Source organism: Sorex fumeus, unplaced genomic scaffold, assembly GCF_029834395.1.
Source record: "Sorex fumeus unplaced genomic scaffold, SorFum_2.1 ptg000129l, whole genome shotgun sequence".
Lineage (NCBI taxonomy): Eukaryota > Metazoa > Chordata > Mammalia > Eulipotyphla > Soricidae > Sorex > Sorex fumeus.
Window position 1 is genome coordinate 16901625 of NW_026606186.1, and position 72089 is coordinate 16973713.

Here is a 72089-nt window from a genome sequence, read left to right on the forward strand (position 1 = left end):
GCTGTTCTCCTCTGGGAGCTGATGATGTATTCAATATGCCAAAAACAGTAACAAGTCTCACAATGAAGACGTTACTGGTGACTGCTTGAGCAAATTGATGAGCAACGGGAGGATAGTGCTATATATATGTAAAAATATAGATGTAGATGTAGATGTAGATGTAGATATAGATATAGATATAGACACCTGGCTGTCCTCGCCGGGGCCCCTTGGAAGGGGGCCGGTTGAGTTTCCCTCCCCTTCCCGAGCAGAGCCCCGGCAGCTGAAGACCTCCAGAACAAGCCACAACCATGCTGAGACCACTCTCCACACGCATGAAGGTACCGGCAGAGGAACAAAGGCATGCGGGTCCCGGGGCTGAGATCTCCAAGCCTGCTCGGATCGGGACTGAGCATCCTCCACCCAGATCCTCCATCTTCCAGTAGGCAAGGGTCACACCCACCAATTGCCCCCCAGCGCCGTGTAATCCCATCAACGGCCAAGACCCAGAGACTATAAAACCCAGCTCCCGGAAGTGCGCGGCCGCGAATGCAACATCTTATTATCTCATTCTTGTTTTAGACAACCTGGCAGGCTACCAAATGTAACCTGACCACACGGCAGAGTCTGGCAAACTCCCCGTGGCGTACCCAATATGCCAAATACCAGTAACAATGATGGGTCTCATTCTCCTAACCCTGAAAGAGCTTTGAATATGGCAATTTTTAAAAATCTCAGGGCTAGGGTGAAGGAGACGTTGCTGGTGCCTGCTCGAGGCAATCGACGAACAACAGGATGATCGTGATTGTGACTGTGATAGATATAGATATAGATATAAGCACACAAGACTCAACATTTAATAACATATTAGTAATCTCTTATGGAAGGGCTTAATGGCTCCTGGGTAAAACACAACAATCTTCACATACTTTCCTCTAAGAAAACTTTTTTGGATCACTTTCAGCGGATTATTCATAACAAACAATACAAAATAAATTATTTTGGTTCTGCTTTGGGACAGGGGTCGGGGTTCAGGATGGAAACATCCAAAATATGGAGATGGAAAGGTATAATGGTGGTAGGATCGGTGTTTGAATATTAAAGTCAATCAAATATTGTGAACTACTTTAAAAAATTAAATTAAATTAGAAAAAAATCTTTACAAAGCAAAACCTATTCATATTCCACATGAAGGTTTTAGCTAAATCGCTCAACCAAACAGGGAGAAGATATGTTGGTATCCCATTTCATATTTTTTAAAAAAGCATTAGCAAGAACATAGGTGCTTTTGTTCTTAAACATTTGGATGCATAAACTCAGGGCATGTGGGTCTCTTTGGGTGAACATCCAGTGGCCAATGTGATGTCACTGATAGCGATGTGCTTAACTTAGTAGCTGTCTCTGCCCTTGAATAGTCTAGTGAGCAATTCATTTAGATCTAATGTTAATCACCTATCAATTCTATTCCAGCTATGTAGAGGGATGATTTCTATTTCAGGGAGCAGAGTAACTAATTTGTGATGCCTCATCTTTTCTTGTTTGTACCATTTTGGGAAGGTATGATCAGAAGAAAAAAATCCAGAGCCACAATCAACTGGGAAAATACTAATTTCCATTTTGCTGAGTACTGGAGTTGAGGAAGAGGAGACCCAAAACAAGAATCAAAGTAGTGTTTGGGATAGGAATTGAAATTGTAAAAAGATGAATATGGCTTTCCTTCCTTCCAAGTACTAACTGTACCACTTGAGTAGAGTTTATGTACTCAGTACAAGAAGAAATATGATGTGGGATTCTGTGAACTCTCTTCATTGGTAAAATAGGGGTAGTAATTCCAGTCTTCCAAATAGTGAAAGTGTGATCAGGTAAAACCCTTAGACTTGGACATGCTGGAAATTATGATACCTTTACATATGAGATTGAGTCAAGAACACATGCTATAGGCCTTAAAATGTAAATCAAGGATCGAGGCAAGTGAAAAATCACATGTGAGAGATATTTATGGCAAATATAAGTGAAGCATGATGTATTAGTTCTAGAAGAATTATGCCTAAGGCTGGAAAATAGTCAGGAGTGTTACATCTGATTACAACTTTTTTTCCCCTGACCAAAACCAAAAAGAAGCTTCTGCATGGCCCTTTCACATGTGACTGAGACTTACATTCATTCCTAAAGATGTAAACTCTTAACTGCACATTTTCAAGCATGTATAGAGTCCCCTCATTATGCCAAAAACAAATTACTCTAAGCTTCACAACATCTGAGAGGAACATAAAGAAAAAGGCAAGAAGTACTAAGACAGGACTCTAGGTGACAGGTTGTTTATCTTGTGTGTGCCTTACCTAACTCAAGGTTTCCCAGGGAACCCATAGATATTTGAAATAATTTCCAATGCCACTCCCAATCTCCTCAAGGATACAGGCCAAGCTGAACTGCGGAGGGGCCCGCCAGACCACTCTCCGGCCAGCGAAGATGGCCCTAGGATCCGTAGGTACAGGGAAGGACTGACCGAATGAACACAAGACACAAGAGACAGAATGCAGCTTAGAAACAAAGAGAAAAAGGGACAGACTTTATTGAGTGTGATGGGGGTATATATTAGTGAGGCAGCTACACAAAGGGTCGTGCCCAAATGTGGTTAGGAAAGTTACAGAGTCTATAAGTTTGACCTACCATACATTACAAAGCTTATACTAAGTTAATCATTGTCAGTTACAGCCATGACAATTGTTTTCTCAGGATAATCATACATAGGACAGGCTTTACCTGCCAATGGTCACATAGGTGAGGATTAACATACCTAGCACAGGCTTTACCTGCTGAGGGTCACGTAGGTCAGGATAGCCATACCTAGCACAGGCATGTAGGTTCTTGGTCAGTTAAAGGGCCAGCTTCCCACACTGAAGAGTTTGGGGCAAGAAGATGACTTAAAGGGTTAAAGTTTATGTTTTGCATGTACAGCACCAGATTTGGTCCTAGTACCACTTGGTCTCCTGAGCAATTCCTGGTATGACTTCCCCTCTTACCTCCACCAAAAGGAAAAATATCACTGAACTCAGTCAACTGCTTGATTGATGCCAGCTGATCAGTTTTTCCAGAAAATGTGTCTGAGGTTCACTCCTAAACTGCATGTAGAAGTTTGCGGGAGTTCTGCCACTTCTCTTTCTTTTCCATAAATGCTGTAAATCTTTGTCAATTTAAGTGATCAATCCTTTTATATCTATAAATTAGTGAAATTCTGGTAACTGATCTAGTTTTATTTATATCTTTGGTATTACTCTGAAAATTATGAGACCAACTAAACTCACGTCAGTGCTCAAGATCAGAAATCACAGATTAGACACACACACACACACACACACACAAACACACACACCAAGCTCCCCCAAAATGAGAAGATTGCAGCTCACTTTTGTTCTTAATATCTTTAAGCACATAGCTTGGTTTTAGCATAATCACTAATTAATATGCATCATTTCAAGTATAAAACATTCTGCTAAATTAATAAAACCACAGAAGAGGAAAATCAACCTCCATAGTGCCTTCCACAGTGGTTTTCAGGTCATTGCCTCACACTGTTCTCCCAGGTCTATCTAACCTTGCCATTATGCCTTAAATAATGTGTCCAGCTCTAAACTGTGTCCAGTTCTTCAAAAAAAAATGCCCAATGCCTCACCATTTACTTACAGCCTATCATTCCAAATTTTCAACTACTATTTTGCTTCCTTCTATAAATAACTTTCTTTCATCTTACTTACCTTGTCTTTCTCTATATTTTTCTACCTTCTACCTATAAATTCCAGATGTCTTATTGCAAGATTTAATGAAGGAGGAGGTATTTCATGAATTTACATTCAGGTGTACATATTGTATCTCATGGACACATGAACTACTGCTATTCTGAATTACTGCTGTCTAATAAAACTCATTTCTTGGAATGCCTTTCCATCACCAGTATCTAAAATTTATCCTTTAATACCTCACTCAAATATGATAACTCCTAAGAAGTCTTACCTATTCATCTCCACTGAAAAAATCTAGCATTGGTGCTCCATCCTTCTGACACTATGTTTATTAGTATTCTATGAACCTATATACCAACTATTCCTGTAGGCTATGTAATGAGTCTTGTGTGCCAAATTTGCTTTAACAATGTTCTCCCTGCACTCATATCTCATATAGGTCTCAGAATAGAGTGAACTTAAACAAATCAATGAATTGGTCAATTCTGATCATGACTCTCTTTTGCATAAACTCCTGATGTTGCTTCCTTTGTGCTCCAATTTAATCCAATTTCCTACCAACATCTGGTGTCAGGTATGATTGTGTCTCATCTGGTACCACTTGTCCTTTATATGTAGATTCATATAGAAAGATGTATCAAGAAAAGAGAAAAGATAGAGATAGAGATAAAGATATAGAGATGATCTTCGATGCAAATCTCTCTCCTCTAGGTCCCTTGAACACACACCAAAAAGTTGTCTCTAGTTTTAAGTCTTTATACATGCTCTTCTTTCTTGAAAAACCTACATCCATCTATTCATTTTTTTCTTCACAATTTCTGATATTTTAAATTTTACCTCCAAGCCTTCTCCTTTAAAAGAACCTCTTGGGTACATATCACCTGGACTTCTGGTAGCAAGAAGGTGTCTCAGACCAAAGAGAATAGTATAAGGTGATCAAGAAAGGCACATACAATGTTTAGGAACATGACTAACTACAGCAGAGAGCCCTTGAATTATTCAGGCTTGGAAATAAGAAAGGAAAAGAACACTTAGAAGTACCTGGAGAGAACTGGCATGGGGAAAATGTATTTTATAGTAGTTGGTGGCCTTGAGTAGACAGCTTAAACCAAGCAGGGATATCAGGTAGGAAAGAAAAATAGAGAAGTAAATACATCCACAACTGGAAACAGAGGAGCTCATAAAGGCAATCCATGCAGACAGTCTCTCAAGAAGAGTGAAAGGTATTGGAGGAAGCTCAGTAGAGATGAATGGAAAATAACTAGCATACTGTCCATTTTCAAGTAGACCTACTAGCTATCCTGCCTCATAGCACATTCTTTCCCTTCATGTCCAATCTGATTTTACACTCTGTATATTTTTTAATGCCTAAAATCATCTTAAAGCTGTACAGTTCATGATGACTGTGAAGACGACTTTGAAGATGACTATTGGAGGGGCTCAGTGCAGCATTTCCAGAATCTATAGTATGTACTAAGTCAGTGACTACAGGGTAGCAAATGACTACAGGTACACAGATAAGTCAGAGGCACAATAGCACATAATTAAGCACATACACTCTGTTTCAAAGAGAGAACCTTCCTCTGCAGACTTAAGAAATGGCAGGAAATTTTACATCAAAGTCAATTCAATAAAAACAAAATGCTGCCTGGCATAGAAAATCAAACTTTAACTTCAAAAGATCTCATCATTTTCTAAGAAGAGAAGAAAGAGGGTCTTTCCTATTAACCTTCTGTGAAAGTACTGTGAACCAGACTAGATAAGTTAATTCTGCATTATAGAGAATTGTTATCTTTCTTAATCCACACTAATTTCAGTAAAGTTAAATGCAAGTATTCCTCTTTGAGCTCTGATCTCTACAAAACCTTGACTGTTCCCATATAAAAATTTTCATCATCAAAAGAAATAAAATGCTAGAAAACCCTAAATTCCCTCCTCCCAATCTTGGAGTTTGTGTATCTTCCAAAAGTCTAGATTTCTCTGAATTTGTGTCAACATTATAAGGAATTCAGACACAAAACTTTTAAATTAGATTATCCAAAATGTCATATAACATGGTGAGTGCATCTAGCATCTTTGAGACAGCCAAACACCTAACTGATATAGATCTGTGACGCTTCCATTTTTGCCTCACTCCTCTGTCCTTGAACACCTGCCACTCAATCATTCACTCTGATGAGAAGGGGGAAAGGCCTTTTTCTTTATAGAGTTTTGCTTAATATGCTTCCAGGCACTTCATCTTTCTTTGAGTTCCAGAAACACGTATGTTCCATATTACCTCTCATCACAGGTATTTTATATATTCTGCTTCCTTTACCGGATGATGCATCCCCTAATTTTCCCAAATAATTCTGCAAAAGCAAAGTAAATCTGTTCTTGATTACATTGTATATAATATAACAATAGTATATTATTACATAATAATATATTATTATATATAATAATTTAATAACTATTTTATATTAGTGTATATACCTATATCTTATATATAACTAAATATTATATATTATATATAACTATATAATATAACTATAGGTACATTGTAACTATGGTTTCTGGGACAAGGTTTCATACTTAGTGTTTAAAGTACATATTAAATGAAAAACTGAGCAACAATCTTGTATTTTTTTAATTGAATCAACATGAGATACACAGTTACAAAGATGTTCATGATCAGGTTTCAATCATATAATGTTCCAACACCCATCCCTCCACCGGTGTGCATTTCCCAACACCAATGCTCCCCAGTTTCCCCGCCTTCTGCTACCCACGCTTTTCTCTCTCTATCTCTCTTTCTCACTTTCTCTCTCTTCTTTTGCACATTACAGTTATGAACAACAATCTTACACCCTCTAACTCTACTCTAGCATAATAAATCTTACACAATCCCACCACTCTCCTTCCTCTTCTTCAAGAAACTTTAAGGGTCAGTATGTGAAGAAGTGGATGCATCTATATGCCCTGTGACCTGCTGGTGGGGATGTATGTAAATGGTTGCACAATCCCTGTGGGCCACATGAGAACTCACCTTGAAGATACACAACTGACGCTATGCAATTCGGCTGATGTGTTTCAACTGCTATATTTTACCTGGGCAAGCGGACTGCTATAGTGGTAGAGACTTGATTATCTACCAGGCCTTTGAAAGGGCAGAGAACCAGTATGATGTCTAGTTAGAGCCAGAACGAACATTTTAACAACTTTCCCAGACAAACTTTATGCATCATAAAGTTGGGACTGCCTGTGCCAAATATTGGCCTAGACCAGAGCTGGTGGTCACAGAGACAGTGGCCATGAGCCAGTTCCTGCCACTCTTAAGCAGCCCCCCTCCCTACAACTGAGATCAATAGTGGTGTTTGTTTTGGGTTTTTTTTTTCAGTCAACATATGTTTATTTCAAGGCTCTCCCTTTTTCCCAATCTCAAAGCTCAGTGTTTTCCTATATGGAGCAAAGGATTGGTGATTATAGGAAAACTGTTTTCTTTACTTACTTTCAGAGAAAATATTGATTACCTTCCTCCAGACCACCAAATTTCAAGATAACTGTTATATATCGCCACTGACACCCCATAACTGCTAATCCTAATGCCATTGTCATATTTCAGCTTCCAATATATTCTATCTCTTCAATATGTAGGATTTTATATTCTTACTAGAAAGAATGAAACAGTGCACAAAAAACAAAGAAAAATAAAAAGATGTTTTAGTACATGTTAGATTGTATATATATATATATATTTCTTAGGAGTATTATCTTCAATATCTTAATCACTTAACTTCCCGTTAGTCGTCGATTTGCTCGAGCGGGCGCCAGTAACGTCTCCATTTGTCCCTGTCGCGTGCTAGTGTAGCCCAATGGCATCTGTTCGCTCTGGGAACATGAAGAGCCTCGAACTGATCGTTCATGATCTTGACGAAGAAGTCTGACCATCTGGTAGGTGGGCGGCCACGCAGTCTTTTGACATCCCGTGGAATCCAGTCAGTAACAGCCCTAGTCCAGCGGTCGTCTTTAAATCTCATTACGTGACCAGCCCATCTGATTTTTGACACCTTGGCAAACGAGACAGTGTCCCTGATTCTTGATCGTCAACGGATGTCAGAACTCCGGATTCATTCTCTCATTTGAGTGAAACGTGATATTCCAAGAAAAGCTCTTTCTATTCTTCTTTGGGAGACCTGAATAGCGTTCTCATCTTGTTTGTGTAGGGCCCAGGTCTCTGAGGCATAAGTTAATGCAGGAAGAACAGTGGAATCAAAGAGATGTGCCCGGAGCCGGAGTTTCTTCATCCTCTTAGCTATTTCTTCGACGTTCTTGAAGGCGTTCCAAGCCACTCTCTTTCTCCTGCGCAGCTCGGGTGCCAGGTCATTTGTCATGTTGACTTCTCGACCTAGGTACACATAGCTGTTGCATTCGGAGATGGTCGTTCCGTTGAGAGAAAATGGGGCAACAGGAACGAGGCTGTTTCTCATGAACATTGTCTTCGTAAGATTCAGCTGTAGTCCTACCTTTCCACACTCACGGTCAAAGTCGACCAGCATTTGTGCTTGGCTGATGTTTGGTGTTATTAAAACAATGTCATCAAGAGGTGACAAAGCAGTGTTGAAGTCTCCCACTAGTATTGTGTTGCTATTGATGTCTTTTTCCAAATCTATGAGTAGTTGTTTTAAGTACTTTGCTGGTCTCTCATTAGGTGCATATACATTTATTATTGTAAGTTCTTCCTGTTGTACAGATCCTCTGATCAATAAGAAATGGCCTTCACTGTCTCTTATGACCTTCCTCACTCTGAAATCGATGTGGTCTGATATAAGGATGGCTACCCCAGCTTTTTTATGGGAGCTGTTTGCCTGTAGGATTGTTTTCCAGCCTTTGACTCTGAGTCTGTGTTTGCTTTGACTATTGAGATGCGTTTCTTGCAGGCAGCAAAATGTTGGGTTCAATTTTCTAATCCATCCTGCCACTCAGAAATTGAGCTCCCATTTGACCCAGCAATACCACTCCTGGGAATATATCCCAGAGAGGCAAAAATGTATAGTCGAAGTGACATCTGCACTTGTTTGTTCATTGCAGCACTCTTTACAATAGCCAGAAACTGGAAGAAACCTGAATGCCCAAGAACAGATGACTGGTTAAAGAAACTTTGGTACATCTACACAATGGAGTACTATGTAGCTCTTAGAAAAGATGAAGTCATGAAATTTACATACAAGTGGTACAATATGGAAAGTATCATGCTAAGCGAAATGAGTCAGAAAGAGAGGGATAGACATAGAAAGATTGCATTCATCTGGGGGATATAAAGTAACAAAGTATGAGATTAATACCCAAGAATAGCTGAGATCAGCACCAGGAGGATTACTCCATAACTTAGAGGCCAGCCGGGTATCCTAGAGGAAAGGGCTGTTCAGATAGAGAAGGGAGCACCAAATAAAGGATGTTTGGAGGATCCTCCCAGGAGGGGAGATGCATGTCGAAAGTAGACTATGGACTGAACATGTTTGCCACTCAATGCCTCTTTTGCAGACCACAACACCCAAAAGGAGAGAGAGAACACAGGGGATTGCCCTGCCACAGAGACAGGGGGTATGGGGGGATGGGGGTGGGAGGGATATTATCCATGGTGGTGGAAAATGGGCACTGGTGGAGGGATGGGTATCTGATCATTGTATAATTGAAACCAAAGCACAAAAAATTGTAAATCTACAACTTTAAAAAAAATAAAATAAAATAAAGGGAAAAAAAAAACAATGTCATCAGCAAAGCGGAGCTGGTGTAGTTGCCGACCATCTATCTTCACTCCCATTCCTTCCCATTCTAGTCATCGCATGATGTTCTCGAGGGTGGCACTGAAGAGTTTCAGTGAAATGGTATCACCCTGCCGCACCCCTCTCTTGACATCAACGATCACTTCTTTGTAGAATGGTGAGATCTTGGTAGTGAATCCGCAATACAGCTCACGGAAGATCCTGATGTATTGGGCTTGAATGCCCTGATTGGCTAGGGCTTCAATGACCGCTTCCATCTCAACAGAATCAAAAGCCTTCTTTAAATCAATGAACGTTAAACAGAGCGGCATCTTGAACTCCCGAGAAACCTCAATGAGCTTGGTTATCGTGTGGATATGGTCGATGGTGCTGAATCCTTTGTGGAACCCGGCTTGCTCGCATGGTTGTCCTTCATCTAGTGTTCTGCCAATCCTATTTAGGATGACTCGAGTGAACAACTTGTAGATGACAGACAATAGGCAGATGGGGCGATAGTTGCCAATGTCATGGATGTCTCCCTTCTTGAACAGTAGTACGGTCCTGCTGGTTTTCCATTGGGACGGAACCTTGCATTCAGACAGGTAGCGAGTGAAGAGCCGAGCCAGTGTATTGATGAGTACTGACGGCAGGTTCTTCAGGTGTTCAGGTCTGACCTTGTCTGGGCCAGGTGCTGTTTGTTTCTTTACTGATGAAATGGCGTGTCGGATTTCGGAAGGGAGAACGTTGGGAACGACATATCCATCCTGTGGAATTTGGTATGTCGGCAAGTGGACATGGCTATCGAAGAGATTTGAGTAGAAGTCATGGATAATCTTCTCCATTGCCATTGTGGAGGATGTGATGGATCCATCAGGACATCGGAGGGCAGTCATCTTGGTCTTGTAGTTGGCGAAGGACAGGCGGGCCTTACGAATACTTTTCCCGGCTTCTGCCGCATCTACCAGTACTTCTGCTCTTCTCTCTTTGAGGTCTTCCTTGATCGCATCTCTGCACTGCTTTGCGAGCTCGGACTTTAGCTTGTGGTTGCCTGCAGCATGCGCCAAACCACGCTGGCAAATTAGCTCAAGAGTTTTCGAAGATAGGCAATTTTTTGCGGCTATCTCTCTCTTGGCATTCCTCGCACATTCATGGAGGTGCTGAACCAGTCGATCGTATTCCTCATCAATGTTGTCAACAATGGCATCTTCCCATGTTGCCGCAATAGTGCCAAAGAGTTCCCAGTTGGTGATTGTTCTGGGAGTTCTCTTTTTGAACTTTGCAGCCCTTTCTCCCTGCTCTGTGAAGTAGAATTTTGCACGAAGGAGACGGTGGTCCGATCCCGTTTAAAATTTTGGGACAACAGCGACATCAGTCAGGCAAAACCATTGATTGAATATGATGTGGTCTATTTTGTTGTGGAATCCTCCACCGGGAGACTCCCATGTCCATCGTTTAGATTCTGCCTTCTGGAACTGTGAGTTACCATGGATGGTCTTGGTCGACATGATGAACTCAGACAGTCTCTCACCCTGTTTGTTCCATTCTAGGTCATGGGTCCCGATGTGAAATTCTTCAGCTGATCTTCTCGGTCCTATCTTGGAATTAAAATCACCCACAATGATCTTGTAGAAGGTGTGGTCTTCTTTATAGAACTTCTCCAGCTCCATGTAGAACTTCTCAATTTCTCCTTCATCATAATGGGATGTTGGTGCGTAGACAACGAAGATAGAAACTGCAGGCAGTGAGCCACATCTATTCAAATGTAAACGTCCGATTCGGGTTGTTAGGCATTGGAATGAATCAATGCTCTTGGCCAAGTTTGTGTTGACAAGGACACTGACGCCTCCGACACCTCTTTTATCGCATGTTCCTAGGAACAATTCTTCTCCAGTGTCGAAAACGTCATGGTGAGATTCGTGCCTTCTTGTCTCGGTCAGACCAATGTTGTCGTACTTGATCATTCGCGCTTGTACCATCATGTCCTTGATGGATGCATCTGATGCTAGCGTATGTGCATTGAAAGTACAGACGATCATTTTTGTCTTCCTTCGTTGTGGCAGCCTAGGTCGGCCTTGAGATTTTGTCGGCCTCTCCTTTCTCATCCTTCGCAGTACTGCCATGTCAGTGAAGCCTTCAGGGTCAGGTGAATGAGACCAGTTGTAGTTACTGGTTTTGGCATATCGATTACACAGCGGATAGCTTGCCAGGCTCTTCCATGCGGGCGGAATACTCTCGGTAGCTTGCCAGTCTTTCCGAGAGGGATAGAGGCTTTTGGGGCGACCTCTAATCACCATTGTAGGTGTTACCATATTTGAACCCTATCAAATATGGTGCGACAATTCCGGAAGATGGGTATTTAGTGTCTTATGATGTGTCGCGCGGCCACTTTGCGGCCGCGCGGGTCCGGAAAGCATCCTGGAGTGTGGTGACTGCTGGGTAGTGGAGGGAGTGTCCTTCAATATCTACTTTTTTGATTTTTAAATTATTTATTAGTGAGACAGTGGTGTTTGTTTTTTTCCTTTTGTAATTTCTTGTTTTTACTATGGGTTATGGTTTATGAGTGTAGTGCACAACTAATAAATTAAACCTCAATCCCATTGCATCACAGATAATAACTTCTACAATGTCTTATAGATATTAACTTTTCAGCTTTATTTTCTCTCTGGCTCAAACCAAGTCCCATCATATCAAGGAAAAAGAAAAGAAAAGTCAAAGTCATGAAAACCCAGGGGTAGAGATTCTCTTAGTTTCATCTAGTTCAGAAGAATTGTACCAGTCTTGTCCAGTATAGATCCTTCAAGGGACATTTGAGGGCAAAGCAAAGGCAATATGTCACTCTAAAGCAGCATGCTACACCAAGGCTAGCTTGTACTCTTCTAAGGTCAAAGAAATCTTTTTGTTTAGTTTTGTTTGGGGGCTATACCCAGCAATGCTCAGGGCTTACTTCTGACTCAGGAATCACTCCTGGGTGTGCTTAGCAGTGCTCAGGAGACCATACCTGGATCAAACCCAGGTCAGCTGTGTACAAGGTAAGCACACTACCCACTGTACTATCACTCCAACCCCAGGTCAAGGGACTCTTACTAGGTTTTGTCATACTAATAGATGGGTCCCTTGAACAGACACTGATTCTGAGTTCCCACATTTGGCTTATTGATTGTCCAATGATTTGTCAGTTATGCCAACTTTTTCTGTATGGAGGGGCAAAATGGGATATCCCAAAATGCAACTTTCCAGGGCAAGAAGAAAAGGGCATTAGGGGGTGGGTCAATTGCTCTTGGGCTGGAGAGAAATTTAATTATATGCCTTGTATATTCCACTTTCTCTGAAAGAGGTACTGAAAGGTAGTATGTGGAACTCAGACAAGAAAATAGATTTTTCCAAGAATTATAGCTTCCAAGATCTATGCACACTAAAAAAAAAAAACAAGATGATTTATAATTTTGCATACCTGAAATGTACACTATTATAGTGTAATGTTATTTAATCAAGATATTTTCTATTTAAAAAGAAAACACTATGATATATATGATTCCAAGACATTACTCCTGGTCTCCCCTGTGGAGAGAGTTAATAAGTTGCTTCCAATGTCTTCCCTACAGAAAATAATACATGGTCATCATGAAGAATTTGGGACCAGTAACAATTACACACACATACACACACACACATATGAGATCAATATGCTTGATAAAAGTGCAACTAAGAAATCAGCATGAAGGGTTAGAAGATCCAAGAATAAATAGAAAAGAAAGCAGGGCAAAAGAAGAATAAAAGAGGTCTTTGGTGATTGGCTTAGCGAAATGGAGGAGAAATTGCTTAGATGAAAGGAGAATTGCCAGTTGAAATTGCCCAGTTGCTCTTGGGCTAGATTTCTGCAAAACATGTAAAATCAATGAAGGAAAGACTCATTCTTTCAACAAATGTGAACCAAGAGCCCACTCACTATGCGCCAGGAGGTGTTCTACAATGCTTTAAACACAATGTCCCTCCCATAACCACCCTAAAAGTGAAAGTGATTGGCCTCACATTAAAACAATTGAGACTTAGAACAGTCTCACCACAGTTCCTAGCTTACACCTGACTGCATTTGCTCAACAGATATTTGTTTTGAGTAGAAGGAAGGAGGAAAACACCTAAGATCAGATCCCTCTTCAAACAGTTGTTCTCTCCTAGAACCTTCCCTGAGGGAGAATTCCCCAGAGTGCTGCATCTCCATTGTTTCTCCTTTCTTTAACACATGCTGCATTCCTCCCTTGCAACATTTTCACAAGGGTCCATATCCTCTTCATCTGCACAGCTGAAATTCTGAGGTTAGGAAGGCCAAGCAGTGCTAGGACTTTTCTGTTCTTTTTCCCAAGAAGAATAATAGTGACAAAATATGAACGTATGTATTCTGAGGTTCCCCAGTTTTCTATTCTGCTTGCCCGACCCCAGCTGAAACAGACAGCATGGCCCTATTCGATCTGAAATAATTTAGTCTTGGGATAAATTAATACAAACTTCAAACCTAAGTCACACCAAGCTTCAAATTTCAAAGAAACAGAGAAAAGAACAGGTTAAAGAGAAAAAAATGACTTCCTGGTTCTTCTAACTTCAGGAAAAAATAACCATAAGACATTTTTCGGTGTCAACCTCACCCCCAGTAAAGTCCACAAATCTAACGCTACCAGAGGAAAGATGTTAGACTCCATGAGGAAGAGTCTGAGTAACTGAAATGAGCCAACCATTCTTTCCTTGTAACAAAACAAACTTTGAGTTTACACTGTTTCCAACTTTCTCTTGCCCTCTCTCTTCTCATCCTCTCTCCTCTATTGTCTCTGTCTCTTCTTTTCTCCAAATAACATTTGTTTACCTGACCTTTTGTATACCAATTCTTTTCCAGTCACAGTTCAAAAAATAGTACTGATATTTTTTAGATTCCCATGTGTCATAATATCTGTTAGTTTATATTTCAAGGAATGTACATGTGGAGGGAAGTGTTTATCCTTGAAGGCTAAAGCTAGAGTAGAAAGAGAAAGCCAGGAATTTGGAGGATGGAGAAGAGCAAAAGGTAAGAGATGAGGGTGGGTTAACCAAACCTGAGGCGACTTTGGCGGGGGGAGAGAAGGGAGTTTATGTTTAGACCTCATCTGTAAAAAAAAAGAAACATGTAATATTAAAATATCTTTAAGTCTTAAAGCAAATTTTTTTTCAGTCTTGGGTATTTTCAATAAATATGTATATAAATAATCTAAGCACTAAGAGGCAGTCAGCAAGGATAGACAACTTGCAGGTCATTTACTCCAATCACCTGGTATGCTCTCAGACTACTTACTGAGCAGTGGGGAGAAAGAACCTTTTGTAGCTACTTAGAATATAGATGAAAAATCTGGCAGACCTGGGCCAGAATTTCAATTCCACCACTAAATAACTGTAAGAACTTAGAAAAGCTATTGGACTGCTCCAAGCCTCTTTTGTCTATCAAATGAAAATACTATTACTAGACTGTTGTAAGACAGTTGCCAAGCATATTATATTCATAATGATATACTGAATATCATTCATAATGAGCTTGGCACACAAGATGAGTTCATATTGAGTATAGGAGGCTGTGGTACTCATGGTATAATTATAATTATTCTTATCCATATTCACTGGAGGGAGACATGTGCTTGAAACCCTACAGAAGAGAGGGATATATTTCTTACTAGAAATTGGGAGTTGATGCTTAGAGAAGAGACAATATTTAGTGAGCAAGTGAGAGGTGTTGAATTTGCAGAGCAAGCAAAGCAAATTGGTGAGGATGAAGCTTATACAGAGACAATTATGTGGGAAAGGGAGTAGCAGGCCATGGACTGAGAACTAAAGTGTGCCAACAGGTGCATTAGTGGGACCTGAAGGGAAGGCCTTGCAAGAGAATGAGACCAGGAATCCACAGGCAACAACAGATGCTGTACAAATTTCAACAGGAGGAGGAGCAGAATGATCTAGTACAGTCAGGCCAGTTTCACTCATTCAACTCAGGTAGAGGTCAAAGAGTTCACCTCAAGGAAGCACTGTAGCGCTGTCTGTAGCACTCTCCTCCCGTTGCTCATTGATTTGCTCAAGTGGGCACCAGTAACATCTCCATTTTGAGACTTGTTGTTACTGTTTTTGGCATATCGAATACACCACGAGGAGCTTGCCAGGCTCTGCTGTGTGGGCGGGATACTCTTGGTAGCTTGCTGGGCTCTCCAAGAGGGATGGAGGAATCAAACCCGGGTCGGCTGTGCAAGGCAAACACCCTACCTGCTGTGCTATCACACTCCAGTGCCACCTCAAGGATACCCCCGGAAAAATAATAGATCCCCTTGAGTTTTTTCCATTATGTATGTGCAATTCCCTGTAATTAACACCAATTACATTCTATCTTAATTGGTCAATAAATCACATAATTGCTCACCCAAGTACTCCCTTGCCTTTGGCGTGTGAAGTTACCTAGACCCAGCCTTGCATTAGGGTAGCTCCCAATGGCCTAGTGGTATATGGTCCAGTATGCATATTATCTCGCCTCTCTTTATCTGTTATTGACACAGAAAATTTCCTTAGTTTGTCAAAAGGGCTGGCTTATCTCTCTTCGTTGAATGACAGTGGAGTTCTCTCATCTCACCCAATTTAAGAATTTTGTTTCATTCTGCATTACTAAAATTTTTTTTAAAAACTGCCTGTCTTTTAAAAATACTGAAATATTTTCACTTAATAAGTGAAAATATTCTGGCGCTGGAGTGATAGCACAGTGGGTAGGGCATTGGCCTTGCACGTGGCCGACCCAGGTTTGATTCCCAGCATCTCATATGGTCCCTTGAGCACCGCCAGCGGTAATTCCTGAGTGTAGAGCCAGGAGAGACCCCTGTGCATCGCCGGTTGTGACCCAAAAAGCAAATAAATAAATAAAAATGAAAATATTCTAATCATTACTTATCTTAATCATTCCTGTGGTATGCTTTGAATTCAGTGAAAATCCTCAGCATTTCAGAACATAGTTCAAAACACCCATGCATTCAGCAAAGGATCCATTTTCCCTTTTGAACCCATGTACCTTTTACATTTAAAGAGTTATGCAACCAATGTGTTTTCTATTTTGCCCTGGTAACCTCAGAGAAACATATATGCTGTGAATAACTGCTCAAATGGTTATCAGTCAGGGTTCCTTAACTCATTGGCTTTACTGTCTGCATTCTACCTTAGTTTTTACCTTTTTATCTCATTTTAGTGACTTCAGTTCCTATATATAATGCATATGCATTTTAAATTAGCTCAGACTTTTTAAAAAGTAAGTATAAATTATATATGTGCACATCTGTGTGTATAATATCCTACCTTTATGTACATATATTAAGTGAACGTGTAATGTATAGCATATACACTTATGTTATGCATTATTTATAAACACACATATTCAATACTTAAAGTGTCTCTTTTCCAGCTGTCTTCAGCAGGAACCCTCCATTTGGCACTTGTGTCCTCTCCATCAGAACTTTTTTGTCCCGAAACAATTATGAAACATTACTCCTGCATCATCTTGAAAGAATCTTCTCATATGGGACCTGAGAAATACTACAGGAGGTAAGACACTTGCCTTGCATTCCGCCAAGTACAGTTCAATCCCCAGCACTGCCAGTGGTCACTCCTGAACACAGAGTCAGAATTAACCCCTGAGCACTTCTGAGGCTAATCTCCCCAAATCTTTCCACATGGAAATATGAATGAGTCATAAGCCAAGATTTCGAAGAGGAAACTAAGAAAGACTTCTTTTACCTAGTCCCTTTATTTATCATCCTGCCTTTAAGTTTATTTTAAGACTCTAAACCAGGGATCACGAAAAATTTTTTCTGCTGAGAGCTAAACAGCAAAAAATCCCTTGGATTCTGTGTCTTGTGATTCTCTGTTTCAACTCTTCTACTCTGAATCACCATCCGGACATCACCAAAGACAAAACATAAACAAGTGGGCATGACTGTGTTTTAGAAAAATGCTCCTCATAAACAGAGTGGGCGTGCCATATTTCCCCACACTCTTTTTCCCTCAGTGAAGTGTTACTCTGGTCAGCCCCAAAGTATCCAGGCTGTTCAGTTTAGCTCCAGCAAAACCAAAGATACAACCTCAATGGGACAGTCTCCTGCCTCATCAGCCTCCCTCATCAGGGACTTGAGCTCCATGTTTTGCATTTTGAGGAGAGTCTGTCCTGTTTTCACATACACCAATAGTCTTATATGTAGATAAATGCATAATGTTTTATGTAATATAATTTATAATATAATTTATATGCAAATATATAATTTATATTATACATGTATTTCTAAATATATAAATTTATAAATATATTTTTTAAATTGTAAAATTACAGAAATTTAAATTTCAAATACTTAATTTTAAAATATTTTTAAAATAAAATTTATAGATATGTATTTATATAAGCATATAATTTATGTATAAACAAATATATAACATTTATGTAAAGCTTGCTTGTGGAGATGACTGAATGTAGTGGAAAACAATATATATTTTATATCACTGTCACTGTCCTCCTGTTGTTCATCAATTTGCTCGAGCAGGCCTAGTAACATCTCCATTGTGACACTTGTTACTGTGTTTACCATATTGAATATGTCACAGGTAGCTTGCCAGGCTTTGCTGTGTGGGCAAGATAATCTCGGTAGCTTGCCGGACTCTCCCAGAGGGGTGGAGGAATCGAACCTGGGTCGGCCAGGTCTGCCATGTGCAAGGCAAATGCCTTACCTGCTGTGCTATCGCTCCAGCCCATATTTTATAAAACACTGTCCTCCCGTTGTTCATTGATTTGCTGAAGCGGGCCCAGTGACATCTTCATTTTTTTTTGAGACTTGTTGTTACTGTGTTTACCATATTGACTACGTCACAGGTAGCTTGCCAGGCTTTGCCATGCGGGCGAGATACTCTCGGTAGCTTGCCGCGCTCTCTGAGAGGGGCAGAGAAATTGAACCTGGCTCGGCCGGGCTGGCTGCGCACAAGGGAAACACACTACTGTTGTGTTATCGCTCCAGCCCTACTATAAGAAATATAATTTATATATTTAAGTACAAATATATAAAATATATTAAAATACATTTTATATATTTACACACATAACTGATTGTATTTTTATAGTCTGTAGTCTTCTGTGGTTAGAGAAAGGATCAGGAAAAAAGGAGACTCATGCTAACATGAACACGAAATTTTCTGTGCCTCAATATTTCCATCTGCACACTCTAAGAATTCACTTACACAAAAGCAGATCCTTGAAGGTTCCCTCTGAAAATTCTTTTTTCCTAAATCAAGAATTTTCAAGTGGCTTCAGGTATAAGAATTCCCAGAGGTTCTTGTTGAAACATAGATTTCTGGGCTTCCACTGGAGATCCGTTTGGCAGGTCTAGAGAGGAACTCACAAACTTGCAGTTTTGCTCAGCTTCACTGCTGCTGAGTTGGGGACCACACTCGAGGAAATAGCAGTGTCTGTGATAGAGACCTCTCAGTCCCTTATTTGGGGAACTATGGTGGGATTGTCCGCTAATGGGTTCCTCTTCAGTCTTTCAAAAACAAGAGTTCCAAAAGGGATGAGTAGTTCTGGACCACTGAGAGTTAAATGCTATAGCCACACCTCAACAACCACTTATAGACTTCAAGGTGGTTCCTATCAGAGGTCACCCTGAAACATAAAGATTAAAGTGTAGACAAGCAAGCCACTCAGAAAAGGATAGAGAAATGGGGACCACTGAAAGTTGAGATGAAAATATTCCATAACGCAATGAATTCCTTCCTAGAAACTAATATTTTAGAAGTTTCCTCTTTCACGGACAGAAAGCCAACACAGGCATTGATGGAGGTTGGTTGTATGCAGACCTGAAACCAGGAAATGCAGAGCATATACAGGGAAGGGAGCAAACAGGTGCAGGCAATCCTCGGGGCCATTCATTAGGATAGGAAAGGAAGATTTCAGCCTTACTCTCCTGAAAGTTCCACTTGAAGAAAGAAATCAAAGGTAGAAGAAGAGCTAGATTGGGGGGGGGGGGAATACATCTGTGGTATAAAGAGGTGGGATAACTAAATATCCAAGGCACAGAGTCAACGTAACTGAAAACAAGAGGTCAAAACTCTAACAACCAAACTTAAAATGTGCCTTTCAAGGTGGCAGGCTAAGGAATGTGTGGGGCTGGATGGGAGGGAACTTGGGACCCCCGGTGGAGGGAAGAAGACACTGGCAGTGGGATTGGTGCTAAAACATGGCATGTCTAAAACCCAACTATGAATGATTTTGTAAATCGTGATGCATTAATAGGATAAAATTAAAAATAAATTTTTAAAAGGTAAGTAATAACATGCAACTATATGTATGGAGAAAGGTAGTGGTTTTTATTTGCAGGGGCCAGTAAAATTTGAGAAATGTATCTTGAACTGTAAAGCAGAAATATACTAATTATAATGAGAAATTTCTATGTCAATAGTATTTCTGCTATATGATCTAGGAATACTCAGTGTTAAGCAGCTGTAACTTTTCCACAGACCAGCAAGAAATTTCTGCAGACTTGCACCACTAGTTTGAAAACCACTGAGACAGAAGGTTCTAGACAGAAGAGGTGGTAAGCTTGAGAGTTCTTCAGGTTTTCCTGAAGGAGGTGAAGCAACACAGCAGGGCTTAGAGTTCCAAAAGGATCATGGAGCAGTGAAAGGTTGAGGCAGGTGTCCAAAAAATTTCGTGGGGCCAAAGCCATAGTTCATCTAGTAAGGTGCTTGCCTTGCATATAGCAAACCCAAGTTTGATCTTTGTCACCCCAAATGGCTCCCCAGGCCTGCTAGGAGCAATCCCTGAGTGCAGAACCAAGAATAAGACCTGAGAAGCACAGAGATGAAGGAGAAAGAGGAGGAAGAGGAGGAGAAGGAGGAGGAGGAGGAGGAGGAGGAGGAGGAGGAGGAGGAGGAGGAGGAGGAGGAGGAGGAGGAGGAGATAGAGAAGAAGAAGCTTGTATGTACCTGCAATTTTCACACAGAGAGGGTGAGATTAAAGACAGGGAACTTCTAAGCCGGTTTTGATGTCCTCCTCCCCCCCAACACACACATGAGTTATATTTCTGCAACTCATTCCATTTACATTTTTTTTCTTGAAGGCAGTTGAAACTACATCTAGTGGAGGCTACTCCCAACTCTGTGCTCAGCGGTTGCTCCTGGCTATGCTCAGGGGACCATGAGTTGTCAAAAATCAATCCCAGGTCACCCATATGTCAGGCAGTCTCCTTAACCTCAGTACAAATTCTCCAATCCCCATTCCCATTTATTTTTTTGGCCTGCTTTTTCTTATTGGAGAAATAAGCATTTTCAGCAAAATTACCAACTTCCAAATAGAATCTCTTCTTGGACAAACCTCAGTCCACTCAAATGCAAAGGAGCAGTTGGCAGCTTTCCTATTCAGTAAACCTCTGAAGATGAGAAAAACTCCTCTGCCTATACTGCCTCCTCCGCGGATGGTTTTGCTTCCAAAAAGGATTTGAAAACCACTCAGCCACAAATGCTGTGAAGGCTCTTTCCATTTCTTGAAGAGAAAGCAGTCAGTGATTGCAAAGTCTGGGACCTCTGGGTTGGAGGGGCCCATTTCTGGAAGGCCTGACAGCACAGAGCAATCTAGACCCATGGAGGGGAGAACTAGGGATCCTTTGAGTCTAGCAGGGACGTAACTTCCCAATGACGAGACTGACATTGAGCCTCTAAGTGACTAGAGAAACAAACTAACTTGAAAATCTCAACTGTTCAAAAGTTCGAACTGAAAACAAATGGTGATTTTTCCCTCTTGTCAGCCTTCCCTCCCAGGACATTGTACTATATGCAAAACAGGTAATATGCAAGACAAACATTTTTTTCCATTTGCCCTTCTCAGCCCCACAGGCCTTCTGGAAGACCTGCAGTACAAGCAAAGCCTTTTTATTTTTGAACACCCACAGCTTCCATTCAGCAATCACAAGTTTTCCGTTTTCATCAAAGAGACCGGAGAGAGAGGCCAAGTTCTCAGCAGTCAGTTCTCAGCAGTTCTGGGCAGATGGCAGAGCCCTCTGCTTCCCACTCACTGCCCATGCCCACCACAAGATGGGTTTTCTCCCCACATCAGCCAGGTACATACCCCTCAAAAATACTGGCTTTCTTCCTTCCTACCTCTATGACTACTAGAACAAATGAATGTGCATCTTCACTTCTTCCAAGACCAAGCCTAATTTGGTTCTATCTTTCTGTTTTGGGAACCACACCCCGCAATGCTAAGGACTTACTCCTGGTTCTGGGCTCAGGTATAATCCTGGAGGGCCGTGGGATCATATGGGGTGCCAGGGATCAAAGCCAGGTTGGCCATGCATAAGGCAATTGCCTACCGGCTGTACTATCTCTTACCCCCTCCCCAAGCCTAATTTGGGAAGCAGAGGACTCTACTTCTTGGACTATGAGAAAGGTATGCCACTGCCTTCCACTCTCTCTAGGCCAGGAAGACAATTAATCTCTGTGGGTCTCCCATCTCTGATTCTACAGACTCGTTGGTAGAAAATATCCAGACCCACTCAGTGTCTTGACCCAATTTAAGTGATGTTCAACAGTTTGGAAGCTCTGTAAAGGGGATTCCAGTAATAATCTACTGTTGATTATAAGTAAAGTTTGGCTTGGATAGCAGCACACTTACTAAGATACACCTGACGTTTCTGTTTGCTCTCCAATATAGACTTTAGCTAGTTTATTTGCAATCTAGATCTATGCACGGAAAGAGGAGGACTTCTACACAGAGTTAGATACTTCTAAATGAAGTTTTCAAAGTGCTGTATCTGAAGGTACCAGCCACGCAGTGATTTGCATATTCTAACTGATATTTTGGAAATAAGATCATTAATAGCCACATATGTAATTAGTTCTGTTTCACAGAGAGATTTGTTTTTTGTTTTTGTTTTGTCTATCTAAATCCCAGATTCTGTCCAGGAGAGTATTTGGAACAAATATGACCAGAGACTATAGTGGAGTCTATCCCTGCTCATGAAGTATTCTTACTCCACCAGCTTATTTGGGGACAGTCAATGAAGATGGGGAAAGCGCATAAGAGGGGGTTGTCCAAGGGTCCAAGGTCATTAAGAAAAGGGTCAGATAGACCTCTAACTTGAAGTCTTAAATGCAGGGATGATTAAATGCTCAAGCTTGCATTCAGTCATCCAGGTAAGGATAGGCACCCCAAGTTATTTCACTGATCAATGTTTCCAACTTCAGTTGAGATCATTTCCAACCCTCATGAGCCTCAATTTTCCCATCTATAAAAGAGAAATGCTAACTGCGGCTTCATGGGATGGGGGGCAGAACTGGCATGTCCTTCTCACCCTGCCAAGACCACGAGTTGCCCCGCACGAGTGGCTCTGTGGCACGGTCCTGGCCTCAGAGGTACACGGACCTAATTCAGAACCCAGCAGCTTTTGGCAGAAATGTGAATAGACTATGCATTAAGCTATGGCATGGTGCCCCCCCCCCACCCCCAGGAGGGATCAAGTGTCTGTCTCTTCCACCATCCCCCGCCCTCCCATCTGCATGGTGGTCGCCGCCTCAGAGCTTATTGGACAGCCAGGTATGAGCCGGTGGTGGCGGGGCAACTGCGGTCTCATGGGATGGGGGTGTGGAACTGGCATGTCCTTCTCGTCCCGCCGAGACCATGAGTTGCCCTCCGCAAGCTGCTCTCCAGCACAGTCATGGATCCAATCTCGGAACTGCGCAGCTTTTGGCAGAAATCCCTCCAGACTTAATTAGTAAAATATCAAAAATCCAAAATTGCACAGCCACAATCACAGCTGCGCAACATCATATGGTCTTCATAACCAGCAATAGAAAACAAATTATTGCATGATACCTTTTCAGTAGGTTTGATTGCGGGGGGGGGGGGGAGGGGGGAATTCCAAATAATAATGGTGCATCTTTTGTTGAAATAATGAATGGAATCAAAGTAGAGAGAGAGTTAAGTGGAAATCATCTGAAGGTAAAGGAAGAGATGGGGGATATGTTGGGGTTCTTGGTGGTGGAAAATATGCACTGGTGAAGGGATGGGTGTTTGATCATTGTATGACAGAGACTTAAACCTGAAAGCTTTGTAACTGTTGTCATGGTGATTCAATAAATAAATAACAAAAAGATAAAAGATTTTTCTTTTAAAGAAATGATCGGTCTGGGCAAGAACTGAGTGTTAAAAATAGGTAAAGGGATAACCTTTCAGTATCTGTATTGCAAACCATAATGCCCAAAAGAAGAGAAAGAGAGACAGATAGAGATAGAGAAACAGAGAGAGAGATAAAGAAGAAAAGTTCCTGCCATAGAGGCGGGGGTGGGGGTTGGAGGGTGGGGATCTGGGATAGGGGTGAGGTGGGTGAATGAGAAGAGAAACTTAAGGACATTGGTGGTGGGAAATGAACACTGGTGAAGGGATGGGTGTTGGAACATTATATGACTGAAACCCAATCACGAACAACTTTGTAACTGCATATCTCACTGCTGTGATTCAATTTTTTAAGTTTTTAATTAAAAAAATAAATTCAAATACATGATTTTCAAAAAGAGAGAGAGAAATGCTAGCTATCTCAGAGGAAAGAGAGTAAGATAAAGTATAGAGCTCTTAACACAACTTCTGATGCCTCAGAGGTCAACAGTAGTAGATACACATACACACACAGTCACATGCATACCACACCACAAAGAGATGCCCCACAAAGAGATGCACACAATACCCCCACCATCCACGCTTAGTCCATGCACATAGATCACACCCTCCACACACACACTTTCTGTACCACACCACTTCCACATCCCCACCCCCCACCCTCACCACTAATTCCTTCCTCTTTTTACAGCAGATCCAAGTTTATCTGCAAGTTTAACGGATCCCAATATACCCTGCGCAAATTTTATTATTGTTGTTCAAAAGATCCGCGTTTCCAGATTCCTGCTCTTCTGCAGTACCTCTGACTCTCTTCCTCACCCCACCCCCCAACTTCATACTGCTAGGAGCTTCCCCATGGGCCCCCTTTGGATAAATCTCTACATGTGTGGACTTTTCCTTGTCAGGTAGGAGTCGAACTTTCAGATCTCAGCAAGAGCCAGTGTTATCAAATGGAACCCTTGAGGCGATTCTCCTTCAACGCAAGGAATCCAGCCTCCCAGAGGCCTGGCCAGGAGGCATCCCGAGAAGGTCCAGGAGCTGGGGCTTTGCTAAAAGAGAAGGTGCAACATCTGGAACAGGAAGGCATTTGGCTGCTGGCTGCTGAGTCTAAACGAAACAGAAGTCTTTGTGGGCAAACACGCGCGCGCGCGCGCACACACACACACACACACACACACACACACACACACGGGAAACTGTCATTTTCCTACTCACCCTCTGACATCAGCCACCTTCTCTGTAGCTACAGTTTCTCTGCACTCGAATGAATCCCTGGCGATGAAAAATGAGCCTCTCCCCCACCCTCGCTGCCGCCTTTCGCCTCACGCCCCCGGAGCAGAGCTTCTTTGCAAGGCAGCCCATGAAGGTTTTTTTCCAAGTCACATGATCCAGGATGCAGGGGGAGAATCCTTCTTGGAACAGAGATGGGCCCAGAACCGAATCAGATGAAGAGAGATAAGGTGTGATATGGGGAAGACTATATAAGAATGGACCCAGGTCTGCGGCAAGCACTGCACCGAGTGGCCCCTTCTCGGGACACAGCCATGCATGTGCCACCAGGCTCCGTCACCGGTCACTTGGGATCCACTAGCCGCAATTATGTCTGTTTCACCACGGCCACGCTGGCTCTGTGTCTGGTCTTCGCTATGGCCACCATTATGGTGATGGTGGTTCAGAGGACGGTAAGTGAACTCCCTCTGCCTCCCCTTTCCTTTCTGCCTTGTGTGCGTTTACTTCTCCCCTAAAATAAATAAATAAATAAATAAATAAATAAATAAATAAATAAAAGCCAGCCTTGGAACTAACATAATACATGAGTTGAGGGACATCGAGGTAAGGGAAAGAAAATGGAAAGCTATGCATCCTGGTAGGAAAAGAGTAGAGGGAGAAAGAGACAAGGGAAGTTCATGCTCTAATCATTTTGGCTTTTTGACCAAAAATGAATGTGAGCCATTATCTCAAAGCTTTCCAGGTCTATGGGCCAAACACCAGGGGCCAGATATGTTAGCACTGAGAAGTTAAGATCTAAATCTTGCTGAATCCTATACCCATATCAAGGAAGGAAGCAATAAGGAGACCTGATAACAAATTGCACGACTTGTTATGTCTCCAAAGCCTTTAGAGCACATTCTGAATTTCCATATCTTCAATCTGCAAGTTCCTAGGACTTCATCTCCTGCCAAGATCATTTTGAACCAAGGGCTACGTTTCAGAGCCAAGGTCTTAAAGGGAAAGACAAGAGAGGGTGAGATATCTTAGTGCTTTGTGTATTTCAGCATTAAAGTCCACAAGATAAATTGAAAGCTTCCTCCCCAAACACTTGGCTTTGAAGAGCCTGGGGTGTCACAAGAAACATAGCACAGAGGCAGAAAGTAGAAATGTTTTTAACACCCGCTCCCTCCAAAACAACTCAGAATTTGAAAACTATAAGCAGTCGTGGGTACACAATGTATAACCAAGCTGTCTCCCAAGATTTGTTTTGTTTGAAGTAAACAATGCCATTTGTTATGAAAGCTTCTTCCTACATGAGAAAATTGGTGTTTTTATAGAGAAGCTACTAGTTCATATTGTATTCATATGAAAATATTGCATTCGTAACATGTATTCCTTGTGTGTCTTTTAAGGGAGTAGAGTTTTTGTTCATTTTTATTTGACTCTGTTTCCTAACACACACACACACCCTGCCAAAGTGTAAACATTTCTTTCTGTTCTTTTAGCGCTCCCTTTTCTCAACTCCTGTTGAATTTGGTCTAATCTTCTGGTTACCTCAGGTTCGATGCTCACTAACTCACAAATTGCTAAAAAGAACAAGTATTAAGAGGCTTTGGCATTAGGGTCTATTTCTCAATTGTCATCAAGTTTTGAAATCTAAGTAAAGCTTTGAGTTTCATGTCTGCAAAAAAATGAAAGAAAGTAAAACTAATAACAATTAGGTTGTAGAGTATCTGAAACTCATAATTTACTGGTTGATCTACATCTATGAGAATAACAATCATGAAAACTTATTTATGTAGAGACTCTACAATTTCTGTAATTCTAATTTTAAGTAAACTTAAGGTATGCTATTTTATAGTGGTAATAAAATAAAATAAATTATTTTTAAGTCTTTAAGTAGTTCGTTAACTAAAAGTAATAACTATAGCAAGAAATAGAGCAAAGAGAAGAGATAGAAGAAGAAAGAAAGAAAGAAAGAAAGAAAGAAAGCGAGCGAGAGAGAGGAAGGAAGGAAGGAAGGAAGGAAGGAAGAAAGAAAGAAAGAAAGAAAGAAAGAAAGAAAGAAAGAAAGGAAGGAAGGAGAAAGAAAGGTGTGGTGGTGAAGTTATGAATATATAAATCTAGAAAGAGTTCTAAAATATAGCTTGCTAAAATCTCACATTTAATTAGTAATTTCTCTCCCTCAAAGAACAAGATTGAGTCTTTCTTCCTTGCTTTTGCAAATATAGAAAATGAGGAACAGAAAAGAAACAGGGCTTAAACTAAATCATTCAGAGAAAGTGGAAAAGACTGAACATGCATATTTCTAGGAAGCATCACAAGAACATCATCTATTTTTAATATGTAAAGCACAGAAGGAACCAGAAATGTTTCCACTCTTCCCTGGGGAGTCACATGTTCTTAGGCATCCATTCTCCTGACTTAAGTCTTTTTGCTTGGATGTGAAGATGTTCTGTACAATCTGATTCTACTGTCTGGTGTGCTGTGATTTCTCAGCCCAAATAATTCAGTTTCTTCTTTAAAATTGCTGTGATATTAAATGTTTAGTATTTTACGTATATATGTTATATACATATGAGCCTGGCAAGCTACCCGTGATGTATTTTATATGCCAAACACAGTAACAACAACAAAGTCTCCAATGGAGACGTTACTGGGCCCGCTCGAGCAAATCAATGAACAACGGGAGGACAGGACAGTGACAATTTATAATGATGTATTCAGATATTTAAATGTTGTAAGAGATAAAAGGAAAGAAATCCCTGTAGACTCAGTTATCAGGTAAGGATACCTACAGGAAGAATAAATACAGGTTAACCTCAGGATATCTAGAACTTAGACAAACAATAAGACTCTAGCAAGATCTCTGAAATTAATAGGAAAGACTCAAGGAAATTAAAACTCACACCTTACCTATTACAAAATAGAACGGTTTGTACCCTGTGTATGATGGATGAGGTTGGGGGAGAAGAACATGAGAGTAGTTTCACTGGCCTAAGAAAACACAGTTTTAAGCAAAAGAGAGCATGGATAGACAACATTTAGAATAGAATAACATCGTGAAATATAACAAATGATAGAGGTTGAAACAATCTCATAGAGCTACCATGAGACCACAAGGAAGGAGACAGAGATTTTTCCCAGACCAATCTGGTAAAAACTTCACAAGGTATTAGAGTTTCAGATTGGCTGGGTAAATGTTTATGATTTCAAGTGAGTAGAGAAAGTAGCTCATAGGAGAGGGTACTCTGTAAGAAGCAGCAAGAGCTCAGGATGAAGAACAGAAATGAAGGGCCTGTAGGAAAATCAAAAAAGATTGCTTAGAGATCTGGCATGAAAATCCATAATTCAATGGCAAAATTCATTAATAGAGACAAGAAGAGAATATGTTTTTATCATAAATATTTGTTGAACATCTACTATATGTAAGATATTGTCCTAAGCACTGAAATACACTTCAGCAAAGTCAAAAAAATATTTGCTTTCCTCTAGCTCATGGGAAGTACTATTTAAGCAATGTCTGTAAAGTTTCTGTATTGGTTTTATCTTATTTTATTTAAACATGAGTATTTATTATTTTTATCACAATACTGAGGATTGAACCCACAGACTCAAATACACTTGGCATACACTCTACCAGCACATTTTCTGTCCCTAAGTTCATATACTTATTCTAAAATATTACACTCACATGACCCAATGTAAACAGTAAATAAGCGAAAAAAGAAAGTACAAACCTCTCACATCCTTTCCACCCAAACTATCAATCCCTCTTCACTGAGGTAACCACCATTAGCATCCTCTTCCTCATCTTTCAAAGAATCTATACATCTACAAATAGGGTACATATGTCATGCTAGTAAATTTTCAATTGTGTACCTTTATTAAATTGATATGAATTTTGGAGATCCCTTGGTGCCAATTCATGTACAGACATATAACTCTGTCTTTTGAAAAGTCACATAGTATCCCTCTATACAAATGTTTCCTTATTTATCTAACTGCATCTGTTTTTTGCTTTTCAATCAAGAATTTGTGCCTTCTATGTGTTGATGTGATGGGTGTCTGTGAATATATATATATATATATGATAAAATTCTACTGATTGAAATAGAACAAGAATGTAGCACTGTAGCACTGTCATTCCATCATTCATTGATTTGCTCGAGTGGGCACCAGTAACGTCTCCATTGTGAGACTTGTTGTTACTGTTTTTGGCATATTGAATATGCTACAGGGAGCTTTTCAGGCTCTGCCATGCAGGCGGGATACTCTCGGTAGAAAAGAGGGACAAAGGAATCAAACCCGGGTCAGTCGCATGCAAGGCAAATACCCTACCTGCTGTGCTATCACTCACGGTATTTTTTTACTTCAGAGAATATTGTTAATCAACTTCCAGAGTGTTTGTTTCAGTACATTCTTGATGGAGTAAAGTCTTACTAATAGATATTTCTCATGTCAATATGAAACAAAAATTGATTAATTATTGAATAAGCACAGCAGAGTGCACTTTCATGTGAAGATTAAATTTCTCTAACTTATATAGCAAAGCAAAAAGAAAAATAAAATATTCTGTTGCCTATAAAGACAATGATTTCTGTAAGGACACATACACATTTCTATTTTAAAGGATTCTGAAGTTTTCAATCTTAGAGATGTTTCTGTTAATAAACCAATGGACTGCATTTATCCAGAACTTGGTAAGAGTCACTTAAATCCCAAAAATTCAGAGCAAGGGCTTTCTGTCATTAAATTTTTAAAGAAAATCTTTCTGGAAAGAATAGAAAGAAGCTACATGTTTTTTATGAGCAATAAAATGTCCATTATCGTTATTATTATTATTATTATTATGAAAGGAACTAGTAACAAATGCACGATGGTAAGAGAATTAAAGCACAGTGCGTAAAACATCCTGACGAGGGTTTAGTGAAAGCCCGGGCTAGAGTGTGGGATCTGTGGGATGGAGTGAGGTGAACAGAGCCCCCAGCCAGAGATAACTTGGAGGAATTGATGTACAATCTGAGCAGAGTTGTAAGGAATGCTTGTGGCTGAAGCTTTCTGAAGAGTTTAGAAAGCTGGGGAAGCAAGCTTGTCATCAAAGACAGAAAGAAGCTAGGGTGAAATAGTCCGGTATAGGTAAAGTGTTTGCCTTTTATGTAAAAGCCAGGTGCAGTTCCCAGAACAGCCAGAAGTGATCCTGGAGCACAGCTAGGTATGCACCCCCCCCACCCCGCGGTCCCTCTCCCCTCCCACCCCCAAGGGGAAAAAGGTCATGCCTCAGATGCAGGGTTTTTTATTCAGAGCAATGGGCAGAATTAAGCAGTGAGTGGTACCCAATAGTATTATCAATAACCTGTCATTGATCAATTGCAACATTGGTAAACAGAGAAAACAGAAAATCATCACACGTATTACCGTGGGTTATTGTGAAGAAGTGGCATGGCACTGAGCATGAGCACTGCTTGGTACAGAGCAGTGTTCCTGCACTGCTAGGAGCCTATTGCTATTGCCATTTAAGTTTTTTTTGTTATATTGAGTATTATATCTTATTCTTACTCTTATCTCATTTTTACTTTGGACAAACCCGGCAGGCTACCGAATGTAACCTGCCCACATGGCAGAGTCTGGCAAACTCCCCGTGGCGTACCCAATATGCCAAATACCAGTAACAATGATGGGTCTCACTCTCCTAAGCCTGAAAGAGCCTTGAATATGGCACTTTTTTAAAATCTCAGGGTTAGGACGAATGAGACATTACTGGGGCCTGCTCGAGGCAATTGACAAACAACAGGATGATCGTGATCGTGATTATTATTATTATTATTATTATTATTATTACAGAAGCACTCTGGGATGGAGCGATAGCACAGCGGTAGGGCATTTGCCTTGCACGCAGCCAACATGGCCGACCCGAGTTCGATTCCTCTGCCCCTCTCGGAGAGCCCGGCAAGCTACCGAGAGTATCTCACCCGCACGGCAGAGCCTGGCAAGCCACCCGTGATGTATTCGATATGCCAAACACAGTAACAACAAAATCTCCAATGGAGACGTTACTGGGCCCACTTGAGCAAATCGATGATCAACGGGAGGGTCTTTAACTTTATTATTAAAAGGTAAAGGCCCTCCCGTTGATCATCGATTTGCTCGAGCGGGCCCAGTAACGTCTCCATTGGAGACTTTGTTGTTACTGTGTCTGGCATATCGAATACTCTCGGTAGCTTGCCAGGCTCTCCGAGAGGGGCAGAGGAATCGAACTCGGGTCGGCCATGTTGGCTGCTTGTAAGGCGAACGCCCTACCCGCTGTGCTATCACTCCAGCCCCAACTTTATTATTATTATTATTATTACAGAAGCACTCTGGGCTGGAGCGATAGCACAGCAGGTAGGGTATTTTCCTTGCATGCAGCCAACAAGGCCGACCCGAGTTCGATTCCTCCACCCTTCTCGGAGAGCCTGGCAAGCTACTCATGACGTATTCACTATGCCAAACACAGTAACAACAAGTCTCACGATGGAGACGTTACTGGACCCGCTTGAGCAAATCGATGAACAACGGGAGGACCATGACAGAAGCACTCTACTGATAAATAAGATGGAGTATCCACTTCAGTGTGGTAATTGCAGTTAGTGGTTTTTTATTTTCTTTGAAGCTCAGATTTTTTTTTTTTAAAAAATAAAAGGATGGGAGGCTGGAGCAATAGCACAGCGGGTAGGGCATTTGCCTTGCATGTGGTAACCCGGGTTCGATTCCCAGCATCCCACATGGTCCCCGAGCACTGCCAGGAGTAATTCCTGAGTGCATGAGCCAGGAGTAATCTCTGTGCATCGCTGGGTGTGACCCAAAAAGCAAAAAAATAAAAATAAAAAAGTAAAAATATAAAAGTATGAATTGAAATATTCTGTTTCTTCCCACTACCCAATTATTCTCTACAATGTATTCAATATATCAATTTAAGAAATACATTAAAAGTCTTCACATGGTGAAAACACTGATCTGGCCTACCAAAAAAAAAAAAAGGACCAAACTGGACAGGGTAAGATCTCTCTGCTTTCTGGGAATTCTCTAAATTGGGAAATAAGATTCAAATATACAAGAGCTTGCATTTGGGGAAGAATGTCTAAGCCAAATTCCACACTCAATCTCCCATCTCTTGGGGAAGAAAGACCCCAGGTTATCTGATTGTCCTTACAGTGATGGCTTTAAGACTTTGTTATTCAAAATGTGATCTGGTACATCAAGTGTGCCATATAGAACCTCAATTGTAATGTAAAACCTTGGTCAGAGAGATAGTACGGTTGATAAGGTGCTTGTCATGTAAACTGAAGACATGGGTTAAAACCTAGACATCATATATTGTCCCTCAAACAACTTCAGGAGTGATTCCTGAGCAGAGCCAGGAGTGATCCCTCAACACAGTTAGGTATGACTCCCAAGCCAACCCAAAACAAAGCAAAAGAAAGAAAGAAAGAAGGAAGGAAGGAAGGAAGGAAGGAAGGAAGGAAGGAAGGAAGGAAGGATAACCCTAAGGGCTCATATCACAACTATTCAGTCAGAATTAGCATTTAACAAGTTCCCCAGTGGGAAAAACGTGCTTTAAACCACTCTGGTCTGATTCCCACTTTCGCTAAATAAACCAAAGCAAAGGCTGCCAATACAGTCACTCTCTGGGGATTTTCTCTGATTGCTCTATATTTTCCCACCAAGTTTCAGGAAAATTTTCCATTCTGGGTCCATAGTGGCAGTATAGCATGGCTTTGAGAGTGTTACATTCGGAGTGAATGCACCTTGAGTCTGAATCTTTCTCTGCTATCTATAAAACATTCTACAATCATTAAATGACTCTTTAAATATTTTTATCTCATGGAAAGATCAAGTTTGTTATTTGGATTCAGAGCATTAAGCTCCCTCACTAAGTGTTGGATCATGATAGTTGGAGAGTCAGAGTGGCATTTCTCACAAAGAATTTCATGGCACACATTCCAGGACATGTGAAGTCCACAAGGAAGAGGATATGAAATCCCCCTGGCAAATATTTCAAATATTTGTTGCCTTTGATTATTTTTTATCAGGGAGGGCATCTTTTGTCAATGGAAAACCTAGGAGATGATTATTCCTCTGTCTAATTGCTCTATAGAGGGGAAAAAAGACTTTTAAGATATTGATGCAAATTAATCACATAATTAGTATAAGAGAGAGAAACCAAACTATTATGTTCCAGTTCTTGTTAATACTTTATGTACAATATTTTATTATGTTCAACACAAAATAGTAAAGAGAAAGATTGCTAGCATTATTATAGCCATTCAAAGAAATGATGAAATGGAGTCCTGGATAGAGTATATGATTGGAATGATGCTTTCTAATTTACTGAGAATGAGCCTGCGGGACATGACAGTTTCTCCAAGCTCATGCAAACCATATAGAAAAAAAATGTGCTAGGTATGCCCATCAGTCACCAAGAACCTGACACAAAATTAGTACACTTATGGACATATATGCCAAACACAGTAACAATAAAGTCTCCAATGGAGACGTTACTGGGCCCGCTCAAGCAAATCGACGATCAACGGGAGGGACTTTACCTTTACCTTTACCTTTATGGACATATAGCTGATTGAAAACTATGGTGAAAGGTCATTGAACTGCTCCATAGAATTGAGAAATTCCTATGTCTTCCTTGTACACTATCTCTCTCACAGCCAAATGACTGAGCAAGACAGTTCATAGTTCCCTAGAAAAGACACAGATCTTCAGGAAAGATTTTGGGGATAATTCCAGGATTGAGAAATATCTTGAGAAGGAAGAATTAATGAACAGCATTTAGCATGGTTCCTAGGGCATGGAGTCCCCAGCACATTTTGCAAAGTCAGCATCTTTTTATATGTTGCTTCTCTAACTCCAAATCCAAAATCTACTAAGGGAGGGAAGAAGAATGAAGACTATGAGAATAAAGATAGTAAAGAGGTTAAAGTATTTGCCTTGAATGTAGTCTACTCTGGTTTGACCCCCAGTACTACATATTGTCGTCCCAAACTCAGCCAGGAGGGATCTCTGAGAACAGAATTAGGAATAAGGCCTGAGGAGCTCAGAGCATGCCACACCTAACCAAAGGGAGAGAGAGGAGAATAAGCTTGTCTATTCTTGACTGTTGAAGATAGCATCTCTCCAAAGGCAGTGAAGAGCCAATAGACAATCTCAGTACAGAATCTGTGTCTGAATTAGAAATATCTTTATTTCATCCTCTGTAAAATTAGCTTCATGGTCTAAAAGACATCTAGCTCTATATCTGGTTGTGATTCTCTGGTCTTGTCTATGAGTGGGTAGAGGCTATGAAGACTTATCCCAGGAACTAGTCAAAGTAGGTATAGTCACACTTTTCACCTTGGGTGCCAAGTCTTTCCTTCCATACCAAGACTCTTTGTTCTTGGTATCCTCCAGTCTGAAGTTAGGAAACCAGGGAATCTTCAAAAGACAGACAGAGCCCTCCTGACCCCACCCTTCCCCCAACATAGATTTAGATCTTCCTCCAGATATTATCTCATACCATCTTTGCTACTCAAAGTACATATTCTGGGGGCTAAGAGTATCAGTGTCATCTGCTGGTCTAAAGCATTCTCGGGCTTCCCCCAATCCAAGTGAATAAATCAGAATCTGCATCTTAACAAACTCCCAAGGCCATTGGGATACAGGTTCATAGGAACAAGCACTATCTTAAAATGTTCCATCCCTCTCCACCCGGCTCTTGCCATAACTTGCCATTCTAACTAAATATTGATTTACATTTTTTAAATACAAATGCTTTTATGACTAAGTTATCAATTCCATAGGGTGTTGCCCAATGACTAATGTAGAGTCTGGCACACACCAATTGTTCATTCAATAAGTGGTGAATGCTGATTCTGTGGCCTTTCCCCCAACTGCCATGGACGCTAGGGTGATCCATCAGTTGTACTGTTCTAGCCTCATTGGCCCTGGATGCTTTCCTGAGAAGCTTGTGAGTTCAGTCATCCTAGCACCACCTTGAAATGTAGGTGTTTTTCTTCATGCATTTGCATGTCACAGGAATACTTGACAGTAAATTGGGTGTTTATTAAATTTTGAAATGCTATTTGTTGTCAGACGGAAGCGGGGAATTTTGTGATGTCAAGTTTCCTATGAACTGCCTGTGTAATAGAGAGACCACAGTGTTATTAAGCGAAGATCTTTCAACTCAGGGAATCAAGTCACAAAATATTAGATCAGAAATCTAAGGTCCTTTCCAGCCAACTTCACTTTCTATCCTCAGAAAACACAAAGCTCAAACATACAGACCTCCTCATTTCCAGATCAGTGCTTTATCTTCTGGAGACTTCCTCACTTCTTTATCAGCTCTTGGGCTGGTGGGAACAAAAACTTTGTCAGAGCAATAACTGAATTGTTGGTGGAAGGCAAAGGAAGAGCCCCTGAGAAAGGTAGAGTTCAAGGGGAACTTCAGGCAGTCTTGGTGCCCCTCCAGAACCCAAGAAAAGTGAGAGGTGGGCGACAGTTCACTTCTTGCTCTGGGAGAGATTGTAAAGATGTTTCCATCTAGGTAAATGCTCACAGCATTCTACATTCGTATTCATGCTTCAATCCAACACACTGCAAGAGATCTCAAGTTGGTCAACAGATGATTAAATGCTTCATTCCTTGACAGGATATATGATGAGTCTCCATGGCTGAAAGGGAGAAAGGAGATTGGGATGGGGAAGCTAGTTTCTGAGGAATTTATTAGGCGTGAAAAACCATGTCCAACTGCTTCTGTTGCCTGTATCCTTTTGTTGCCTGCATCCTCAGAACACATTAAAATTTTCTTCACATCCACTCCAATATCCCTGTTCGGGAAACTTAACTCTCAGAAGACAGTCTGTTTCTATCACCTTCTTACTTCTTTGTGTTAACAGTTATGTATGTTCTTACATTTATTATGTCATATTTGTGTCATATTTATTACAGAATAAATAATAAAAATAGGTGAAAAATAAAAATAAGACGAATTTATAAATATAAATATTTGAATTTATATATTAATATGTATATATTAATCCAAATATCAGTTGGAAATAAATATTACTGAACAAAGAACCTAGTTTAATTATTTCTGGTATTTTGTATTGCCTGGAAATCAATTAGTTAAGAATTTCCAACCACAGAAGATATAGAAATGTACTTTTCTCATGTATGTTTACAACGTATCTTCCCTGGTTGATAAATCAAAAATGGAAAAAAAAAACCACACGTATTTTATATACCACACATGATGTTTCTCATGTTGGGAAGACTAAGAAAAATCATACATGTGGAGATGAAAGAAAAATTAATGAACTGGGAATTCAGAGCCCCAAATTCCTGCTTCTGAGGTACCCTTAGTTAGTCCTCTCTCAGCAGTGCCCCCCACCCTCCCAAATAAAGTTCCTTGCCTTTAGAAAAAGTGAGTGGTGATCTTCAGTCTTGTATTTCTGGTGGGCAGTTTGTCAAAGTAAATCAGTGAGAAATCCCATTGCAAACAAAGTTGGTGAAATTCATTCATTAAAATTTAAATAGTAGATGAAATGCAAATTCTAAGTTAACCCACTCTTTGAGAACCATCAAAGCAAAATAATTTTGTTTTAGATGTTCTTCCATGGGCTGGAGAGATAGCACAGCACGTAGGGCATTTGCCTTGCACTTGGCCGACGCGGCCTACCCAGGTTCTATTCCTCTGCCCCTCGGAGGGCCCGACAAGTTACCGAGAGTATCTCACCTGCATGGCAAAGCCTGGCAAGCTACACGTGACATATTCGGTATGCCAAACACGGTGTAACAAGTCTCACAATGGAGACATAACTGGGCCCGCTCAAGCAAATCGATGAACAACGAGAGGACAGTGCTACCCTGCTATTTGTTCCATTGGATATTCTCCTCATGCACTTCTTTGTCTTTTCTTATTTTCCAGGACTTCGTTCTGAACTCACCAGACAATTTCCCTCTGAAAGGAGGTAAGACCTGGGAAGCAGGAGCAAAAGTGCTACAAATGGGACATAGTTAACAGTCAGCTTTTACTAATGTAGTAAAGAACAGGGGAAAGGCTGTACTACATGCTTTGGTATTAAAATATTTTTGAGTGGGGTATAGGGGATATCCCAAGCTGTGTTCAGGAGGCTGCCAAGGTTCTGCAGTGCTCGGGATTACCCAAGTCACTCCAGTGGTGCTCAGGAATTTTTAGGACGACACCAGGAAAGCTCAGGCAGCATGCAATCACAAGGCTCTGAGGTCAATCACATATGTGACCTTGAACCCTGGAGTATCTCTCCAGCCCCATATAAAATCCTTTCCTTTACATCAAGAAGTTGATATTAATGCATGTGGTTATTTTGGTCATTTTGTGGTTATTGGTCATTTTGTTTGTTTGTTTGTTTTAATAAGCACAATCAACAAAGTAAAAGGCTTTCAATTCAATAGCCATCACTGAATTTGAACTTGGGAGTTTATTTTATTTACCCAGGAAATTCAATTTTGTGGGGAGAATCAGAGACTAGATCACATACCAGCTCCCTTCTCATTTGAGCCATCACGATGGATCTCAGACCAAAGACTAATCCCCAAACCAACCTCCATCTAGAATTTCATGTTTTGGCAAGCAGAGGAGAAACTTCTAATAATAGTCCTCACTCAGTCTAAGAAACTTTGCTAAAGACCTTCCCATACCACCATGGGATTGACCTCAGCCTCAGTCCTGTAAAACAGGATTTCTATTTTGCAAATGAGGATCTGAAGCTGAGGTAATCCAGGCAATTAGCATTAAGTCACCCCAGGAGCTGAAAGTGAAGCGGTAAAAGAGGATTCCTCTCCATGCCCCCGCATCTTTCCCTTCTGGGCATCTTAATAGGGGACCTGAGTCATTACAGAGTGTGCATTAATTAGTGATTTCAATGAATGAAACGTTGGGTGAGCAGATTTGTTGTCACAAATAGATTGTGGATTTTGACTACATCACACAGATGATTCCTATGTGTGGAATGCCATGAAATGTCAATGACTTGCTGTGAGGGGAAGTGGGGTCGGGTGGGGGCCTGGAAAGGACAGGGAAAGGGGCTACTTTCTCTTGCTTTTACGTACTTAATATTTTTATCGTAGTTGATGTACTACAGTGTTTATGTTTATGCTTTGGGGCTATAAATTCACTACACCTCCTCCAACTTTTTGCTTTTATTGCAAATCTGCACTGCTCTTACTCAATAAATTGTTAGGCAGTAGTAGGGCAAGGTAGAAAGATTGTCAAGATCCCTGTGCTCCAGAAATGACCTTTGCATGAGTAGATTGTATTTCTTTGGGCAAGTCTTTCTTCTTCTTTAGGTCTCATTTATAACACAAAGGCAAGAGACTAACTAAAGGGGTCAGAGGGATAGGACAGAAGGTAAGCCTTTGCCTTGCATGCTGCCAACCCTGATTCAATCCCTGGCACTGAATATGGTTCATTGACTATGACCAGGAGTCATTCCTAAGCACAGATCCTGAAATAGCTCCTGAGAAATGTTGACTGTGACACATTTAGTGGGCCCCCCTCATACTCTCCCCACCACAAACAAATACACATACACAAACACACAATGATAATACATGAATTGATAGAATCCTTTGAGCTTTGCCACGTTCCAATACCATAACACACTTATTTCATTTTTCATAAAGGGGAAAGTTAATTATGATCTTGAGGAAGTTCAAAGTCACAGCCCCCTTTCCAACAAATTCCTCTTAAACAGCCACTAGGAACATGTAGTCCTTTAGAAAAAATTATGAGACTTTCTAAACAGAGGGGAATCAACCATCTTCCAGAAATTTCTAGAAGGAATCCAGGGGCAGTCTGTGTTTTTTCTCTGGGATCAAAGAGGACCAAAGCAGGAGCCTCTTGCCACCCGTGGCTAGAAATCATTCAACCACTGGCAGAAACATACAGGAATCCCGGGTCTGGAAAGCAGGCATTTGTGCCTTTGTGAACATATCAGTTCTCCTTACCACAGGAGGACACTGAGCTGCAGGAAATCCACAGAAATGAAACTTATGATGAAAAAAAAAATCTATTCCTTGACACCCCTGCCATTCAGAGTCAGTAGAGGATCCGAATCAACTGCCATCTCTTACCACAACCTGGGAAAGGGCATTTGGGGTTCTGTTTAAAAGTAGGGCTGAGAGTCAGGAAGTCTAGGAGAACATCCACTACATCTTCCCTTTATCTAGAAAATGGATATGAGAAGAACTGCACAGAAACTCTGCAGAGAGAAATGGGACAGCAACCAAGACCCCTGTCAGCAAACTGGCTGAGCCCTGAACACAGAAGCTACTTTGTTCTTTATCATTCAAAGGCAATGGCCTCATCCCATTCCCCATTCTACCATGTTACTACTACCATGCTACCCAGGAGGGCTTCAGGAAGGAGAAGCACCTTTGGGCCAGTTTTGCTACAATCTTCTTCTTTCCTCACACTCTGAATCTCACATGTTCATGTCATATATGGCTCACTGAACAAATCGCCTAACACAGCTATCTTAGTCTTATTCCTCAGAATTCCAACAGCACCCCAGGTGGACCTCAGAGTTACAGAGAAATCAGGGTATCTAGATACTGGTAGGGAAGATCATTCTATTGGGATTAGCACAGTAGGCATCCCCCCTCTCTATGCCTCTCCAGTTAGGGACTTCTCAAGGGCAGTTCTCCACCCTTGCATTGAGTCTCAGTCACAGGCAGTGGATAAAGTGCTCTCCTTCCTATCTGATTTTATGTCCTTTTCTCCATGGTCACCACCACTTTAGACCTCACAAACTGCAGAAATTCAATTCTACTCACTTGATCTTGCAGAGGATAATTCAGACTCACATGGTCTCACCGCTGGATCTTTCCAATAGCCCATCAACCGCAGGACAGTTCTTCCTATGCTAGAGGGGTACTGGAAAGAACTTTTAAATTGCTTTTCTCTTATTCCCTCCCTATGGCTGAAGGATTGTCCAGCAAATGGAACAGAATGAACTTAGACATCCATGATCTGAGGTCTGAGCTAGAATCCCAACTTGTGCCTCCAGTCCTATTTTATAGGTATGGAAACTGGAAAACAGAGTTATAGACTCACCTAAGATCACAAACCTAATACAATCTGGGTCCACACCACATATCAAGGCCACCTACCCTAAAGTCACTTCCTAGGAAGACATTGTCAGTGGCTGGTGAAACTCATGGGTGTACTTCCTGCCCATCCCAACCCGTTCTTCAGGCAAGGAATCTTTCTAGTAGCTAGATTGCTTCTTCACAACTGCTCCCATGGTTGTTTTCTTGTCTTATAGAGTGCTTTCAGCATGGAGTTCTGGGGCACTGAGGGTCACTGCGACACTGATGTGGATTTGTGGGAAAGGCAAGGGACAGGCATACAAGCAGCCTAGGGAATGGGAAGTGAGGCCTGGTAAGCCCTGACTTTGCCTAAGATGGTTGCTCTCCCTCACAGCCTGCCAATTACAAGACTTCTGACTTTCCTAGGAATATCCTGTGGCCCTTGCTATCCAAGAGTTCTAGGATGCCCCTAAGTATCTCCTGAGGATGTCACACACCCTCCACCCTCATCTGAATTCGGCCTCCAACTAACATCAAGGCAGCAGAGGCAGAGAATGGTGCAACCTATTCAAACATCTTGCCAAACATTGTACAATTTTTTGCATGACTGAGATCAAATAAGTTTGGTTCTCCAATTCTACCTAAGAGAGTCAGCCCTAAAGAAATAATCAATGCTGCCATAAAAGCCCATAAAACTAAAGCCCTAACAATGTTGGGCCCTAACAATACCCAGCCACCCTTGACACTGAAGGCTGTGACTCTGATGGCATCACTCCACCAAGACCGCACAGGAGCAGGAAAGCGGGATCAGCAGCAAAAGCTGCTCTCCTAGAAAGAATTAAGAGAGCAGACACCCTGCTTATGTCGAGTGATTGGTATGAATTTAGGTGCTCCCTTTCCTATAGTTCCTTTCTTCTTTTTGAAAAAAAAAATCATGGTAAGAGGGCACTTTGACTCAATGGGCGCAATTGCATTCTGGTTAGTCCCAAGTCTCAAAAAGATGATTTGACCTCCCACTTACTTTAAGTATCTCATTTAAACCCTACTCTTTCATCATCTTTATTTAACGCAGAGCTAGGTAGAATCAGAAGTCCTCTCTCTCTTTCTCTCCCTCTGTCTCTCTCTTTCTTTTTGTCTGTTTGTTTCTCTCAATTAAAATAAAATAGAAAATGTGTCACTCAAAATAAAGCAAATAAGGTCCTGGGAAGGTCATCCAGAGTTCTAAAGAGATCTTAACCTGACCCCCATCCTCTGCCACCAAAAGAAGAGAGAAAAGAGGAAAGAAAGGGTATGGGAAAAAGGAGAGGTAGGAGGTGAGCAGGAAAGGGGACATATATAGGAAAGAAAAGGAGATGGAGTGTGAAGAGGAAGGGAAGAAGAAAGGAAGGGAGTGATATAGGAGGAAAGAAAACAGGATCAATTGAAAAGTCAAAAGAAAAAAATTCATGTCATAGCCACAGATGTTGCCCAAGAGTCAATGTGTATGTCTTGCATTTATAAAGCCTTGGGTTCCATCGAAGAGACCACATGTTTCACCTCCTGCAGTACCACCAGGTATGGCCCCAGAAACAATAATTATTTTTGAATGATAAATTCACTAAGATACAGAGAGAGTTTTATATTTGAATTTAGTACACACAAAATACAGTGGTGTCTCTGACTCTCCAGGAGTTTTCCCATTTCCCAACTTCCACTTCAGTGAAAGAAGAAGGAGGAAAAGAGAAGGAGAAGGGGGTCTAAGGAAGGAGGGAACAAGGGAAAAGCAAGGGAAAGCTGGCCTGCCCTCAGATCGGTTTCATTTTGACTTTTCTCCAGGTTCTCTGGACACTAAATGTGCTGCAGTTGACTTCCTCACCAGCAGGGTGAGCCCTGGTCAGGACTGTGCACTGAGCAAGAGCTTAGCCTACTTAGGGTGATGGCCCCAAGGCTCCTTCTTATGAACCAGCTGCTTTATTCCCTTTACCTCTCTTCCGGTGCTGGAGCGATAGCACAGCGGGTAGGGCGTTCGCCTTACAAGCGGCCAACATGGCCGACCCGAGTTCGATTCCTCTGCCCCTCTCGGAGAGCCTGGCAAGCTACCGAGTATTCGATATGCCAGACACAGTAACAACAAAGTCTCCAATGGAGACATTACTGGGCCCGCTCGAGCAAATCGACGATCAATGGAAGGGCCTTTACCTTACCTTTACCTTTACCTCTCTTCAAGATTGGTGATTACTATTTTCATTTGGGGGAGAATTTTAAAAGGCCTAATAATTCAGGCAAAGCCACACAATCTCGCTAGCAACAAAAGTAGAATTTGAATCTCCTAACCATTTGAACTCATTAGAAGTCTAATTTCCATATTTCTGTATCTAAGCTAACTCAGAAGTATATTTTTAAGCTATTCAAAATATTAGATTTAGCCCTACAATTTCAGAATGACTTTAATTTTACCTTTTTAATGCCCTCAGTATTAATTCAACCTGCATTTAGTATGAATGAATTTCAAGGAAACAGCCAAAGAGGCAGAGAGACTTAGTTTACATACAGAGAAAGAGCAGGGTTGGGAAGACCCAAACTCCAAAGAACATCTAAGAAATTCCAGTGAATTTCAGCTAGAACTCCATTTGTTTTCACTGCTGTTCAACATGGAGCACATGGATGCCCATTTTCAAAATGCTGTTTGTAAATCCAGGGTCATCTGTTCATCCCTTCCCTGCGACGCCCCCTTTTTTTAAAAAACAAACCTTCCATCTCAGAATTTATTTCTCCATCACTAGTTGACCTAACTGCATTAAGGAAAAGATCAAGTTGAAGTGGGTTAAGATAATGCTTAGGCTAAAGATTTACATTGATTCCAAATTTTACTGATAGTGGAGTGGTTCTTCCCCATTGGGCTCTCTCCTACACAGTTCCTAAGAGGCTGGAAGTAAGGAGCCAGCACTCAGCAGATACAGTATTCTGGGACAATACTTCTCCTTCATTGAAGGATTGCAATATATTCAACAGAGGGAAAGAGGATTCGGTATGCTTTTCCAGAGTGTCAAATAGTCTCGAACCTTTATGTAAACAATGGTGAAACTCAATCCATTGATTAATGCCTTAAACTTGCTTTGAAAAGCACTTTTCATTAATCAGAATGAATGCTAAGTGGCATTAAGTCTGCTTAGCAATTAGGAAAATAGAGAGGGAGAAAGAGACCACCACTTTCTGGGTGTTCTTCTAAGTCATGTTACACACGCATCCTTGAACCTAGTGGGGCTTTTCTTTACTTCGAATTCATCTTCCCCACTTCCAGTCATTGGGCTTGATTGTTGTTATACCCACTTTACAGATGTGGTAGCTGAGAATGGGTACCAATAGATGACAGGCCAGAAGCTAAAAGTCTTCACTGAAACTTAGGTGCCATTTGTGAGATGCACCTTGTCTTTCTTTTCCTGAAGTCTATGTTGATCCACGCAGGCAGGTAATCGTCACTCAAATCACAAACCATCAGACTGCAATGGTTGGCCTGGTTGGCTTTGGCACCATAGACCTTCCTTAGGAACTCTTGTGCTTTCTACAAGCCCAATTAACAAGAATTTGTGACTGGACATGGCTCCACATACAGGTCAAAATTGTGTGCTGGCATTTTTCCACAACAAGGACAACTCCTGAGAGCTGGTTTTTCAAGCACCTCCTACTGTTTCATCTGCCTTCAGGCCAGAGTTTATTGTGGCTGCAAACCTAAAAGTCTTGTATTTAAGCCTCTCTGCTCTGTGAGAAGGCTGAAAGACAGATGAGGAAGGTAGAGGCTCGGTCTAACTCAGAGGCCCTGTGCTCTGGACCAATTTCACTGCTAACCACACTCTCAGCATCTCTAGGTCAGGTTTCACCACTCATCACACTATGGTATCAGTTTGACTTGGCTTATGATGGCCTATTCAGATCTAACATTTTGAGATCTCAAGATTTCCTGTCTTCAGGTTGCCATCATTCTAACTTCTACAGTACTATCCTCTCAGCTGCCTTAATGTCTCCTTCTCTGTCTCTCTCTCTTTCTCAACTCTCTCTCTCTCTAATGCAACAAATTAATGATACTTCTAGAAGAGGTTTAGAAAATCAGCTTCCAAATCTTGCCTATATTAAGGTCTCATTCCTTAGAAGAATTGTGTTTAGTAGTTAGCAAGTATCCCTCAAGGGACTTCTTGAGTAATTCCATGTCTACAAATCAGGTTAATCCCTACAGAACCAGGTTATTCATAACTTACATTGTCCCTGGAGCTAAAAATGCCCTCCTTTAACCCTTCAAGGGGGTAGAAAACTGAATGTTTGAAGATTGTCTCTTTCCTGGGGTGTAGTTACATATTCACAATGACAGAATTTAGAGCTGGAATTCACTGGCCTTTCCTCCATCTACAGCAGACCTGGTAAAGTAGAGTTGTCTACACAGCCTGCTAGAACAAGCTGGAAGATTCTAGATCCTTCTAGATCGCCAGTCCACCTAAACAGAGACACAGAGCCCAGAGAGGAGGTTTCTTTGATTTCAACTCCTAGGACAGTTCTCTTTTCCCCACCCAAGTATTTACTCCTTCACATTAAACCCTTCCAGACTTCACATTTAGTTGGTCAATGAATGAAACAGGACAATAATTGCTTTTCTGCATTCCCAGCATTCAGACTTTAAACAACAATATAGGAGTCCAGCTGTGTTTAGGATTATCTCTGTGTCAATCACTCCTCCCTTACTGAGTACCTAAGACAATCCTTTCCTGGGCTTGCTGGATGATAGGAGACTCAAGATAAATGTCTCACACCCCATGAGATGTGCATCTGCTCTCAAAGCACATCAACACATCTTCAAACAGAAGCGACAGGCCACATTTTTGAGCTGGCAGTTCTGTGACTTACAATGTAAATTATGTGTCACTAGAAAAACCTTCCCATTTCTCATCTGAAATATGGAGATGGGGGCAGAGAGTGTCATGGGCTGAGTGCCTCATCTTTCAAGCCAGGCCTCCGTTGACCTGCCTTAGTGTTTGGGCCCAGAAGCTGTTCTATTTTCTTGCTGACATCTTTTTCTGGTGCAAAAAGCCAATGACTGTGACCCCAACTCTGACCCCAAGTCCAATGGCCCCATCACATTTTGTCAACAGCGCCTCCAGCATCCTTAGCCTCAGCCCCCAGATCAAGCAATGTCATTCTTAAAGGGAGTTGGTCATGTTTTACTTTTCACTTGAAACCATATAGAGTATTCTTTAAGAAAAACTAAAAGTCACCATGCCCTTTGACTCCAGGAAATGCAAATGCCTCAAGATAGAGTCGCTCTTTTTCCATCCTTCGGTTTCTCAGAATTACAACTGAGGTCAACCCACCAAATGTTCATATACCAAAGAGGAAAAAAAAATAATACAAAAGAATCTTCATGTAAGAGAGGCAAGCCCAGGCTTGTCCTTGTACCACCACCTATATATAAACACTCACCTGATAGATGTCTCTGCAAGCAGAATGCTGAGAGAGGTGTTCCAGCTAACGAACAAAACCTGTTCTTGACTTGAAGTGCTGGTCTCCATCCTGGGCTTGAATATTACCCCCCACCCATCTTATCTAAACTTAACTGCACAATTGATGAAGAGTAAAGCCAGGTGCTATTGCAGTCCCAAGGTGGAAAGGCAAATGGTGCTGATGGCAGCACCATTCTCCCCACTCACTGAAGAACTTATCTGATATGCCCAGCTGGGGAAGGATAAGGACTGGATGAGAGGATTCAATTAAACAAGCACTGGATGCATAGAGAAAACTGTCTGCCCTACGGCTTGAGGGTAATGAACAACAGAGGGAAGAGCCAGAAAAGGTTTCCCTGAGGAGGTAAAGGACCAAATGCACTTTAAACAAGGAATAAATTACTCAAGGTGAAGGGGGACCACTGCAAACAGAGAGCCAGGTGCCAAGATGGAATTGCAAATCTGTGTAGTGGGTTGGGAGTACTCTAAGCCCCAAAACTCTGGTGGTGAGGTTAGAAATTCTTTGAGATCTTCAAGTCGTACCACCTCAATTTCAGTCCCATTCCACCAATGACTTGCTGTGTCAACAAGTCATTTCACTTTTCTAAGCCTATTTCCTTTAAGTTGTTTTTGTTGGGGTGGTTGTGAGAATTAAGTAGAGCACACAGCAGGTTACGTAAAAATAGACGTAACTCAATGTGCATTTGCTATTATCATTTCCTGCACTCTTGCTGGGGAAGAGATAAGGTGAGAGAAAGAACCAGAGAGAGTTTAGTGGGGTTCAGAGCACAGGAGTTTATGGATGCCCTGTAGAGGAACTTAGTCCTGCACCTGTAAGCATGGTAAAATCCCAAGCGGAATCCTCAGAAAAGAGACACAGTCAGATTCCATCCCCCTAACAGAGGGAAATGGGCCAGCACATAGTTCAACAGTGTATCTGAGAACAAGTAGCCCTTGGTTTTGTGGTTGGGATTCTTACGCCCAGGATATGGGCTGTGGGCTCAGATATGCAGAACAAAGATTCTAGTTGAAGTGAGAGATGAGATCACTGACCTTCATCATTGAAGGAACCTTTTTATGAGTGGAGGGCAGGTGAGAAACTCACCCCATCCTCCCAGGGTGCCTCTGTTAGCAAGCTTGTTCATGCAGCAAAAGGAGTTATTTTATTTTCCTACCCCACAGAGCAGTGAGAAAGCCCTGGAACCTTTGTCAGAGCTGGTATAGAGGAAAATGGAGAGGTCCAACAGAGACTTTTCAGAGACCTGGTGTGCAAACACATAAAAAGCTGTTAGCTCTTCAACTAAATGAGGTTCTCACTGCCTCATCTCTGTTGGGTGGAATAAATGGGTTTCTCTGGTGGCAGCATCAGAAAGATGAAATGGCAGATCACAGATGACATGTTTCCCCAGGTAGGAAAACCAAACCTCAAGAGAAGGAATTTGTCAAAATTTTTGTATTTGTGATTCTTGTAGTAAATATGTACATTGATTCTTTGCCTAATAAGTAAAGCAAGAAAAAGCTAAGCCACTATCACCAGTGAATATATTAAAAATATTTTTGTCCTCTTTCAAATAATGTAAGGACATACGCTAGTGTCTTCATCTTCTACCAAGAACACTCTGTTTTCTAGGTTCCCTTTAACTCACTATTTTCTTACCACTAACACCATATTTTTGCATCCCCTGGGGTGGGAAAAACGGCTCAAGGAGAAACGCAGCCTCTGGAATCTCTAGTTAATTTCTGCGTTTCCATAGACTTGCTTGACCTAATATCATTGATTAACCTTGAGAGTTACTCTGAGGGAAAGATTAGCTAAAATATATCAGAGGACCTAGACTAGGAAGGATGTAATATTACTTTCAAAATTATCGTTCTCACCACCTCTACCAGGCTATATGACATGGGACAAGTGTACTTAATTCGTCTAGTCTCTAGGCTTTATTCTGCCTGTGAAAGTGTTATTAATAAAACCTCCACTACCACCCCCATAGAGCTGTTGTAAAGATGAAACAAGGGAAAATTTGTAAGATGACAAGAATAGGTTCTGACATATACAGAAACTTGGGTCATTTTTCGTTCTATTCTCCAACTTTCATAGTCTTCCATAAGTCCTAGTGAAAGCTACCATTGTTGTGCACTGGTGGAAGGATGGATGTTCGATCATTGTATGACCGGAATTCAAATATGAAAGCTTTGTAACTATATCTCACGGTGATTCAATAAAAAAATTTAAAAATAAAAAAAAAAGAAAGCTACCATTGTTATAGGGAAAATCCCACCAGCTCTGTGGAGCTACCAGGGTTACTCCTGGCAGTACTAGAAGTTAGGCACTAGGGGTCAAACTAGTGACTCTGTACCTGCTAGTTATGAGCCTTTACTACTCTAGCCAGTGTCCTGGTCCCAAACAATCAGGGTGAGGGTTGTTGTTGTTGTTTTTGTTGTTGTTGTTGTTTTAAAGTACAAGAGGTAACTATCAGCTAGGGTCAATCTCCGCAATGAAAAAACAGTGAAGTTGCATCAGAGCATAAGACAGAAGCATTCTCCTCCCACTATACCCAAAGCTTTTAGGGGCAAAACACAAAGCACAAAGCATTAGACAAAAGTCGGGAGCAAGCCAGGAAAATTTGTATGCATGCAGAAGAGAGGAAAAGTCTGTTTTTGAAACCAAAGTATGAGAGAGGTGCACTGTTCCTGGAGGTACCACAATACCAGGTCTATGTATGGAGTGGGCAGAGCAAGCTCCTATTCCAATTTTCTGCCCCCAACTTACATTTAATATATTGTCCTGGAATAAATAATGTGTCAACTTTAAGAAAATGTACTACACTTGATCTTAGCCAAAACACCACTAAATGATGACAATCAGGGGTTTTTGTTTTGTTGTGTTTTGTTTTGATGTTTTTTACTTTTGGCTTGGGGGCCACACCTAGCAGTGCTCAGGGGTTACTCCGAGCTCCGAGATCAGGGATCACTCCCAGTGGGACTCGGAGCACCATATGTGATGCTGATATCAAAACCAGGTTAATAGCATGCAACGCAAGAGTCCTACCTTCAGGACTGTCTCTCTAGCTTTTGAGGCAATCAGTCTTTTAAGAACACTTAAGAGATTAGAAAATGAGAAACAAAGAAATTGTTTTCTTTATACCTCAAAGGAAAACAGAATAGTAATTTTCTATATCAAAGGGGGCTGGAGCGATAGCACAGCGGTAGGGCGTTCGCCTTACAAGCGGCCAACATGGCCGACCCGAGTTCGATTCCTCCGCCCCTCTCGGAGAGCCCGGCAAGCTACCGAGAGTATTCGATATGCCAGACACAGTAACAACAAAGTCTCCAATGGAGACGTTACTGGGCCCGCTCGAGCAAATCGACGATCAACGGGAGGGCCTTTACCTTTACCTTTACCTTATATCAAAGGGTTATGAGGAGCTCAGAGGTCATTCAGTAGAGCCATTCTTTATATGAGTGAGGCCATAGGTCAGATCACTATTCACAAATGCATACTTACCCCTACTCCTGCCCACAACATACTTAGGCAGAGGTCTTGGAGAAAGATCTGGTATTTCCAGTATCCAGAGTAGAGAAATATATTTAATGTGTTATTTTTCTTATTTTAAGGAAATTGCTCAGAAGACATCCTGTGTATCCTGAAAAGGGCACCATTCAATAAGTCATGGGCTTATCTCCAAGGTGAGTAACCAAGTCCAAAATCCCCACCATAAAGGCCCACCTGCTAGGGTCTTTCTGAATCTCCTAAACCAGAAGCCACATAGAGGCCCATGGCCCAATGGGACCCACGGATGTGTTCTATTTAGCACACGTGCTGTTTTTGATCATTCAGCTTCAAGTGCCCTATGGAAAAGAAGGAGAACATGCTATTCTATATCATCCTCTATGATTCCCTCACTTATGTTGACAGCTTGGTCTTTGAACTTGTCCTTCCTCTGTCACCATCTCTGTTCTGTCACATACAAATGACAGCCAAGTGCATAGTACTCCTAACACAGGGAAAGCCTTCATTTCTACCATTACCGTGGTACTCATCAAGGAATTTCAAAATTACCCTGCCCCAGATTGACACTTTAATGAAGATTTTGGCACAGGGCCTCTGGGCTTATTGCAGCATGATTCAGAAAAGAGTCCCCATATAAATGAAATAATAAAAAGCTCGTATTTACACTGGGAGAGTTTGAAATAAAGAGACAGCCAAGATTCTACGAATAGCCATTCTGGTCATTTCAGAAATTCCACTTTGCACTTAGATTAGTTCTCCCTCTTCAGTTGAATTGCAAAGAGAAAGGAAATTCAAAAAAAAAAAAAAAGAAAAACATGGAGGAAATTAAAGTGAGCACAGCAGCTTCCCAGTTTTTAAGGAACTCTGACCAGTCAGTGAAGATTTCACTTGTTAGAACTCAGACAGATGGCTTCAAGCATAACATAGTGGCTGAGAGCTCCTTCGGCTTCCCCACTTTTCTATAAATTCCAGGTGGAAAAGCCTTTTAGTGTGAATATGAGGGGACTACATAATTACGTTTGGTCATTCTTTGAACAACAAAAGATGTTTAAAAATTCAGACAATGAAACGTTAGTGGAAGCATTTTTGTGCAACCATCTTGATGTCTAAATTGTTTATCTGTTAAACAAAATTGAATATCATAACTCTGATATTTTATGCAATGCCGATTAAATAGTAGTTTGCAGGGTGTCAAATGCTCACTGATTGATTAAATGAGCATGATCACCTAGAATTTGTGGAGAATATGATAGGAACTTACAACTTGGAAGGGAAAAAATAGAAATTATAATAACAGAATAATTAAAAGACAAATATATAGGAGGTGAAAACACAATATCATGTGTTTTGTTTTCTGACCCTCTGCCTTTGAGCACTAAGGAAAAGGAGGGGAGTAGTTTTGTACTTCTGCTTGAATACCACCTAGGAAGAGTAATTTGAAAATTATTACAGAGGGTTGGAAAAGCAGATGATATGGATAATGTGGGTCTCAAATGAGGAACTCTACTGAATAAAGACTTTGAATTTTCCAACCTGCACCAGAAACTAGCCCAATAATACTTTTGTGTTCTTCTTCTCCCAGTGTCAAAGCGTATAAACAAAACCAAATTGTCTTGGAACAAGGATGGCATTATCCATGGAGTTGAATACCAGGATGGGAATCTAGTGATCCAGTCCCCAGGTTTGTACTTCATCTTCTGCCAGCTACAGTTTCTCGTGAAATGCGCAGAACAACCTGTCGACCTAAAGTTGGAACTTCTCATCAACAATGAGGTCAAAAAGCAGACGCTGGTGACAGTGTGCGAGTCTGGAGTGGAAAGCAAAAACATCTACAAGAACCTCTCTCAGTTCTTGCTAGAACATCTCCAGGTCAACAACACCGTATCGGTCAAAGTGGATAAATTCCAGTACGTGGATACAGAAACTTTTCCTCTTGAAAATGTGTTGTCCATCTTCTTTTATAGTAGTTCAGACTGAGTCATTTCTCTGGTCTTCAGGGGAAAAAAAATCTTTCCCACGGTACCTTTTCCTTACACACCCTTGGGCTAAAGAAAATATTGGACCAAGGCTGAAATCACAAAGGTAATTAAATAGTGCATGTCTTCTTCTGTGTCTTGAGAAGATACAGCTCTGGGATTCAAACCTGAGTGTTGAGTGAAATATCTTTCAGACAAAAGGCAGAGAAGAACCCTAGCATGGCGAATTCAACTCCACATGGAAATCACAAGGGATGGATTTAAGCCACAGTCCAACCACTAACTTACAGTATGCTCTGGAGTTATTCCTTTCTCCTTACTGGAACTCAAAATCTGTGTATCTCAAAAAAGGTATTGAATTTGAATATGTCCAAAGTCTCTTCCATCTCAGAAGACCTGGCTCTCTGTTCACAGATCTGTGAACTGAGATTTCAATCTTCCAGAAAAAAAAGAAAATCCCCACACCAGTATAAAACCATTGTAATAGCATCTGGCAGCACATCAACAGAGTATGAATTTAGAGGTAAGATTTAGGGTACCTTATAGAAGGATATGAAATAAAGTAAAAGGTATTAAGGAAAGGAATTTAATTCTTTTGAACCCTGAGTTTAAGAGATTCAGGGGTATACTTTGAAACCCATCTGAGCAAGCCTAATTCTATTCTATTAAAATTGACAGTGTATTCACAATTGACAGACTGTTTTTTTCTGCCAGAAAATTGCTAAGCATCAGCAAACCCTCAATCAAGGCACCATAATCAAAGGAGTGAGTGTGGTCAAAAAGTCAGAGAATCACCACTACCATCTCCCACATAATTTCTTTCAGTTACCTGCTGCAAACATCTCTCAGAAAATAATTTCTGTGAATCATATTTTAGGGGCCACAAAGTTGTTAGAAGAATGTGATGATATAAAAATTGTAAGGACTTCTGAGTAATGGCAGCCATCTCCTTGTTTGTACATAGATTTCTCTGAATTTATTATCCCTTACATTTGCCTATGACCTTCTTAGGGAATACCTTATTTTTTGAAAGGGGGGGGGCGTTGAGGTGTAAACCCTGAGATTATGCTTCCAGGGGAAAGGGACCTTTAATTGCTATGTTTAAAAAAAAAAGAAAAATTTTACATTTTTTTTCTTCAAGAAGGAAAAAATAAGCAGGAATTCAAAGTTTGTCAGGAAAAGACAAGAAAAGTTTTAAAGAAAAAAAAAACAGCAGTGATGATGAATGAGAGGAACTTGGAGAAGATAAAAGGCTAAAGGAAAATTAAAAGTCACTGGCTAAGACCCAAATTGCCTCAGTCTACTCCCGGGTCTCTTCTTTGAAATTGTCAGTAAATGCTACATTTCTTTTGAATATTTTCTGTGAATAGAATACTTGAAGGGAAATTAGGCATTAAAAATGTATAGAATTCAGCAAACTAAGTGGTATATAATTAAATTAAGCCATAGGATTGAGTGCTCAAAGCAGAGAAATAAGGGGCATGTGGCATTGGAGTCCTACCCTAACTCTACAGGACAAATGAATCCTATTTAAAGCAACTCATGCATACCTAAAAGGTTATCTGCACCTCAGCATGTGTCAACCAGCAAATGTTCTTCCCTTTCATAGTCTTACTTGAGAAATTGTCCATTTTTTATTTCTCACCAACCATGTTCTAAGAAGGGGTTCTGTCTAACTGAAAATCATTCCTCCTCTCAGTCTATGCTGAGCAATGTGTTAAAGGAATAGTGTCAAGACGGAAAAGGTAGAAGAAAATAATCATTTATAATTGGACTCATAAAATGTAGGGAGAAGAACACCTGGGAGGTTTAGTACTAAACTCTGTTACACTTTCAAACTTCACTGCCTCCTGGGAATGTTATGAGCAAATGGTACCCTCTATGAAGTAAAACAAATAATTCCTGTAACTGGGAGCTGATATGGAAACACAACAGCTATATGTCTGAAATGTATGGTTTCTTTGGTATAAATGCAGTCAGAGCTCACAGACTCGACCCTCTCCCAATAAAATGTAGACCCAGAGTATTCCCGAGGAACTTGTATATAAGATGGATTATGAGTTCAGAAATAGTGAGTTAATATAGGCTGATTACATTGGGGAAATTTATGTTTTCCTCCTCTTTTGATACGTTTTACTCCACCATCTCCAATTAATGTTGCCAGTAACTCCTTTATCCTTTTTCTCCCTTATAATCCACCTATGTCACACAAAGTTTGACTTAGAGAAGGGTCAGCAGCCCTAGGAGGGTTGATAGAACCAACTCTCAGATATGATCTAAGGAGAAGTGATAAGGAACTTACCAAGGCACAGACCTTCCTAGAGTCTACCTTATTGATGACTATTCTGGCACACAAATTGAACAAGTCCTTCATCGGGGCAGAGACGTTCGTGAGCAGCATCTCTAGAAAGATGCTAAGAGATACATTAAGCTGTTTGAATGGAAGCCCAGTATGGGGCAAGGACTTCTAAAGTTGTCACATGTGAGTTCAGTCTCTTCTTTAAGCCTTTCTGTTTGTCTTAGGCCCACATCTTTCCAACCCTGTACTGAAGCAGTTCTCAATATCCAGGGGTGCCCCCGCTCTTCCTTGCTACCTCTCCCACTGCTTCAGTATCTTCATTCTAATATAAGACACAAGCCGTATCTTTTATAGATTCAGTACAGGGTCACATCCCACAGACACACACACACATACCCCAAAACAGTTAAGGCCTCACAATATCAAAGTTCTGTCTCTCAGAAACTGAAGAAATATATACTAAGATCTGCACTGTCTAAAATAAAGTTTATTTTATTTTCATTTGAAGTGATTTATGTATATGCGTATCTGTACATCTAAGTATGTGTACATCTGTACATATTTGTCTACAATTATGTGTACATATCTGAATATAATATGTGCATATATGTACGTGTGAATATAGCAGCTGTTTCATGGGTCATTTGCTTTTTAAGCCTGAGGTCAGGTGAAAAAAGCCTAATTATTGCTCTGAACTTTGCAAAGTGAATATGCACTTCTATTTATTTTTAAGTATGAAAACAACAGAAAATAATATTTTTTCCAAATATCAGCAGCTTATTTAATAATTATTAATAATTTTCTCAGCTTCTTTTTTAAAAAATAAAAGAATACAAATAGAACTAAATTTCCCTCTTCATGCTCCACACTGTCCTCAGGGGTAACCACTGCACAGAAGTTTGTGTTCCCTTCCATTGTCCCTTTTGTACTTGTTTCCTTGCAAGAATATCTAGTACAATATTGTGTGATTTTTAAATGTTTAATAAATTTTCAATAAAAATTTTCAATTGTATGTCATATTTGCAACTTCCGTATTTTTTCATGAAACATTAAGTTTTTGAGATTTACCCAGATGGACACATGTAGATCTAATTCATTTGTTTAACTACATAATATTTATTTTCTGGTGGGGATAATCCACCATCCAGCCTATGAATGAGCATTTCCTTGGCCACACAATTTTGATACAATATACTTATTTTCTTATACTCCTTCTTGTCATTTTTCACTACAGCAAGAAATATTTTGAAAAGCATAGAGTGCCTTACACTACTAAGTCAAGCTTGTTTGGTGAGGTGATGTTCTTCTGAGATCTTTACTGAGGTGAAGCTTTATGAAGCCTTTCTGTCTTTCCTGAGAATTTCCCACTCCACACATCCCTTCCACTTACATATCCTGAATGTCCCCTGAAGCCAGTTCCATGCTAAGGGTTAGTATATGACTCAACATATACTAACTAAGTGTGTGCCCCAGACTGGCCCTGCTGCAGAGAATTCATCTCTAGTTAGCCAGTGCTCGAAGCACAAACTTTCTGCTTGGGGCTTCTCTCTCTCTCTCTCTCTCTCTCTCTCTCTCTCTCTCTCTCTCTCTCTCTGTATCACCCTCTCTGTCTCATTCTCTCTTTCCTCTCTGACTCTGTCCTCTGTCTCTCTATCTCTGTCTCTCTGTCTCTGTCTCTCTCTCTCTCTTTCTCTCCTGACAAATACCAGAGTACAAGAAGGATAAGAACAATACAAAAGAATATTTCTTCCCCAAGATCAAATGTTTGTGCTCAAATGTTTGGGTCTCCCAAAGAGGAATCGAAAGAGCTATGCTTGGAGTATCATGTTTCACTCAAACAAGAGAAAGAATCCGGAGTTCCGACCTCCATCGATGGTCAAGAATCAGGGACGCTGTCTTGTTTGCCAAGGCGTCGAAAATCAGTTGGGCTGGACACATAATGAAATTTGGAGATGACTGCTGGACTAGAGCCATTACTGACTGGATTCCACAGGATGTCGAAAGACCGCGTGGCCACCTACCTACCAGATAGTCAGACTTCTTCGTCAAGACCCTGAACAATCGGTTTGAGGCTCTTCATGTTCCGAGAACAAACAGACACCATTGGTCTACACTAGCACACGACAGGGACGAATGGAGACGTTACTGGCGCCTGCTTGAGCAAATCAATGAGTAATGGGAAGTCAAGTCATCAAGTGATCAAGATCAAATGTTTGTGCTCCTACATGTGTAGTCTAAAGTTCTGTCTCTTCACACTCCACACCTTCTTCCTGGGTGATTTCACCCCTGAGTTCTTGGGGATAACTGAAAATCTCTATCTCCTACTTGTGTTTTCTCCTAAATCCAAATATTCTTGTCTTTAGAACTCGTGGCAGTAGCAGCTTCCTTCTCTGGTAGTTTCCAACTCAACATCTAGTGCTGTGAGTTCTGAGATTTGTTTTGTTTTGTTTTGTTTTTATTTCGACCTAGAGGAAGAAATATTTTACTTTGCAACGGTATGCTTAAACACATGCACACATACCATACCCACGACAAAATTTTCTTTTCTTTGAAAAAAATTATTTTATTCTAACCATTATATTTAAATTACTATTTAGAATAGAGTTTTATGCATAAACATCCCAGCACCAACTGAAGTCCAATCATAAGCAACTTTGTAAATGTGTTTATCACTGTGATTCAATCACTTGTATCACTTGTCATCTCATTGATCTTTGATTTGCTCGAGCGAGCGCCAGTAATGTCTCCATTCATTCCTGTTGAGTGCTAGTGTAGCCAGTGGCATCTGCTCCCTCCAGGAACACGAAGAGACTCAAACCATTTGTTCAGGGTTTTGATGAAAAAGTCTGACCATCTCGTAGGTGGGCGGCCAAGCGTCCTTTTGAAGTCCCATGGAATCCAGTCTGTAACAGCTCTAGTCTAGAGGTCATCTCTAAATCGCATTACGTGTCCGGCCCATCTGATTTTCGATGCCTTGGCAAAGAACACAGCATCCCTGATTCTTGATTGTCGATGGAGGTCAGAACTTCAGATTCCTTCTCTCACTTGAGTGAAATGTGATATTCCAAGCATAGCTCTTTCAATTCCTCTTTGGGATACCCAAATAATGTTCTCATCCTGTTTTCGTAGGGTCTAGGTCTCTGAGGCATGTTAGTGCAGGAATAACGGTGGAGTAGAAAAAAATGTGCCCAGTACCGGAGGTTCTTCATCCTCTTAAAAACCTCTTCGATGCTCTTGAAGGCGTTTCACACCACTCTCTTTCTCCCGCGCAGTTCTGGTGCCAAGTCATTCCTCATGTTGAGTTCTCAACCCAGGTACACATAGCTGCTGCAATCAGAGATGTTTGTTCCGTTGAGAACAAATGGAACGTCAGGAACTAGTTCGTTTTTCATGAACATTGTCTTGTTGAGATTCAGCTGCAGTCTGACCTTTCCACACTCAGGGTCAAAGTCAGCCAGCATTTGTGCCACTTGACTAATGTTTGGTGTTATTAGAATGATGTCACCAGCGAAGCAGAGGTGGTGTAGTTGCCTACCATCTATCTTCACTCCCATTTCCTCCCATTGCAGTCATTGCATGACGTTCTTGAGGATGGTACTGAAGAGTTTCGGTGAAACGGTATCACCCTTCTGAACCCCTCTTGACATCGATGATCACTTCCTTGTAGAATGGTGAGATCCTGGTGGTGAATCTGTAATTTAGCTCGTGAAGGATCCTGATGTACTGAGTTTGAATGCCCTGTTTGGCTAGGGCTTCGATGACCACTTCGGTCTCAACAACTGCGATTCAACACAGTTGTTGAATCACAGTAAAAACAATGATTCAATAAAAAATTTAAAAAATTAAACAATATTCTATCACCACAAAACTCTACTATAGTATTTGTTTTCCTCCATCATTATCTCAGTGTCTCTCCCAGTCCATCCTTTTCCCCTCCATCTCCCTGCCATGGCAGTCTTCCTAGTAAGTACCAGCTCTGAGTTTCTGGTGCTTTTGGGTACTTATTTCCATGCTCTGTCTGTTTCCTTATCTCCCAGTTATGAGGGAGATATTTAAGTAATACTTGCAATTGTGTTTGTGACTACTAAGAAAAACTTCATCTTGTTTATCTGTTTTTCTTTGTCACTTTAACTGATTTAGGATGCTGTCATAAATTCTAACCCACAGTTTGAAAAAAGTGCTTTTCCAGTGTGCCTTTCCTACTGATCCAGAAATTAGAAAAGCAAAGTTTTATTTTCCTTATTTCCTTGTAGCTTGAGATCCAGTTGAGTTTGGTCTGCAGTGGGTAGGATTCTATAGCTCCTCTATATTCAGGCAGTTGGTGCAGCTAGGGAGAAACTGGATTTTCTGCAGCTGTATGTGCAGGACTCCAGGATTCCACTGCTAGCTTGGTGCAGGTGGCAAGTATGGGGGAGGGAGAGAACCATCCATTCTGTTGATGTGGTTGGTTGCAGATATGTCTTGGCTGTAGAACTGGCAGCAGCAACAGCTTCCTGATTATGGGGGTTTCCTGTTCAAAACAGTGGTATTATGGCTCCAGAAGAAGCAGCTTCCTGATTTCAAAAATTAGTAAAGAAACCACCATCCAACCCAGTTTCTAGGAATAGCATTAGGGCTGTTTCTGAAAGCTCTGCCTGGATCCTGACACTTTGACACTGACCAAACATTCAATTCCTGTGATGGAAAAAACAATTCTTCTTGGTAAACAAGCTAAAGTGAAATCTCTTCTCTGCTAATGATCCCTCAGGGATATTCTCTCAACATGTACAAAATTTACCTGAAAATTACACCGAATCTGGCACTACTCTTATGTTGCAAATTTCAGGGAGTATTTCATATGAACTCACTTTCCTATTCCCATTCAATAATGATCTGTCCATCCCACTGACCGTAGGCATCATCATCTTACTTTCGCTACTCTCATCATCTAATTCACATCCTTGCCTCCTGCTTTATTCCTTGGAAGTTCCATCTCCATAATAACAGCTTTCCACTGCTCATCTGTCTAGCCCTCACACACTATGCATCTTTAAGGTAATCCATTTAATCTTCCAAATAGCCCTACAAGGTAGAAAGTATCATCTCCACATTGCAGAAGACATTGAAGACTCGGAGACACTTGTTAGCACAACAAACATCACATAACCAACAGGCGGTAAACCTGGCATGGAAGCCCTGATTTGTTAATATCCACATGCCGCACTTTATCCCTAAGCTCAATGAATACAGCCTCTGTAACAATAATCTGACTTCTAAACTAGCTTCCTCTTCCACTTGATCTTGATATCACTAGCTTCTAGCTCCTTTGCCTTCTGTACTCCATTCTCTAATCACAGTTAACTTTTCCAATTCCTCAAACTTGCTGTGCTCACTCTTGCCATCAGGTGTTTGCAGATGCCCTTGCTTCTGCCTGGAATGCTTGTTTAACTCTCATTTGCCTGATCAACTCCCATAATCACTCTGATCTCCTCAGAGAAGTTCTTCTGACCTAACAATGTGAGGACATTTTCCCTGTCCTTAGCAGCAGGATACCTCTCTGCTCACTCCTAGTCTCTCTCTAGTTTCTCTCCAAATCCCAAATTCCTGTAAAGTAGGAATTCTTTCCCTATTCTTTGATATTGGGTCCTTACAGCTTAGCCCAGTTCCTGAAACAAAGTAGTGTCTTCGACAACAATTTCTTAGGTTAATAAGCCAAGAAAATATTTCCGAAGACAAGCCCAACTTTTTGAAAATATATTAAATAAGCCATAAAAAACCCTCTTTCTCAAATTAGAGAAAAGTGTCTTAAAATCCATATTTTCTCTTTAAAATGTTTTTGGCACTCAGCATAAAAAAGGATATTGATTAAATAAAACTGAAATTTTATGTGTAGGAATCAACAAGAGAAGTGACACATGTATCGTAAAAACTATAAATCACTGCTACAAGAAATAGAAGCGAACACAATGAAATTGAAGGATATTTCCCTATTAACGAATTTAAATAATTATATTGTCAAAATGACCAACCTACTCAAAATGTTAGACAGATTCAATGTGATACCCATCACAATTCTAGTGATGTTTGTCAAAAGGTATGAAACAAACTACTAAAATTTATTGGGAACCATAAAATTTCTGAACAGCTGAAGAAATCCAGCTAAAAAGAATTTTAAAATGAGAGGCATCACATTTCCCAACTTTGAACTCTACTCCAAAACTCTAACAATCAAAACTTCATGGTACTGGAATAAAGATAAATCTGCAGACCAGTGGAACAGAAAAGAGTCTGGAATTAAGCCTCAAGATTTATGGACAGTTAATCTACTACAAAGGAGCTAAGTATATGAAATGGAACAAAGAAAATCTCTTCAACAAGTGGTGCTGGCAAAACTGGATAATCACATGAGAAAAGAAAGAAAAAAGAAAGAAGAAAGAAAGAAAGAAAGAAAGAAAGAAAGAAAGAAAGAAAGAGAAAGGAAGGAAGGAAGGAAGGAAGGAAGGAAGGAAGGAAGGAAGGAAGGAAGGGGGAGGGAGGGAGGGAGGGAGGGAGGAAGGAAGAAACTAGAATTAGAATTGTACTTCACACATTCACAAAAGTAAACTCAGAGTGGATTAACGACCTTGGGATTAGACCAGAATCCATAAAATAAATTGAAGAAAATATCAGCAGAAATCTCCAGGAAAATGGACCACAGAGGCAAAGACAACAAAAACAAAAAATGCACAAATAGTAAAAAAGGTTGAAGAGATAATACAGAGGGTAGGGTGCTTGCCTTGCATGTGGCAGACCCAGGTTCAATCACCAGCACCATATGTCACCTCCCAAGTGCCACCAAAAGTAATCACTGAGCACAGAGCCAGAAATAAGCCCCTGCTTGGCCCTCAAACCAAAGAAAGAAAGAAAAAGAAAATGAACTATCAAACAAAATTCCAAACACTAAAAATATTACCCCTAGATTTTTATTATTACAGGTGGCTGAAGGAGTGATTAAAGAGTTTTTATAAGTGTTCGGGGGCTGAAAGTTTTGTGGGTTTTTTTTTTTTTTTGGTGGGGGAGTATGAGGCCACACGGTGCAGCAAGAATTGTGCTTGCCTTGCACTCGGCCCACCCAGGTTCAATCCCCAGCACCACATATGGTCTCCCAAGCTTGCCAGGAGTGGTCACTGAGAGCAGAGCCAGGCATAAACCTTGACCATACTGCCAGGTGCATCCAAAACCCAAACAAACAAAAAGCACCCCCTTCTCTAAGGTGAATGAGTGGTTCTATATAGTCAAACCACATTTTTCAAGGATCAACTGCATTTAACCTCCCAAATATCCTGCTCCTAAAAGTCAAATACCCATTTTTCTCTGTGTTGTCACTTCTCTGTGTAGTTTGTTTGTGTTGTTTGTTAAGATGCTGTATAGGTAGACCGAATGTAACCTGCCCACATGGCAGAGTCTGGCAAACTCCTCATGGCATACCAAATATGCCAAATACCAGTAACAATGATGGGTCTCATTCTCCTAACCCTGAAAGAGCCTTGAATATGGCACTTTTTAAAATCTCAGGGCTTGGACAAAGGAGACGTTACTGGTGCCTGCTCAGCACAATCTACGAACAACAGGATGATCGTGATCGTGATAGATAGACATCTCACAGTGATTCCATTTTTAAAAATTTTTTTAAAAAGATGCTATATAGGTCCAAATTCTACCAGTCTTTTGGAGTAGTTCCATATGTATGTGTGATGAGCCACAGCAGGTAGGGCATTTGCCTTGCACGCCGACATGGCCCACCCAAGTTCGATTCCTCCGCCCCTCTCAGAGCGTCCGGCAAGCTACCGAGAGTATCTAGCCTGCACTGCAAAGCCTGGCAAGCTACCTGTGACGTATTCGATTCGCCAAACACAGTAACAAGTCTCAAAATGTTACAGGGCACGCCCGAGCAAATCAATGAACAATGGGAGGACAGTGACAGTGACAGCGAAAAAAGAAATAAAAATGAAATTTTGAGAAAATTTGTGCCACCTGAAGATTTGTGCCATCTGAAGATTTGGAAAGGAGAAAACTTCACTCTATTTACGGAGACCCTTTCTCTTTTTTTCTTTTTGGGTCACACCCAGCGATGCTGGGTTACTCCTGGCATTGCTGGGTGTGGGTTACTCCTGGCTCTGCACTCAGGAATTACTCCTGACTATGCTGGGGTGACCATATGGGATGCTGGGGATTGAACCCAACTCAGCCACATGCAAGGCAAACGCCCTTCCTGCTGTGCTATCACTCTGGCCCCATATGGGCCCTTTCTATGAAAGCCACTGTGTCTTCCATCTCTCCTCTTACCACTGTAAGAGCACTACCTACCTTTCTTACCATATTATCCATGGATATACACACTCTGGGGAGTTTAAATCAACTATTGGTGTTCCTTAGAATCAACAGAAGTACTCCTTAAGCGTGCATACCATATCCCAAAGAAATGAAATTAGAATCTCTGGAATAAGAATACAGGTATCAGAATTATGTCAAGCCCCAAGCTTTCAGTTAAGTTGGAGAGACATATTTTCTTTTCTTTCTTCTTTTTTTTATTGAATCACCATGAGATAGTTATAAGCTTTCATGTTTGGGTTACAATCACACAATGATCAGACACCCATCCCTCCACCAGTGCACATTCTCCACCACCAATATCCCCAATATATCCCCCCTTTCCCACTCTCCCCCTGCCTCCATAGCAGACATGATTCCCCATAATCTCTCTCTACTTTGGGACACTATGGTTTGCAATACAGACCTTGAGGGATTATCATGTTTGGTCCTTTATCTACTTTCTGCAAACATCTCCCATCCCAACTGATTCCTCCAGCCATCTTTTTCTTAGCAATCCCTTCTCTATTCCATCTGCCTTCTCCCCTTTGCTTATGAGGCAGGCTTCCAGCTATGGAGCAATCTATCTGTCCCATATATCTACTATCCTTAGGTGTCAGCCTCATGTTATGCTGTTTCATACTCCACAAATGAGTGCAGTCTTTTTATGTCTGTCCCTCTCTTTCTTTTTAATTTTTTTATTTTATTATTATTTATTTATTTTTATTTCGAATACCCATCTCTCCGCCAGTGCCCATTTCCCACCACCACGGATCCCAGTATCCCTCCCTCCCCCCATACCCCTCATCTCACCCTGCCTCTGTGGCAGGGCATTCCCTCTGTTCTCTCTCTCCTTTTGAGTGTTGTGGTTTGCAAAATAGTTAAGCCTGATTTTCAGGGAGAAGCGTTGGATGATTTACTTTCCATTGATCACTTTGTATATATAAGGAAATGTCCCGTGGCCACATAAGCGGCCCCACAGTTTGGAAAAAATATCCTGGTTCCCATGTGCCCGAGCTATGCTTGTAGAGACTCATGGTCACTGAGGTTCCATCTGGAGAAGGTGGGATGCAGCACCTACCCCATCTGGGACCTCCCCGTGAGATCGGCTCTGTTTGGGACCTGGAGCATTCTCCGGGAGCTTTGGTGCCCTCCAGCAGTGTTCTTTGTTGCTTTGTGCTGTATAGATGGCGCTGGGGGGCGGGTTGTGGGCGTGACTTCCAAAATCAGAGGTTGCCTGGGAGCCAGGCCAGCCCCATTGTGGTTTGGAGGAAATGTCCTGGTTCCCACATGCCCGAGCTATGCTTGTAGAGACTCATGGTCACCAGGGTTCCATCTGGAGAAGGCAGGATGCAGCACCTACCCCATCTGGGACCTCCCAGTGAGATCGGCTCTGTTTGGGACCTGGAGCATTCTCCGGGAGCTGTGGTGCCCTCCAGCAGTGTTCTTTGTTGCTGTGTCTGTCCCTCTCTTTCTGACTCATTTCACTTAGCATGATACTCTCTTATGTCTATCCATTTATAAGCAAAGTTCATGACTTCATCTCTCCTGACAGCTTCATAGGATTCCATTGTGTAGATGTACCAAAGTTTCTTTAACCAGTCATCTGTTCTATGGTACTTGGGTGTTTCCAGATTTTGGCTATTACGAACAGTGCTGCAATGAACATATAGGTACAGATATCATTTCAACTGTGCTTTTTTGCATCCTCAGGTTATATTCCCAGAAGTGGTATTGCAGGGTTATATGGAAGTTCAATTTCTAGTTTTTGAAAGACTGTCCATATTATTTTCCAGAAAGACTGGACTAGTGGACATTCCCACCAACAGTGAAAGAGTGTCCCTTTTTCCCCACATCCACGCCAGCACTGGTTGCTTTTGTTCGTTTGAATGTGTACCTGTCTCTGTGGTGTGAGATGATATCTCATTGTTTTGATTTGCATCTCCCTGATGGCTAGCAATGTGGAGCATTTTTTTCATGTGCCTTTTGGCCATTTGTATTTCTTTTTTGAGAAAACTTCTGTTAATTTATTCTCTTCATTTTTTGATGGTGTTTGTGTGTTTTCTGGTGGTGTTCTATCTCTCTCGCCGCCTGCGTTCAGTGGTCTCATGCTGCTTCCCCCATCCGAGGGAGGTTGATGGTGATAGGCAAGAGAAGGAACGAACGAGGGCTAGGCTGGTCGATATCAATTGTAGTTTATTCCAATCTTCACTCCCCTTTTGCTTCTTCCTCTCAAGTCTGAGTCCCTCTCACTTCTGACTCTGCCCTCTGGAGCCCAAGCCCCCTCCAAGCTTACAGTCTTAGTTTATATAGCAATCACGTAGGGTGGTGACACAAAGGTGGGTTGAACATTAACAAATCAACAAAGAGAGATAAAACCACTTCTCCAGGAGATTAACTCAAGGATAAAATCTCATCTAAAGAGATTACTCCAGATTTCTAGGAGATCCGCTCAAGGGTGGGATCCCAAGGAGGGTGTGTTCTTTCCTCAGCTAGCAATCTACTTAAATAGTTTTAGTAAAGGTAAAGGCCCTCCCGTTGATCGTCGATTTGCTCGAGCGGGCCCAGTAATGTCTCCATTGGAGACTTTGTTGTTACTGTGTCTGGCATATTGAATACTCTCGGTAGCTTGCCGGGCTCTCCGAGAGGGGCGGAGGAATCGAACTCGGGTCGGCCATGTTAGCCGCTTGTAAGGCGAACGCCCTACCCACTGTGCTATCGCTCCAGCCCTTTGTTGTAGTAAATCTACTTCTAATATTTCTAGCAATGTCATTCTGTTTGAGCACAGTAAGAGATAAACTTACAGTTTGGTTCTTCCTAGGACATCTCACTATATATTCCAATACACACACACACACACACACACACACACACACACACACACACACACACCACAGTCCTCAAGCCAGTTTAATATTCCTAACCCCAGCAGGGTCCTAGTCTCATTACTTACTTTTCATGACAGCATTTGTCCATGATCATGCCCTCAACTTATAGTTGATTATCGTGGTGCTTTGGCCTGGCCCATTTCGATGCCAGGGTAGCTCACAGCTTGCCCTGGGTCCATTCAGTCCCTCGTTGGGACTCTGCTTTTGGGGTTCTAGGATCTAAGGGAAACTGAGTCAAGAACGCAGATGCCCAGGAGTAAATATTATTCGAAGTCAATCAATTCCCAAGTTACAAAGCATAATATTAACCGTCTTCCTGTGTCCATACAGAAAGGACATTGCTTTGAGGTAAACTATTCAAAAGACATAAGGAGAGGAGAACCCAATATTAACTTATAATATAAGTTCAGTGTCCTAGAAAGATCTGACCTTACAAATTAACACAATCTGATTAGGGGAATAAGCGGATTAACTGTTTGGGGAAGAGAGCATAGAGAAGTAGTTACAAATAAAAGGAAGGGAGTGAATCAATAAACCTAAGCTACCTGAGGAAGGACAAAACAGTGTTATCTTATAGGGGTTGGAGGTTTTTTTCTTGTACAATTCTACTAGTGTCTTGTATATCCTGGATATTAATCCCTTATCAGATGGGTATTTACTGGTTTTGGCATATCGAGTACACCATGGATAGCTTTCCAATCTCCACCGTGCGGGTGGGATATTATTGGTAGCTTGCCAGGCTCTCTGAGAGGAATAGAGGCTGTTAGAGCTGCCTCTAATAGTCCTTGCAGATGTTCCTATAATTCAAACCATATTTGAACCCTATCAAATATGGTGCGGTAATCATGGAAGATGGGTATTAAGTGTCTTATGATGTGTCATGTAGCAGCGGCTGGGTAGTGGAGGTAGTGGAGGTAGTGGAGGTCTGCTGATAAGGTATCTGGTACCAGTAGGGTGGGTCTTCTGTGTATAATCCCTGGGTCATCGAGGTTGGTGGAAGCAGACAGGGCAGAAGAGGGTGAGGCTTCTGGTTTTAATCCCTTGGTCCTGGAAATTGGTGGGAGCAGGCGGAGGATCTCTGTTCCCAGTCTATTGAGCCTGGAGTTCAAGGTCACAGGGTTCTGCTTACCTGGTTCTGTGGGGCTTCACTCATACATGAGTCTCTGCCCAAGAGTCTGGAAAGAGTACTGGAGCATGGCAGCGGCTGGCTAGTAGAGGTAGTGGAGTTCCACATACCAAATTCCACAGGATGGATATGTCATTCCCAATATTCTCCCTTCCGAAATCTGACACGTCATTTTGTTGGTAAACAAGTGAACAGCACCTGGCCCAGACAAGGTCACACCCGAACACCTGAAGAACCTGCCATCAGTACTCATCAATACACTAGCTTGGCTCTTCCCATACTACCTATCTGAATGCAAGGTTTCGTCCCAATGGAAAACGAGCAGAACTGTACTACTGTACAAGAAAGGAGACATCCATGACATTGGCAACTATCGCCCAATCTGCCTGTTGTCCGTCGTCTACAGACTGTTCACTCAAGTCATCCTGAATAGGATTGGCAGAACACTAGATGAAAGTCAGCCATGCAAGAAAGCAGGTTTCAAAAAGGATTCGGCATGATCAACCATATCCACATGATAACCAAGCTCGTTGAGGTTTCTCGGGAGTTCAAGATGCTGCTCTGTCTAACGTTCATTAATTTAAAGATGGTATTTGATTCAGTTGAGACTGAAGCGGTAATCGAAGCCATAGCCAAACAGGGCGTTCAAACTCAATATATCAGGATCCTCCGTGAACTGTATTATGAATTCACCACCAGGATCTCACCATTCTACAAGGAAGTGATCATCCATGTCAAGAGAGGGGTTTGGCAGGATGATACCATTTCACCAAAAGTCTTCAGTGCCACCCTCGAGAACGTCATGCGATGATTGGAATGAGAAGGAATGGGAGTGAAGACAGATGGTCAGCAACTACACCACCTCCACTTTGCTGATAACATCATTCTAACAATACCAAACATTAGCCAAGCGGCACAAATGCTGGCCGACTTTGACCGTGAGTGTGGAAAGGTCGGACTACAGCTGAATCTCACAAAGACAATGTTTATGAGAAATGGTCTTGTTCCTGACGTTCCATTCGCTCTCATGGAACAAATTTCTCCGAGTGCAACAGTTATGCGTACCTAGGTCGAGAAGTCAACATAACAAATGACCTGGAACCTGAGTTGTGCCGGAGGAAGAGAGTGACTTGGAATGCCCTCAAGAACTTTGAAGAAATAGCTAAGAAGAAGAACCTCTGGCCCTGGGCACATCTCTTCAATTCCACTGTTCTTCCTGCATTAACATAAGCCTCAGAAACCTAGGCCCTATGAAAACAGGATGAGAATGTTATTTGGCTCTCCCAAAGAGGAACGGAAAGAGCTATGCTTGGAGTATCACACTTCACTCAAATGAGAGAAAGAATCTGAAGTTCTGACCTTCATCAAGGATCAAGAATCAGGGACGCTGTCTCATTTGCCAAGGTGTTGAAAATCAGATGGACTAGACACATAATGAGATTTGGAGATGACTGCTGGACTACAGCCATTACCGACTGGATTCCACAGGATGTCAAAAGATCGCATGACCGCCCACCTACAAGATGGTCAGACTTCTTTGTCAAGACCCTGAATGATCGGTTTGAGGCTCTTCGTGTTCCTAGAATGAGTATACGCCATTGGGCTACACTAGCACACAACAAAGATGAATGGAGACGTTACTGGTGCCCACTAAAACAAATCGATGAGTAACGGGATGTCAAGTGATCAAGTGATCAGATGGGTATTGGGTAACTATTCTTTCCCATTCTGTGGGCTCTTTTTGTATTTTGGTCACTGTTTCTTTTGAAGTGCAGAAGCTTCTTAGTTTGATGTAGTCCCATTTGTTTATGTTTGCTTCCACCTGCATGGTCAGTGCTGTTTCATCCTTAAAGATGCTTATAGCTTCAATGTCGTGGACAGCTCTGCCTACATTTTCCTCTATGTACCTTATGGATTCATGTCTGATATTGAGGTCTTTAATCCACTTTGATCTGACTTTTTTGTCTATCAGTAGACAGAGGTAAGAGTTCATTTTTTTGCAGATAGCTATCCAGTTTTTCCAGCACCACTTGTTGAAGAGGCTTTCCTTGTTCCACTTCACATTTCTTGCTCTTTTGTCAAAGATTAAGTGGTCATATATTTGGGGGTCTGTGACAGAATATCCAACTCTGTTTCATTAGTCTGCAGGTCTGTTTCTAGCCCAGTACCATGCTATCTTAATTACTACTGCTTTGTAGTACAGTTTGAAGTTGGGGCAGGTGATGCCACCCATCTTCTTTTTCCCAAGGATTGTTTTAGCTATTCATGGGGGCTTATTGTTCCATATGAATTTCAGGAGTGTTTTGTCTATTTCTTTGAAAAATGTCATGGATATCCTGATAAGGACCTCATTGAATTTGTTTAATGCTTTGGGCAGTATTGCCATTTTGATAATGTTAATCCTTCCTATCCATGAGCAGGGGATGTGTCTCCATTTCCTAATGTCCTCTTTTATTTCTTGAAGTAGTGTTTTGTAATTTTCCTTGTATAGGTCCTTCTCCTCTTTGGTTAAGCTGATTTCGAGGTACTTGATTTTCTGAAGTACTATTGTGAACAGGATTGTTTTTTTAATGTCTATTTCTTCTCTTTTGTCATTTGTATATAAGAAAGCCATGGACTTTTGGGTGTTGATTTTGTAGCCTGCCACTTTACTAAATCGACCTATTGTTTCTAGGAGTGTTTCTGTAGTATCTTTAGGGTTTTCTAAGTATAATATCATATTGTCTGCAAATAGTGATAGTTTGACCTCTTCCTTTCCTATCTGTATTCCCTTGATACCTTTCTCTTGCCTAACTGCAATGGTCAGGCCTTCCAGTAAAATATTGAATGGGAGTGGCAAAAGTGGGCAATCTTGTCTCGTGCCCAGTATTAAAGGGAAGTCTTTTAGTTTTTCCCCATTGAGAATGATACTTGCCATGGGCTTGTGGTAAATGGCTTTGACTATATTGAAGAAAGTTCCTTCAATGCCTATTTTGCTGAGAGTTTTCATCATAAATGGGTGGTGTATCTTGTCAAATTCTTTCTCTGCATCTATTGATATAATCATATGGTTTTTATCTTTTCTTTTGTTGATATGATGGATTATGTTGATTGATTTCTGAATGTTAAACCATCCTGGCATCCCTGGGATAAATCCTATTTGGTCATGGTGTATGTATCAATCTGATGAGTCGTTGGATTCTATTTGCTAATAGTTTGTTGAGGATCTTTGTGTATGTGTTCAGCAGGGATATCAACCTGTAATTCTCTTTCTTTGTGGTATCTCTGTGTGCTTTTGGTATCAGGGTAATATTTGCTTCATAGAAACTGTTAGGAAATGTTTTTGATACTTCAATTTCATGGAAAAGCTTGAAGAGGATTGGGAGTATGTCCTCTTTAAAGATTTGGAAGAATTCACTAGTAAATCCATCTGAGCCAGGACTTTTGTGCTTGGGGAAACTTTTTATTACCGTCTCAATTTCCTTGATGGTGATAGGTCTGTTCAGGTATTCCAGGTCTTCTTGGTTCAGCCTTGGGAGGCTATAGGAATCTAGGAATTTATCTATTTTATCGAGGTTTTTGTGTTCTGTGGCATAAAGCTTCTCAAAGTACTCCCTGAGGATACTTTGAATTTCTGTAGTTTCTGTTGTAATGACCCCATTTTGATTTCTGATTCAGTTTATTAGGGTTTTCTCTCTCCCTTTACTTGTGAGTTTTGCTAGCGGTTTATCGATCTTGTTTATTTTCTCAAAGAAGAAACAGCGGAGAGACATATTTTCAATTCTTACTTTCTCTCCTATAATTTGCTCGAGCGGGCCAAGTAACGTCTCCATTGGAGACTTTGCTGTTACTGTGTTTGGCATATCAAATACTCTCGGTAGCTTGTCGGGCTCTCTGAGAGGGGCGGAGGAATCGAACTCGGGTCGGCCATGTTGGCCGCTTGTAAGGCTAACGCCCTACCGCTGTGCTATCACTCCAGCCCTATAATTGAAATGGCAATAAAAAGTCTCCCCAAGCACAAAAGTCCTGGCCCAGATGGATTCACTAGTGAATTCTTACTTTCTCTCCTGGCCAATAGCCCTGGTGTCACCCTGACATGACACAGGATTAATAGGTAGTAATATTCAGAACAAATGAAATTGGATCCCATTTGCCTCTGGGATATGGGGTGGGGGTACACCTTGGGCCCCTGAAAGGTCTGTGAATCAAAGCCTGAATACCAAAGATCTTGATAAAAATTCAGGCCCTCATAGCCATCAGAGTTACTGAGACAGAATTTGCATTTTATTTTTAAAAAATTAGGTTCCATTATTTTTAATACTGTTTATTGATAATTTTTGATGATAGTTTTAGGCATATAATGTTCAATACCACATCCACTACCAGGGTCAGTATCCCTCCACCAGTGTTTCAATGTCCTCTCCCACACTTCCCTACCACACCCCTTTGGTAATCTCAGTTCTGTAGGCCAACTATTAGAGCCATTGCTCACTTGTTATTCCTTACAATGTGTCTTTATATCCCATCTATGAACGATAGTGGCCTGTCTTTGTCCCTTTCCTGATTTCATTCAGTATTACACTTTCTAATTCTATCCATAAATTGGCAAATTGTTTGATTTTATCTTTGGAGAGCTGAGTAGTCCATTGTGTATATACAACACTCTTTCTTTAGCCACTCATCTGTTCTCAGCACTTGGGCTGTTTCCTAATTTGGCTACTGTGAGTAGGACTGCCATGAGCCTAGGAGTGCAAATACATTTCCAAACTATTGTTTCACACTCTTGGGACAGATGCCAACAAGTGAAATAGCTGAATCGATTCTTTTTTTTTTATTAGTCTCCATTTGTTTTCTATAAATAATAAACCAGATAACAGTCTCTTTTCCCCATATTCCCACCAGCGCTGGTGATTTCTATTTCTTTTTGATGTGTGCCATTCCCACTACCTCACTGATTTGATTTGTATTTTAATCAGATTTGAGAGAAAATGAGGCTCCCAGTCCTCTAGGTAGCTGACATTGATGATATTCCATGGTGGGTGAGAGGGACATCCTGATTACATTTTCATCTCCCGATGCCCTCAGAATAACTTTCAGAAGTAGATTCTCCTTCCATTTCTGTTGCTGATATAAATGTGAGGATCTAGACACTATAAAAATGTTAAGTCAATCACTATGATGGTGTTTAGTTGCAATTATCATCAGTGAGTTTTCAAAAACTACTTTTGGCCTACCTTTCCCCCCAGGAACTCTTGGACAAGATCCAGGAAAAGGTTCTGGCCAATACCATAAATATCTGGACACTTGTTCCAGAAACTGGGGTGAATGGTGAGGTGATTTCCCTATGGCCAAGAAAAGATGACAAGTCTTGGACTGGCAGACGTAAATGGGCAGTTTGGGAACCTAAGTTTGAATCCTGGCTCAGTAAACTACAAACATTAAAATCTGGGTGAGTCATATCCTCTAAAATAAAATGCCTTCCATTCTAAAATGAGGGGGAAAAAAACCTTCCCTAAGTCTGTGGGAAGAGTAAACATACATTAATCTTGTAAAGAATTATAGCTCACTCAGGATAGGAGATGCGTGCTGAAAGTAGACTATAGACCAAACATGATGGCCACTTACTACCTATATTGCAAACCATAACACTCAAAAGGAGAGAAAGTAGAAGGGAATGTACCTGCCACAGAGGCAGGGTGGGGGGAGGAGATGGTGTAGGGGTGGCAGGAGGGATACTGGGAACATTGGTGGTGGAGACTGGGCACCGATGGGAGGGATGGTACTTGTCACTGTATGACTGAAACAATCACAAAAGTTTGTAAGTCTATAACTGTATCTTACCATGATTCATTAAAATATTGTTTTAAAAAAAGAAAAGGATTCTAGTGAGAGTTAATTATACTCCATTCAACATTCACAAAGAAATCTGTGGATAGAGCAGCAGAAGAAGAAAAAGTAAAGCCACGTTTGAAATAAATGATTCCACAGATCCATGGAAGCTAGCTCGGGTTGGCATCTGAAGAACTAGTCATTGACCCCTCAAAGGTTTCTCTGAAGCAAACACCCAGGGATGCTTTTATCCTTTGGGAAACAAATCTGGATAAGCCACCACACATTTAGGGTATCAGAACCGAAACAAAATCACAGGGTTGCTCTTCATGTACTCTTTAATATTATTAAATTTTGCTTAAGGAATGTTGTATCCTGATGCAGTGTTGATCTAAATCATCACTCTGTGAGTGCAGAGGGAAAGTCTGGAGCATAAACAGGTTGTTAAGCAGGTAACTTAGAGGAGGAACTCTGAGTGACCCTTTCAGGGAACTGGGCAGAGATGAATGGTCCATAAATCATAAGTTACGATTTTTGAACAGAAAAGAAGGACCCAAACGAACCTGGTTAGCTAAACTGGAAGGGGAAAGTACAATGACAACAATCAGCAAATTAATAAATATCTATGTGGAACCTAAAAAGGAATGCACCAAATAACACAGATTCCAGGATATTAAGGCTCCCCTCTAAGCAGTCCTTCCACAGGGTGAATTGTGGTGAAGT

The 72089-nt window shown here is 41.1% G+C and overlaps 1 protein-coding gene and 1 non-coding gene across 2 annotated transcripts; one reads left to right on the forward strand and one right to left on the reverse strand.

Annotated features, from left to right (window-relative positions):
- The first annotated feature begins 25141 nt into the window (after positions 1-25141).
- Positions 25142-50918, forward strand: TNFSF8 (TNF superfamily member 8). Its single transcript, XM_056138498.1, has 4 exons — positions 25142-25336; positions 36823-36865; positions 49046-49117; positions 50524-50918. The coding sequence occupies exons 1-4, from the start codon at positions 25142-25144 to the stop codon at positions 50916-50918; spliced, it is 705 nt and encodes a 234-aa protein (XP_055994473.1).
- Positions 48106-48287, reverse strand: LOC130045878 (U2 spliceosomal RNA). Its single transcript, XR_008795641.1, has one exon. It is a non-coding gene; the product is annotated as a U2 spliceosomal RNA (small nuclear RNA).
- Positions 50919-72089: the final 21171 nt, after the last annotated feature.

Bases quoted from the DNA above. Each gene is read 5' to 3' on its own strand.
- TNFSF8 (XM_056138498.1), top strand. From the start codon at position 25,142: ATGGACCCAGGTCTGCGGCAAGCACTGCACCGAGTGGCCCCTTCTCGG. The intron at 25,337-36,822 runs GTAAGTGAACTC...CTTATTTTCCAG, and splicing joins TGATGGTGGTTCAGAGGACG to GACTTCGTTCTGAACTCACC. The intron at 49,118-50,523 runs GTGAGTAACCAA...TTCTTCTCCCAG, and splicing joins GTCATGGGCTTATCTCCAAG to TGTCAAAGCGTATAAACAAA.